Raw genomic sequence first — 72,089 nt, 5'->3', positions numbered from 1 at the left:
AAAAGAAGGCAAGCAATAGCAAAGGATTAAGGATTTTTACTCTCCAACATTTAACAACCATCTATTAGCATATCTGGTCCATTTGCACACCACATTACCAAAGCTAATAATAACTAACAAAAAGTTCTGCTTTGTGCTACATATTCTTCTGCATTTTATCCACTAAAAGTTACTGTCAAGAAAATATAAGAAAGTACAAGTTATACCAAAACTAAAGAACTATAAGCATAACTAAGAAAAACATAGCAACATTATGCCCCATTAAGCATGTGAACGGATTCAGAACATCAAGAGGGTAAAATACAATACAATTATGGACAATAAATGTTTGAAGGCAATGATTTGCTTCTCCTTCAATGTTGAAAATTGCATAAAAAAGTCATGTAGAAGCAGAAACATTACAAGGTCAACCAAATTATTAGCCAACAAAATTTTAACTTACACAAGTATATTTCACAAGCATTTACCGGAAACTGAATTAATTAATCTCAAGAAGGGTAAATCCAAATTGATCTCCAGAAGCTACTGTATAGCACCATATAAATTTTAAGGGTTGCTAACTTAGTGCTTACCACATCATCTCCAGCTTTGATCTCCACCTGTGGAAGAACAATGAATCGAGAATCCTTGCTTTCTGGTGTCCCAGCTCTTCTCCGTCCGGATAAATTGGAACTCCTATCCAAAGATGATGACAAGGACCCAGTTCTCAATCCACTAGAAATTGAAGGTGAACGAGCTGACGGAGAAGAAACCTTTGAAATTTTCTTCCTACTCACACTGCTGCTGCTACTGTCCACTGAAGCTGAAGAAACCCTTCGTGAGGAAGAGGAAACTGACAATGCCGGCTTAATCGAAGCCTTCTTGACAGTCCCTTGCTTAGCCTCAGACTCTGTTGATTTGCTCAAACTTCGACCCACTGGTGAAACTGGAACTGACTTCCTTGCCTCAGAACTACTGACTCGACTACTTGTGGGTTTTGTAACATCTGAAGGCAATGAACTTCTTCTAAGTTCAGGGAGAGACCTCCTAACAGATTCCGAAGGTGAAGAAGTGGTCTTTTTCCCGACAGTCGAACCAACACTTGTTTGCTTTGCTGTAGAGTTCAATGACTTCTCAGGCACTCCACCAGTACTGTTTCGTCTAACCACCGGAACTGCATTCGAAGTTTTCAAAGAAGCACTTACAGTAGGTTTGGTCAGCCTAGAACTTGATTCAGATCCACTTTTAAGGTCTGTTTTCTTTCTACTACTAGAACTAGTTGGTGCTGCGACTCTTGATGTTACTGCACCACTAGGCTTCCCAAGTTTTGGAACCTTTTTCACACTCTCAACTGAACTTACAGAGGACTGTTTTTCTTCACTTTGCAGCTTTTTCAAAGGATCTTCGCCTGGTTGCACTAATGGGCCCTCCATTTTAAGACCAAAATGCACTAACCCACCACAAAGGAACAATAATCAACAAACAGAACTAAAACTTTCTTCAAATATTGTTAGTGTGTTTTACAATGAAGACACCAAAAATCAAGTAAATAACCTACACACTGAACCTCAGAAACCAGGCTTCAAAACATAAAAATAAAAATTTAAACTTTCACTTGATTTTTTTCGAATTTTTCCAACAATGAAACGGAAGGTAATACGAAAAATTTTGTTGCCGACAGCTTGCGTGAAAAAAAAAAATACATAATTGCATCGGTATAATTTTCACAGAACACACGCTTCGGTTTCAGTTCAGGTGTCGTTTTCGCCCCTAACAAATCAAATAATAAAGCGATAAACCACAATACAAAATTTTTCACTTTTCCCAACTACCAGACGCACACTCAGCAATGCAGCTCAAACTACACTTAACCACCAAACAAACACACAAAATAAAAAATAAAAAAAATAATAAAAAAAAAAGAAGCTTCTTACAACTTGAAGAAGAAGATTCAGCAAGCTCTGAAAACAGTGCCACGCATTCTCGAACCGATCTAGCAGAAAATGCAGGTTCTTTAGCTAAAATTAAAGCGCATTTCTTCGATCCAACCAAAACAGTGAAAAGAAAACAACAATGCGAAACGAACTAGAGAGAGAAGGCGAAAGTACCTGAAACGAGGAGTGGTGAAACGGTTAGATCTACCTCGTCGTATTTAAGTAGTGAATAAGTGAATTAACTGAAAGTGAAAGTGAAAAACCGGCAACGGTTTCCGGTGGGGTTTTTGCTTTTCGGCAGCGAAAGCAAGGGAGGAAATGGTGTGGCGTGGCAACACAAAAAGCAAAAACAAAAAAGAAATGGAGTGAGTGAGGGAGTGAGAAAGAGAGTGAAGAAGAAAAAGAAAAGGTTGAAAAAGTACAGAGAGGGAGAGAGGCTTGTTTGTTTCTGAAAAGAAAAAGTCTTTTGGATGACGAATGAGGGAGAGATATTGGATTAAAGTAATTGAATATTATTTTTGGTGCGCAAAATTTCGAAATGGCGGAAACTTACAAGTGTGGAGCCAAAGCCAATTTGATTTGATGTTTATGTGTAAATTACTGTCGTTTTAATGAGTTACCCCTGTGGTTTGTAAAATTAATTCAGTCCCTGTATTATCCAAAATCATTCAACTATCTCCCCTGTCGTTGGTTTTTTCCGTTAACACTAACTTTGATCATTAAATAATAGTGTTGTCTTTAAAAATGAGTTTTTTTTTTTAATTTAAAAGAAAATCCTAAAATTTTTGAAATAAATCTTAAAAATGCTATAAAATATTTGAATTATATTAAAGTCATTAAAAATTTTAAAGAAGCACAAATCATAAAAAAATTGAAAAAAAATTAAAAATATACACTTTAAAAGAATTTCTAAAATTTATAATTTTTTTTAGGTTTTTTTAATTGTTTTAAAATTATTATATTTTAGGTCACTTTATTGAATTTATTATGTTAAGTGATCTTTAAAAAAAAAACTTAAAATAATTTTTTAATTTAGTAGTAACCTATTTTTAGGGGTTTGGTTATTCACAAGTCAAAATCGGTGAAAAGTTAGTTTCGTCGGAAAACTAACGGAAGGGGAGGTAGTTGGATAATTCGAATAACATAGGGACTACCAATATTTTGCAAACCAGAGGGGTACTTGTTTTAGTTCAGTCTCTCTAAATATCTCATGAGTTAACTCGGCCTCGTTCGCCAACTAAACTCACCCCTTAACTATTAGCTTTATAACGAATTTACGAAAAGAGCCTTTTTTTTTTTTATAGAGTTGAAAGGATATCAAGTTTTAATATTTGATTAAAATATAATTTAATAATTTAAATATAGGCGTTATAAATATCTAATTTATAATGTTGATCCAAGAAATGGATTCACATTTCATTATTTGTAAAGAATTTATGTTATATCATGAATTAATAATAATTTTTCACTTTCGGTATGGTTGTATTAAAAAAAAATTATTGATATTTCTAGAATAACATTAAAGGGTGTATGTTTAACTCTAAATTAATTATAATAGAGATCCAACTTTAGTTCTAATTGATATGGTTATGGCTGTGATGTGTAATATCACATTAATGGTGAAAAAAATAACATTATTTATCACAACATCTTATAACTAATATCATTGGTTCTATAAAGTATGTTAAAATTATGATCATCAACCTATAATCATGTTTGTTATTAATTTTAACTATGTTGGTTATTAATATTATCAAAAACGAAATAATACGTATATAATATATATTGATTGGTTATTTGTCAATGTGTTAACGGATTTTTCCTTTAGCCCTCATATATATAATTTTTTTTAAAAAAATTGAAGTTATTATATTACTTTAAGCCCTCAATATTTTATATAATTCAAAATACCCAGTCAAATAATTAAACACAAAAATATATTAAATTAAATTTTACCCAATTCAATAATATTTAAGCCAAAAAACGAACTTAATGAAATTTTAAATTATAAATAAGGCCCATCATATACAAATTCAATAATTCAAAAACTAAGTCAAAAAAACAAACCTAACGAAATTTTATATTATAAATAAATAAAATACATTAATCAATTTAAATTTTATGTTTTATTTTACATGGATTTCTTTCTTTATTTAATATTTCAACACACATTTTTCCTTATTAAATATGGCCATCGAGTTAAGATATTGTTTGCTTGACTAAAAATATGGCCCTCGAGTTAAGCGATAACATACGTCGCTTAAGCGACCAAGCAAATTTCCTTTTGTACTTAAAATAATTCATTCTCAAATATAGGCTCGCTTAAGTGATGTCTTATCTCGCTTAAGCGATCTAGTATACATAAGTCGTGATCGCTTAAACGATATCCCACGTCGTTTAAGCAATCAAGGCTAATTTCATTTGTACTCTACAACAATCATTCTCAAATTCAATGGTAGAGATTTGAGTAGAAGAGAACTAGATAACTATGCAAACTTAGTGAACATATCTTCTTCTTCTTTCTTCAGAACATAAAGATGTTAAGAGTTCGAGAAAAGAAAATGGCTTTAGAGTTGAGATATGGACGAAGAAGAAGGCAGTGGAATTTCTAGAGCATTGATAAATATTACACTCTTTCGAGATTCTTCTCAGTGCGATTTTAAAAAAAGTTGTTATTTTAAGGAGTAAACGAAGTTTGAATGACTAGTCAAAAGATTGTTTGTGCAGATGGTTTTACAGAGTTATAGCTCCGTACATAAAACTAAATGATCTACCGTTATTCTATTACTATTGTTAGTCCTTTTTTATTTAATATTTAATATTATTAATAATTTTTTTCATTTTAATAGAATGTGAAAATAACACTTCGGTCTTTGTTAGTCAACACCGTACATAAAACTGAATGATCTATTGTTATTCTATTATTTTTGTTAGTTCTTGGCAGGAAAATAATATATAAATAAATATAATATTTATATAAAATTGAACTCTGCAACCATCTGCTCTGCGCTCTGTAGACCGAGAGAGTGCCTGAGTAATGTAGTAACCTTGGGCTTGGTGTTGCTTTTTATAGCTCACTCGTGACTAATTCAGTAAATTGATTTATTTGACACGACAATTATTTTGATAATATTTAAAATAGATGAAAGTTAAAAATAATTAATTTTATTTAATATGATATAAATGATGATTTATTCAAGCTTCTCAAAACACAAATGTAATGTCATCACACATTTACATGATATAGTTGTTGTGCTGAAAAATTTATTATGATGGCAGGAGCCGTATGTTTTAAAAAATTTATTTAAAACATACTTCACGATTATATCACTAACTCAGCAACTCAACCCACCTCTTCTAATGATTTCACCAATCAACTCATCAAAACTAACTTCTGTACTCACCGCAATTGGTTTAACTTGTTTGCTCTTCCCAATCCACTTCTAGCAACTTTCTTCATCTACCCACTCACCAAAATATTTAACACCCAAAACAACTTGTCTCATGGCTAATAATAGCCGAGTATCTATAATGCAAGAAAACAAAAATTATTAATTGATATATTAAGGGTTGATATATTTTAAAAAACATCTACAGAGTCGCTTAAGCAATGTGGTGTATCGCTTGAGTGATATGCTATATCACTTACTAGATCGCTTAAGCGATCTAGTATATCGCTTAAGAGATCTAGTATATCGCTTAAGAGATCTGGTATAAATAAGCCTAATCGCTTAAGTGATCTTATGCCATATACCTGATCGCTTAAACGATCTTCGATCTGCTGCATTATACGACATACCAAATCGCTTAAGTGATACACCAGATCGCTTAAGCGATCCATCAGATCCAAAACACATTTTCAGTCATCTCCACCTGCAATCGGTGCTATCACCCCCAACTACCCACAATGCAAGAAATATTCAACAAATTTCGCTCCATTCAACTTGCATTACATCAAACACAACCCAATAACTTAAACAACTAAATCAAAATCATAACCCAAACCTAATCCATCATTAAATTTTTGTAAATCGAAATGAAAAATGGAAAGGGGAGATACACATACCTGGACGAAATGTTAGGAGGAGGAGGAGGCGGATCTGTGGCAGAGAAGATATTAATGGCTGAGAAAGAAGATATCGTTAATGGTGGGAAGAAGAAGATGTACACGAAGGAGGAAGAAGAAGATATAGAGGAAGAAGAAGATGTAGACGAAGCTTAGAATAAACAGCAACCAGAGGAGGGATTCGTTAATGGCGGGAGGTAGAAGAAGAAGATGTTATGTTTGGGTTTGTTTGCAATAATTTCAGGTTTTTAGGGACATTATAATTTATAAAAGATTACACAATACTTCATTAATCCTAATTAAACCATGATTAGTGTTTAATTGTTATTAGTTTGTCTTAATAAAAAATAAGGCCATTTAGTTAAGACTAAAAAACTACATGGCCTTTTAATTAAATTCAAGGCCAATATGGCCTTTTAATCATTTGCCCCAAATATTTATGTATAAGTATGGTTTTATGAAAACTCTTAAGGTTTCCACATAATAGCAAATTTGCCATCGTTTAACTCTATATGATTTTTTTGCTAATTATTAAAAATTATTAGCAACAGTTTCCACTGTTTAAGGACATAATAATAGATGCCACATTTAGAGATAGAAATTTCCACCTCTCAACTTTCAAAGATATTATGAAAGGATCTTTGTTTACAACTACTTTCTTAATGGATCAAAAGCCTGACTTTTGTTTTTTGCTAATGTAGCAAGATTTATTACCGATTAATTGACTATGCAGGATGTATGGTACACCAAGTCCATAAAAAATTACTTTTAACATATTTAATGATTTAATTTTTTTTTTCCATTAATCTTGTTAAAAAAAAAAATGGAACCAAAAAGTTAGAGAAGAAAAAAATGAAGATACTATGACATTATGGTACCAAGAAAGATTCTTTCTATAAATTATAATGTGCTATGAGTTGTCCATTTGGAATTTCAGAATAAAAAATCCAAATTCAGAATTGCAAAAGTACTTTTAGTTTATCGCGGAAACTATTATTCGAATATCCAAACCAAAAGTGATCGTTTGTATCATAAATTTTTCTATATTATTTCTTTATTCCTTCTACAAGAAAGGATTCACAATCCTTAGAATAAGCATCTTGAATGTTCTTATCCAAGAGGATAAATTGAGTTCTCAAAAAATGATCCGTCACATATAAGCATCGACAAGGTTATCTACTGGAAGAATTTTCGACATCTCAAGTCAAGTCGCTAAAATGGCTTAAAGTACTGAGTAAACAAGACTCGAACCAAGCTAATCAACATATTAATTCTTTGTTAATCACACTGACTAAATACTATACAATCAAATTGTACTACTAGTAATCATTAGATTAGATTATTCCACAATTGCCCTTGCTTGTCTCACTTATGATCTCCAAAAGTATTTTTGTCAACTTATGAATTTTTTTGGGCACATTACGTTCTGATGTTTGCATATCATGTTGTTTAAGCACAATCGTTTTTGTAGCTTTCAATTGTCATGACACTCTGTGTTGATGTGCGCACACTTAGTTAGTCTGTTTTTATTGTAAAACATGTGGGCACATCAAAGTCCAGTGTGCAGACAGTCGTCCAATCAGACTTTCATACAAATGTTGTGTTTTCATTTGTTGCTAGAATATTTTTCCAGACATGAGATATGTGTAAGTGGTCCATATACAGATGTTAATATCTCAAATAAGGTGCAAAGAAAGTGGTTGAAAACTTTTGAAAAATAGTTGAACATTGTAAGAGATTGTCGGTTGGTTGTCTAATGGATTGTTGTGCAAGTTTTCTTTATGTTCTTCATCAACCTTGCATTATGTTTTGAACCTAAATACTCTTCTTATTGTTCTCTGAAAATCCTTTGAGGTTGATTTCATATTTGGTCAGGTTCTCTTATGCTTTAGTAAGCTTTAAAATAGCATCTTAACCTTTGTTGTTTGAGTGTTGTTGGAACGTGCGTGGTTCCATTGATGAAAAGCCTGATGGGATTTCAAGCTGTGGAGCTGAAGTGCGTCTTCAGAGTTGAAGCTTGAGTGGAGTTGGAGCAATCCAAGAGGTGTCTTAGATTCAAGCAAGTTGTGGCAAGATGGTGGATCATCCAAGGGAAGGAGTTAGAGCTTTGTAAAAACATGGAGTGTTTTACATTAGTTTGTTTAACTACAACTTTGTAATGAACCTTGAATATTTCCTATAGTGGATTTGCTATATTTGGATGTGGTCCCATGGATGAAGGGAATTGGCTGAACCATGTAAAAACCATTTGTGTGCTTTACTTTATGTCTTGGATGTTTAGCAATGTGTTGACGAGGAATGGACAAACCCACAAGCACAAATGAACATGATTAATTTATTCTGCAAAAGTTTAATGAACTTGGTTAAGTCATAAACTTTCATTTGGTATCAAAACATGTTTTGAAAAGTCATTTGATCAATAGATCCTTGCTTGTTGTTTGTACTGGAGCGTTGTTTTTAGGTCTATTGCTTTTTGTGCATTTTTGTGTGATTTTGAGCAGTTTGTCTCACTAAGTGTACTACTCGGGCAAATTTCAATTTGGCCTTTCCATGTTTCAGCTGTGACACATTCCTCGCTCAAAGGTTCCAAATCCTTTCACTTTGCACCTAAATTACAATTAAAAGTAAAACTTATCAAAAATACAAGGGTATCACATGATTTGCACTCACCAAAATAGGTTCAACCTTCAACACTCCTTATTGAACCTTTTTGGTGCCCATTCCAAGCAAATTCTTTAGCATTTCAAACCTTGATTTTCGTAAAGTTTTGGTGAAAATATCCGCCACTTGAAATTCGGAGCTACAAAACTCCATTTTGATCTATTTCAATTTCTCCGCTCCTTGAACTGCATAATTCTTGATGTTGATATACTTTGTTCTTCCATGTTGGACCATATATTCCACAATAGAAATAACAAATTTATTGTTGCAAGCAATCACTGTTGCTTCCATTTGTTCTTCTTCCAAGTCTTTCATTAGTTTCTGGATCCATATTCCTTAATTGGTGGCAGTTGCTATAGCAACATATTCAACTTCTGCTATGGTTTGAGCCACAACTTCTTGTTTCCTAGAACTCCAACAAAACTGCTGGACCCTTTTGTGTTTTGATGTGCCAAAATTAGCAAATAATTGTATAAGGACTAACAAAACTCTTAAGGCATGACATAAGTGATGACCAAAGATGAAAATGCAAGATTTAATCTCAGAACGCCGTTCCCACGTCCAGGAAAGTCATCTCTCATATCCTCGCGTCATCTTTTGAAACACTCTTCGGTATTTTGATGATAACTTTGGCTAGAGAGATCTAAATCAAGTCATTTCTACGACGTTGGAATGATAATTCAAAGGGATAAAACTTTTATGTTTATAAGTTCACCCAGTTTAGCCCGGATCAAGGAGAAAATCAAGATACAAGTTTATAGTCTGGCAAAATCAACATCCAGAACTATCTTTCGTAGTTTGGGGATAACTTTGTCTAGAAAGCTCCAAATTTTGCGATTCTTGCGGCACTGTAAAGATAACTTAAATTTATAAAAAGGTTATGTTTATCACTTTGCCTACATCATCTAGAATCGAGGATAAAATCATGACATGAGTTGATAGTTTGGCAGAATCAAGATCTAGAACATCTCTTTGGTATTTCGAGGATAACCTTTGCTACAAATATCATAATTACATGATTATTGCAGCATCGAAAAGATAATTTAGAGGGCTAAAATTTTCATGTAATCACCTTTGCCAAATCATGGAGGAACTCCCGTTTCAAGAGAATGAATGACCGTTCTTTTATCCTCAAGATGTTCTAGGCATGAATAGCCCCGTCCCATAAAGTCATTCATGGTTCTGCCAAATTTTGGAAAATTTGAGATTCATAGTGGAATGGCCATTCATCAAGTCCCCAAGTCGTTCCATGCATGACGAACATTGTTCCAGCAAGCCATTCATCATTTTGGAAAATCTGGATAGGTTGCAAAGATTGGGCTATAACTTTCTCTAGACAACTCCATATTCAACTCTGTAAAATTTGTGAGAAACTGACTAAAATATATTTCCAATGATATATGGCTTACACATATCAAAAGTAATGAACGCCCATTACTAACAAAAGAATGGTTGTTAGCATACCAAGATTTTAAATTTTATGATTGTCGGAGTCAGGAACGACTGTTCGCGATATTGGAACGCCCATTCCTCCTACTTTTGCAAGTTGCAACTTTTCCCTAACAGATATAAACGAGTATCTTTTCATATCAGAGTATAATATCTCACATTGAAGAAGAAAGAACTAGAGAAGAAGTGCAGCAAAAAAGTCCTACATTTTTGCAACATCAAAATACTCTTTGAGCTATAATTCTGCATCTTCTCACCACTCTTTAAGATCCTCATTCAATATCCTTAGAGAGAAATTTGTGTAACATTTGTGTATCAGCCTAGAGTGGAGGCAAAAGCCCACACAAACATTTTGAATTCATTTTATCTTAAGTGAAATCCAGTAAAACTAGAGGCGAAATCCTGTCAAACCATTGTAACTTGATGTAATCCGATTCTAGTGGAACCTTGAGGAGGTTGTCTTGAGGAAGATTACTCACAATTCTCACAGGAAGATGAAATTGATGATATGATTGCCCTTGCTGAGGTACCACAGATCATGATGATGTGCCCACCGTGACTCCTTCTCGAACTAAATCCCAAGCTGAGGTGACCACACCAAAACCTTATGTGAGCACCACTGTTGCTCAACAGGGATCAGTCTCCCAAAGAAGAGGACTTGAATTAATTGTTGATCTTTCTGATGAGATCACTCAAAGAAAGACATCCACAAGGAAAAAACCGCCCTCATGGATCAAGAAAGGTCATCCACCTTAAAATGTGATTGGAAATCTAGATGAGGTAATGGTTACAAGAGGAAAAATGATGAGTTAAATTAACAACCGGTGTTATGTTTCTTTTGTAAAACTCAAAAATGTTGATTAGGACGGGAACATTAATGACAAAAAGAGTACTTCAGAAGAATGTTTTAACTTGGAAACAACTTTGTGACATGGTATAGCAAGAAACAAAATTCAATCTCCTTATCCACTGCTGAAGCAGAGTACATTGTAGTTAGGAGTTACTACACTTAGGTTTTGTGGCATAAACAAACGTTGAGTGATTATGGTCTTTATCAAGAATGTATAACTATTTTTTGTGACATCACTAGTGCTTTTAACATCTCAAAAAATCATGTTCAACACTCTAGGACTAAGCAAATTGATATTAGGCACTACTCCATAAGAGATATAGTTGAAAAGAAAATTATTTCGCTTGCACATGTAAACATAAACTCTCAACTAGCAGACTTGTTTACAAAGGCTTTAGATTTTCAAACATTTGTGAACTTGAGGAAGTCCATTGGATTGATTAAACTTGAGTAAAGTCTTTGTTTTGTTCAATAAATTCATTAGAAAATTTTCTTTGTTTTAAAGTTGCAAGTGTACTGATCTGTGTCATGACATAAAAAATACTCTTCTCTCTTGATAAATGTATGCTGTGAGTAGGGGTGTTCAAAAGCGGTTAACCGAAACCGAACCAGTTTTTCGGTTCGGAAAAATTTTCGAACCGAAACCGAACCGGTTTGGAGGGAAAACCGGTTTTCCCTTTTTTTTATAAAAATTATTTTTTTATTTTTTCCTAAATTAAATTGTAAATATAAATAATACATATCCAAATAAAAATTAAACCTTCATACATATCCATTGACCACTACTAACAATACATTAAAAATATTATTATTTTTTTATTTAATATATAATATAATATATTATTATTTTTCATTTAATATATAATATATTATTTTATTATTTTTTATTTAATATATAATTTTTATTTTTATTTAATATATAATATATATATTTGTAAAATCGGTTCAAAAAACTGGTTTCGATTAACCACTTTTTATTTTTTCCAGAATCGAAAATTTGGTTTTTTGAATTTTTCGAATTGTAACCAAATCGTTTTTTCGGTTTGGTTACCGATTCGGTTCGGTTTTTGCATTTTTTTGAACACCCCTAGCTATGAGTGATGTGTCCACACTGTTTTTCACCTCTTGAAGTATAATGACTTTCTTTCATCATTGAGTGCATATTGCTTATTTCTTGTCACTTTATGAAAGAGCTATCTCGCTTGTAGTCTAAAAGTCATATTTGAGTAATTTTCTAGGATTTAATGACCCCTACACTACAAGAAAAATAAGCCTTTCTTGACAAGTATTACCTGTCAAGAAAGGGGTACAATGACCGTTTTTGAACTGTCATTGTAGCCCTAGTCAAGAAATGGTCATGACAGTTTTTGAACTATCAAGGACCTCTTGACAGATCCTTGATAGTTCGATAACTGTCAAGGATTTAGTAGAATTTTAACCAAGTCCTTGACAGTTGGCTAAATCCTTGGCAGTTATCGAACTGTCAAGGATTTAGCCGAATTTTCAAATTTTTTTTTTTTAGAATTTTAGCCAAATTATTGACAATTTTCACACTGTCAAGATTTTGTTTATTAATTTTTTTTTAAAAAAAAATTAGTAAAAGTTCTTTATTATTACGAATTAAATTATAGAATAGTCGAATGAAATGCTTCATAATATTTATCTTTCCAACAATTATCACCATTCAACAATATGCAATGAGACATCGAATAATTGATCGAATGATACATATATTACTGTTGCTCTAGGTAAACAAAATTGAACAACAGTAACGATTTTACAATATTGCCTAAACAAATGAGAAGTTTGATACATAGTTTTTGCCCTCATTGCCCTTTAAAATCATTGAAACAACAATAACTAAAAAAAGTTTGATACGTAAATCGCCCATTTTGCTCTGACTTCATCGACCTCCACATCTTCGTATATTTCTTTCCCCAAGAACTATAAAAGTAAACACAATAAGACTAATCAAGAAATATCAACTATATCTTATTATTCAAAAAAAAAAAAAAAAAAAAAAAAAAAATTCTTACATTGTTTTTCAGTAATGTCAACCCATTCTCAACTACATCTCTCATGTATCTCATTATATAAAACCCACATTCAATGCTTCCCAGGGTCCCTAAACAAAATTTATTCGGAAGTACGCATTACTTTTCAAAAGGTAAAACAATATTATAACTGAAAATTAACTGCTATTGATAATAACAATTCTATGCGCCAATACTTTTTGCCATGAGATATTAGCCCTTTTTTTGGACACCTTTCGGGCAGAATGGATTAAGATACCACTGTAAAAGTTAAAACAACTTATGAAATTAACACATAGTATTTGATATTATAAAGAGCATTAAAAATGACATAAGCAGAATTACTAACTTTTGCACTATTTCGTATAAATCCTGCCTAATATCTCCCCTCAAGGAATCAAAATAGTACACAGTTAAAGTCTTCATGCCAATAGCAACAAGAACCCAATGAAACCTATGAACAAAATTGCATAAGTACCCAATGTTAGAGTAGGTGCCCTAGAGCCAATCAATTATTGTAGAATTGACTCTCTGAAATAATGTTTATTAATCAATAAAAGACAATTTTCTTCTATATCATGTAAATCATAATTGTTTGTGTTGATATATGTCCTTAGGATGATAGAACTGTGACGAGGGTATCATATGTTTCAAATATTAATAGTGAGAACCCTATGATCACATATGGTGGCAATTCTAGAAATGTTCGTAGGCCCAGTATTATTTTGACTAAGGACACAGATAATACGGTAAGACTATCATAGTGTTAAACGACCTTGTTGAAAGACAGTGACTAATCTCACTTGTCAAGGTTGTTTGTCGACAACCTAGTACGACACATGGGTGCTTGCTGTAGGCAAGTTCATTGGACAGACCCACCAGAGGATTCCATATAAATAGTAATCCCAATGTCTATGGAATAAACCCTCTAATGAATATTGGTGCATGTGATCCTTAGACTTGAGATCACCGGAGCGCCTTGTGTGTCGATTGGTGTAGTTTGACACTAGCCTAACGTAGTTCTATTCAGAGCTATCAATACGGTAGTGATTTGCTGCATTGAGAAGTGTATCAAGCCTATGGTGGATCAACAAATGATTCATCACTCTCGGGTATATGAGAAGTTATCTCACGATGCAATTCAGTGAATGACAATGACACTAAAGCTGTGGCCATAGTGGGATTGAGTTGTTGCTCAATCTAATTTATTATTCCCGTCATTGGTCTAGTAATTGAATACAAAGATATAGAAGATAACTGAGGTTGACACTATTTCTATACCTCAGCTCCGATGAGAGAACAAATGATGAAAGGATAAATGATGAAAGGATTAGATTGCACGGTAACCATATCGTTGATAGGCAAGCTGTTTCGCTGAATCCGAATCTATCGGGTGGCTATGATGTCTTGCTAGAAGCCAATCTTAGTCTGTGTTTAATGAGACAATTGAATTGTGTCAATTGCGAGACTACTCACTACCGATATGATGAGAAGCGTTCGGGTCACACACATAGAAGACAGATTAATGATGAATTGGTGAGAAAGAGTATTTTCGTCATCTGTGATGAAATGGTATTTTCGTCATTTATGATGAAAAGGATATTTTTGTCTTTTGAGATGAAATGACATTTTGGTTATCTCACAGTGCAATTAAATTTGTTGAGATCGTTGTCTATGTTTAATTTCATATTGAAATTAAAATTAGTGAGATTATGTATTTAAATATATTCATATATTTAAATATTATATATATTATTTAATATTAATATTAGTGAAGATAATATATATGAAATATGAAACTCATATTTGAATTTAAATATATATTCAATATTAATATTTGATGATATTAATAAAGATAATATATGAATATGAAAATCATATTTGAATTTAAATAAGATGTCATGTGTGGATTATTATCTTGTTTGGTAACAAGGATTTACTATTTTAGTTATGGAATAAATATATTCCTAACTAGATTAGGGTTTTAATTTTTGTTACATATAAAAGGCGACTTAAAATTAAAATAAAATAGGAGAACACATTAATTAAATCCAAGCCACCACCTCACTCTCTCTCACGTTTTTCACTTGGTGGAGATGAGCATCCTTTTTGCTTGTGTGTCTTGCTAGCACTTGAGACCGCAAGTCGATCACCATCTTGTCTTTGTGTGGATACTGACAGTTCACTCTTATCTTAGAGTGGGAGCAATTCATATCGATTGAAGGAGCCTCCAAACGCTAGTGTGAAATCTGGAAATTTTATATTTAATAGCATTTCATATGTAAATAACGTAAATCGGGTATAAGGTTCTTGGGTTCAATGTTGTTGTTAGGGATTTTATTTTTGTTTCCCGTTGCATAAACCCCATAAGCGGCTAACACCCAACACAACAACCACAAAGAAGCAATAGAATAATCACCTAGCAAGAGTTCATCAGCCCAAAAAAAAAACGAAATAAGATTTCAGCATGATGACAATATATTATATTTAGATTCACACTAGAGTATACAATCAACACACAAACAAACCCATGCCACAAATCAGAAACTCCCTCACAATTTCACACAAACCCAGCAACACCATAGGCAAAAATGCTGAAAAAGAGAGCAACGTAATAACTAGAAACAAATCTGTATTGTATTAAGTCAATAGAAATGAAAATTCATAAGAAAAATTATCAACAACAAAAGGAAAGTAACAGACTATAGTCCCAGCAATTCCTTCCACTAACCACTTGATTTTTCACACGCAAATAACACCTAACCCCCTTCACTAACACACATGCACTCTCACACCTTTTTAACCCTTATGCCCTTTATATTAATACACCTTCTTAATGGGAGGTCTATCAATAACCTTAGGGGTCTATCATAACCAAATAACAAAAATGTAAACTCTCCAGATCGTAAATAAACAAATTACGACAAACATTGTTTTTAAATCTTAAAAACAGATTATTCAAACAAGATTAAAAGTAAGGAAATCAATGAATTACTAACCCTGAGTTGTATGACACTCTATTTAAATTCTCGTTCTTCACACTTGCCAACCAATTGGCAAGCAACTATGCCCTTTGGGTTCTTGTTCTTGTGGCATTAGTGCTGCCTACTATTGACAATGAGCTCGGGCTCATGAAACCAATTTCTTTTACATTGCCTCCGTTATCCTTCAGCTTCTCATATAAAAACCTTGCCCCAATTTAAAAAATACCAAAATTACAACAATATGCAGTATAAAATCCAATGAAGATTAAATCATAATCACTACTATAAGCGAACAACTTACATTATAGAAATAGTGCCCAAAGTTGAGCTCAAATTGACCCAAATACTTCACCAACCTAACATGAATGGACCTTGAGCTTTCTTTTTCAAGCTCAATCAAACTTGAGCCAAGTTTAAAGCTAAGCAATAAGTTTGAGCCAACCTCAAATGTGCCCAAGTATTTGACTTAGCTTAACTTGTTGGCATTGAAATTCTCAGCACCCTTAAAGAAAAATCATACGTCTTGACAAGAAAAAATTGACTTATGTTTGTCCAATCTAACCCTTTAGATAATGGGATGCCATTGAAGGTTAATGTATTAGCGTAAAGGCACAGTGGAATGCTCTTCTACAAAGAAACTTGATTCATAAAGTTTAATAAAACAGTTAGATAACTTTAATAATGAGTAAATCTGATGAATGACAAAAAGATGCTGGAGATATGATAGAGCAACATCATCTTCTGGTCCAGAAGCATCCTTCTTTGTCCTATAACTAGTGTCACCTTGGTTATGTAGAATGTGACAACAAAGTCTACCAGCAACTCCTGGTGTTAGTTTAATTATAGTGTTTCTTAAAAAGCATCCTGCTTCACCATTATACATATGATTCATGAAAGTGGACTGTTAAATGAGGAAACGATAAATTGTAGATAGTTTAATGGTTACTAGGAGGTACAATATTCTATGTATTTGTTTAATTTTAAAGATCATGTTACCGTCAAACCTTTCTGTTAGTTAGGTGTTCCTAGCTTTTGATTCTATAACATCTTTCATTTTACCTTTTTCTCATTCCTTTTTGTAACACATGCTTTGCAATTAGGTGTTTTTTCTGACATCGTCGTTCTACTATATAAACCAAAATGTCAAAGTTACTTTAATCGTTAAATGTGGAGACTTACCCCACCAGCATAGGCTACTATCTTAGGTAATCTTGCAAGGTTATCGGTGCCTTCTGCATAAACACCGGGGTTGATCAAAAACATCTTTTCAACCTGTATTAGCAAATAACTTTTTAGAATAAACATTATTAACCAAGTACTCTGTACTCGAGGGTTAAAAGCTGGAAGCAAAAGTGAGTACATAAGTTGGAATTAGAGTAGCAATTTTGACACATCAGAATGTCTAAAGTCAAAATCTTTTTATGTACATAGGCGTGAAAATGAATTGAAAAGATGAAACGCTTACAGCTTCAGGATAGTTCACTGCAAAGTCAATTGCTACAGTAGCACCAAGAGTGGGTCCAACTAGTACAGTTGTCTTGTTGGGGGAAGAAAGGGAAAAAAATTAAGCACAGAGAAAAAAAAAATTAGCATCATTTCACACTTTTGACGTAGACCTAAGAGATATTAACATGGTTGAACCCAGAAATTAGTCTAGACAGGTTGATATAATGTAAGTTGTTTGCGGCAACGGAGGTGGTGAAGTGACGACTTCATTGTTTATTGCCACTACCGGGAACTAAAGAAACAAGTGATGGAAGACATTTGGGAGATTTAGTGGAAGAGAATTGGGCGATTTAGTAGAGGAGATTCAGGGTTTACGGGATTTGATTAATTTAGTGGAGGAGATTTGGGTTTTTGGCGGAAGTTTTTTTCTTGCCCTAGGTTAGACTTGGTGGAAATTTGGGGGAAAATGGGTTTTGACAATGAACTTTGGTGTTTTGGGTGGAAAGGAAAATTTTAGGGTGGGAAGCCTTAGCCGAATTTGAGTTTTTGTTTTGTTTTGTTTTTTTTTTTTTTAACTTATTCCTCGACAATTAAACACTATCGAGGATTAAGAATATAACAGTCAAAGAATGAATTTCATTTTTCCAAAATCCTTGACAGTTAGAAATTATCGAGGATTAAGACTATGACAGTCAAGGAATAAAATTGAACAACTTAATTTTTAGTAAATCCTTGATAATTAATAAAAACCAAGGATTTTCTAAAACAGTCAAGGATTGTCTCAAATCCTTGACTGTTGAAAAAGAGTCAAGAAATTATCAAGGAAAAGACTTTTTGTCTATTTTTAAAAACAGTCAAGAAATTCTATCAAATTTTCTATCAAGAGAGGCATTTTTCCTTGTCATGCTATGTCTTTGGAAATCTACCATTTAGAGGGTTACCTTCTTGCAAGTGTGAAAGCTATAGTGGGTTACTTCTTAAGAGTATTTGCCCAATAAATCTCATATGCTATGAAAAAGAATTCAAAAATTATGAGATTATGATCAAGAAAATTAAAAGAAAGAAAAAGTGAAAAAGGGCATAAGAGAAAGGGGAGTTTTCTCTTTGATTGCTTGACCAATGTGTCATAAATTCCCCCTTGAGGACAAAACACACACATCTAATAAAGATTCTTTGCTTTTTACTCATGTATGATCTAAGGTTATAAATCTTTAATTGTTGAATTACATGGGATGAGATTCTCTTTGTGTATTTTGTGAATCTTTGATTGATCTCATGATGTCTTTTTGCCTTATTTTTGTTTTTTTGTTCAAAATGGAATAAGTTATTAAAGTCTTTATTTTTTGTGCCAATGTTGCTACTTTGAGAGAGCGTGTAGCCACATGAGTTCTCTTAAGTTTATTCTCTATGAATTCTCTTTTGCATGTGCTGATTTGATTCGTCATTGTCACGACTCTTTACCTGTTGTCCAATATGCTTACATAATTGTATGAATGACATCACATGAATGTTTTTTTTTTTTTTTTTTTATTTTTTTTTTTTTTTTTTTTTTTTTTCTTAATTTTATGTCGTTATTTTGATTTTGGTTTTGCTGGTGTGCTCACACTGAGTTTGTGTGTGCCCACATTGATTTTAAGTGTCCATACACTTTTAAATTTCTTATTTTTTTTATTTTTTTTTTTTAATTAAATTTTTTATTTTTTTTTTTTAATTAAATGGTTTTTTTTTTTCTTTTTTTTTTTTTATTTTTAATTTTTTTTTTTTTTTTTTTTTTCTTTTTTTTATTATTTTTTTTTTTTTTTTTAAATTTTTTTTTTTTTTTTTCTTAATTTTTTTTTTTTAATTATTTTTTTTTTTTCTATTTTTCTAATTTAATTTCTAATTTTTTTAATTTAATTTTTCCTTATGTAATTAATATTTTAAATTTTTTTTAAATTTTTTTTTTTGTTAAAATTTTTTTTTCTTTTTTTTCTTTTAATTTTTTTTTTTTTTTTATTAATTTTTTTTTTTTTTTCCTTTTTTTTTTTTAATTTTTTTTTAATTTGTTTTTTTTTTTTAAAGTTTTGTCCATATTGTTGAATAGAACTTGGGTTCTTTTTTATGCTGATGTTGTTAGGAATGTGCTTGAGTTACCTCTTGTAGAAAATCCAAACGGTCTGACGGTTTTAAATCTAGATATCATGGTGTTTACATTGACTGGAGGGTCCAGTAGACACTAAAGGGTTTGCCAAACATTATGAACAAAGAGGGGGAGTGAAATTGCTAAAGGATTTGCTGAGAGTTGCTCTGCTATGTTTTGCTTGGATGTTGGTGATATTGCTTTAAGGAGTTGATGGTGTGATGACATGAGCTGTTGATGTGATCAAACTGATTTTTTTTATTTTTTTATTTCTATTGTTGATTTTCTTCTGCCCAAGCTGAACTGATTTTCTCTTTTGTTTGTCTACTTGAACTGTGATCTAATCAGTCTCTGTTTCTTGTGTTTTAATATGTTTATGAACTTATTTTTTAATATGTTTATGAACTTATTTTTTATTATAAGTTCTCATGAAGCTTATTCTTGTGTTTGTTGATGTAGAGATCCATGTAGCAAACATTTTTATTGTTTGTTTTGCATTTTTTTATTTTTGTTTGGCTCTGATATTGGGAACTGGACTAACCCTTATGTACTCCTAATTGTTTATCTCTTGTATGTGAGTTGGTGCATTTACTTAGGGGAAGTTTACATTTTGAGGGGAGTTATTCAATTTTGATCTTGTATGACTTAGTGCAAATTGTGTGTTGGTGAAAATATTAAGTTTTTGCTTAAGTCATTGTGGTTTGTGCGCTGAATTTCTTGTTAAGTTGCTATTTTATTAGAACTGCATTTTTGTTTAAGTTGTTACTTGCTGATGTTGATGTTGTTCTTTCATGTGCAGAGAACAAATTATGTTATTTGTTTGTTTTTGAACTGTACTAACCCTCTTTTTGCTCTAAATTGATAATCACTTGAATGTGACATGGTTTAGTTACTCAGGGGGAATATACTAATTGAGGGGGAGCAATTTTGTTCAATTTTTTTTTTAATCTTGCAAAACTTTTTTATTGAACTGATACTGATTATGTTTTGCTTATTGTCTTTGTTTCATTCATGTCTCTATGTCTTGATGATTATGCCTTTAATAAGATATGTTTTTGTGTTGTTTGTGTTTCTGTCTCTTGTTGATTGATTGTTGGTATTTTGAGACAAGTTTATAATTGAAAAGATTGTGCTTTGTTCATAAGTTTGACAAAGGGGGAGATTGTAAGATATTTGTCAACTTATGATTCTAGTGTGGTAACATTAGTCATGGTATGAACACTTCACTTTGAATATCGCACAATCATTTCTGTTTAAATTTTCAGTGTGATGACTCTCTATCGAAGTGACCACTTTCAATTAAGTTAGTTTTCTGTTATATCGTGTGGGCATTTCAGAGTCTAAGTGGTCACACGCATTTGGCAGATACTTTGCATAACATGTATTGCATTTTGATATTCCGTGAACTGTTTTTATTCTCTTTTGAGATATTGTTTATGGTCCATGACACTTGTCATTAACTTATACAATGTGCTGGAAAGTTTTTTGCAATTGTCGATGGTCCTTTGGAATAAACTTTTTCATAAAGGTAAAACCATAGAGCATCCTGTTGGCCACCTGTCCCCTTGCATTGGAGCACAAGTTTTCTATATATTCATCTTCTCCAATGCAACTCTTTTTAAGCCTGAATATATCTTTGATATTACTTTGAAAATTCTTTAAGGTTTTTTTTTGTTTTGAATTAGGTTTCATATGCCTTAGGTAGGCTTACAAATACCTTGGACAAACTTTGTTTATTTATTCATGGCTGGAATGTGGGTTTCCATTGGTGATGCTTGATGGGATTTCAAGCTTTTGGAGCTAAAGTGCGTCTTCGGTGTTGTACCTTGAGAGGAGCTCAAGGCTAACCAGTGGTCTCGTGAACGTGGAACTTGCTATGGTAGTTTGAAGTTCGGCCTAAAGGGTGGAGTTTGAAGCATTGGAAAATAGGGAGTGTTCTTACAACTGATACTTAACTTTGGCTTTGTAATTGAACTGTAAATGTTTACTATAGTGGATTGGCTTCATCAAGACTTGGTCCCATGGAAATAGACATTTTGCTGAACCATGTAAAATCCTCTGGTGTGCTTTATTTTGGTTCATGAATGTCTAGTTTGTAATGGTGATGGACACTAAAATCAACTTAATAACCCATTCCGCTTAGGTTTAATCTACTTGGTAAAGTATTAAAACTTCCAAAAACCTAAACCAGGAGTATTCAATACTGTAACAAAAACTAATAAAAGCAAGCAACTCATCAATTTTGTGTAATTTTACAGCTAGTCATACCACGAGTTCAAATATCAAAATATAAAGCATTAAACCGTGTAAGTTGGCTTCATTACCTTCAACATAAATGTACGTTTCTCTTTTGATATGTGTTGAGGATTTTGGCTCGTTTCCCTCATTTGATTTTTTGTACTATTTGAGTTTATGTTTCTTTTAGGATAACCTGTCAGAATATGATTACAATTATGCAAGAAATAAGAATATAATTCCTAACTGGATTACAAAGATATTTCCGATCAGGAGTTGTTAGCTCATTAGAGAGAGAATTATATGACGGCGTCACAAAATTTATCAACAATTTGGGGCTTTGGTAGGTATCATATGATTTGACCTTGTCTTTAGAGACTTCTAATAGGTAATAAGATACCGTTCCGTTGGGGTCATATTATGTGTTATACTCTTGTATTTTTGTGGTAATAGTATATTCTTCAGTCATCTATGGATGTAGGCTTTAAAATGAACAAATTGATATTTGATATATACACTTCCGCAAAATTCACAACAATATGGAGATACTATCTTTTAATTTTTTGTATGCTATTTGAAAGTGGTTGAGAATATTATTTTAAAATGGTCAGCTACCTCTATGTACTCTCCTTTTGTATGCATTTCATTCATGCTCAAATAGCCCAGGCTTAATATATGTATGTAGAAGCAAGAAACTAGAGTTCCAAGTAGAATGCGGGAAATTTTTATGAAGCAACCTCAGATAGATTATGCTTTTATTTATTATCCCGTATGCAAATTCTCACATTTTTATTTACTACAGAGTATAGTGAGAAGCTACGAGTACAACATGAGACGCATGCCAACTAAATTATTTAGTATCTAGAAACTTTTAGTTTTGCATATGTCTCGCTGTTGATCATCCTCATTCTTAGTTCTGGCGCACTGGGCGAATGACGATCTTATCGACAACCAGCCCACTCTTCCATTGGGATTCGTGTTCAAACATCGAGATTTCCATATCCCCAGTCATATTGCAAGATGTAAGGAACTCACCAATTCGGACCTCTGACCATTTGTTCTTGGGCAACTTACTCAAATCTTCTTTGCGTTCAATTGTCTCATGGTAATTGGGGATGACGAGTTTCAAGTTCACCGGATGATTTGCAAATCCATATTCTCCATTCTTCATCATTAAAACAAACGAAACTTGGTAAACTGTCCCTGGAGTAAGGTTTTTGGCAGGGAATTTCTTGCTTACGTCAAGCCAACAGACATTCAATAGTTCAGCCACCTCCACTTGAACACAACTGCAAAAACATAATTTATTTGATTAATTAATCTTCATTGACTATAAATAAGGTAGAAAACCAATATTTATATATGTGATATATAAATACCCTTGTGTGTCTGGCTTGTAAGTCCAATTCCAGTAACGTTTATCATCTCCCCAAGTGATTGAGAGACCCCTTGCATGAATGTCGAAGGCTTTGGCACATAAAAGCCTGTCAACCCAAAACTTCTGCAGTAAAACATTAATTAAGTATTAGTATTGAAAATAATTGGTGCAAAATTATAACAACAACAACAACAACAACAATGAAGATGTTACTTGCCAGTTTGTTTTGGTTCAAGAAGATTCCACCCTGGAGCTGTTCAATCAGATTGTCGCAGGAGGCGTCAATCTGGGAGTCTTCTTCTTTAAGAATGGCATGGAGGTTGTGTGGGAGTTGAACTTGAGCTAAAGCCATCTCGTAATCTCTCTTCTCTTTAATTCCAAGTAACTCTTACTGATGATTCTTGTTGCCCATGGAGACCTAGAATTTATAGGATGAGATGGTCTAATTGATTACGTTTATATCATTATCATACAAAAAGATTTATTCTATGATAAGATATACATTACATTATTCCTTCTACAAAATGAGGATTTTTTTTTTTTTCCTTTTTCATGAGAATCTTGGTCGGCTTTCTTATTTCAAAAGGATAATTGAGATTCACTTCCCTCCCACCACTAGATAACATGATCTATACACCGTCCGATATTGCCTCTATATATGTCGACAATCAAAACTTCCCGAAATATTTATGTATAAGTATGGTTTTATGAAAACTCTTAAGGTTTCCACATGATAGCAAATTTGCCATCGTTTAACTCTATATGATTTTTTGCTAATTATTAAATGTTATTAGCAACAGTTTCCACTGTTGAAGGACATAATAATAGATGACACATTTAGAAATAGAAATTTCCACCTCTCAACTTTCAAAGATATTTTGAAAGGATCTTTGCTTACAACTACTTTCTTAATGGATCAAACGCCTGATTTTTGTTTTTTGCTAATGTAGCAAGATTTATTACGGATGGATTAATTGACTATGAAGGATTTGTGGTACACCAAGTCCATAAAAAAAGTACTTTTAACATATTTAATGATTTAATTTTTTTTTTTTTCCATTAATCTTGTTAAAAAAAAATCGAACCAAAAAGTTAGAGAAGAAAAAAATAAAGATACTATGACATTATGGTACCAAGAAAGATTCTTTCTATAAATTATAATGTGCTATGAATTGTCCATTTTGAGTTTCCGAATAAACAATCCAAATTCAGAATTGCAAAAGTACTTTTAGTTTATCGCGAAAACTATTATTCGAATATCCAAACCAAAAGTGATTGTCTGTATCATAAATTTTTCTATATTATTTCTTTATTCCTTCTACAAGAAAGGATTCACAATCCTTAGAATAGGCATCTTGAATGTTCTTATCCAAGAGGATAAATTGCATTCTCAAAAAATGATCCGTCACATATAAGAATCAACAAGGTTATCTGTTGGAAGAATTTTCGGCTTCTCAAGTCAAGTCGTTGAAATGGCTTAAAGTACCGAGTAAACAAGACTCGAACCAAGCTGATCAACATATTAATTCTTTGTTAATCACACTGATTAAATAATATACAATCAAATTATACTGCTAGTAATCATTAGATTAGAATATTCCACAGCCGTCCTTGCTTGTCTCACTTCTTACCTCCAAAAGTATTTTTGTCAACTTATGAATTTTGTGTGGGCACATTAAGTTTGGATGTTTGCACATCATATTGTTTAAGCACAATCGTTTTTGTAGCTTTCAATTGTCATGACACTCTGTGTTGATGTGCGCACACTTAGTTAGTATGTTTTTATTGTAAAACATGTGGGCACATCAGAGTCTAGTGTGCAGTTAGTCGTCCAGTCAGACTTTCATACAAATGTTGTGTTTTCATTTGTTGCTAGGATATTTTTCCAGACCTAAGATATGTGCAAGTGGTCCGTATACAGATGTTAATATCTTAGATGAGGCGCTGGAAATCCATTTAAATTTTTAGAAGTAGTCCAAAGAAAGTGGTGGAAAACTTTCGAGAAATAGTTGAACATTGTAAGAGATTGTCGGCTGGTTGTCTAATGGATTGTTGTGCAAGTTTTCTCTATGTTCTTCATCAACCTTGCATTACGTTTTGAACCTGAATATTCTTCTTATTGTTCTCTGAAAGTCCTTTGAGGTTGATTTCAAATTTGGTCAGGTTCGCTTATGCTTTAATAAGCTTTAAAATAGCATGTTAACCTTTGTTGTTTGAGTGTTGTTGGAACGTGCGTGGTTTCATTGATGAAAAGCTTGATGGCATTTCAAGTTGTGGAGCTCATGTGCGCCTTCGGTGTTGAAGCTTGAGTGGATCCCGAGCTATCCAAGAGGTGTCTTGGATTCAAGAAAGTTGTGGCAAGACGGTGGATCATCCAAATGAAGGAGTTAGAGCTTTGAAAAAACAGGGAGTGTTTTACATTAGTTTGCTTAACTATAACTTTGTAATGAACCTTGAATGTTTGCTATAGCAGATTTGCTACATTTGGATGTGGTCCCATGGATGTATGGAATTGGGCGAACCATGTAAAAACCATTTGTGTGCTTTACTTTAGGTTTTGGATGTTTAGGAATGTGTTAATGAGGAATGGACAAGCCCACAAGCACAAATGAACGTAATTAATTTATTCCACAGAAGTTTAATGAACTTGGTTAAGTCATAAACTTTCATTTGGTATCAAAACACGTTTTGAAAAGTCATTTGATCAATAGATCCTTGCTCGTTGTTTGTGCTTGAGCGTTGATTTTAGGCTATTGCTTTTTGTGTATTTTTGTGCGATTTTGAGCAGTTTTTCTCACTACAACGTGCTACTCGAGAAAATTTCAATTTGGCCTTTCCATGTTTCAGTTGTGACACCTTCCTCCCTCAAAGGTTCCAAATCCTTTCACTTTGCACCCTAAATTACGATTAAAAATTCTTAGTAAAACTTATCAAAAATACAGGGGTACCACATGTTTTGCACTCACCAAAATAGGTTCAACCTTCAACACTCCTAATTGAACATTTTTGGTGCTCATTCCTAGCAAATTCTTTATCACTTCAAATCCTGAATTTGGCAAAGTTTTATTGAAAATATCCGCCACTTGAAATTCGGAGCTACAAAACTCCATTTTGATCTATCTCAATTTCTCCGCTTCTTGAATTGCATAGTTCTTGATGTTGATATACTTTGTTCTTCCATGTTGGACCAGATATTCCACAATAGAAATAACAAATTTATTGTCGCAAGCAATCATTGGTGCTTCCATTTGTTCTTCTTCCAAGTCTTTCATCAGTCTCCGAATCCACATTCCTTGATTGGTGGCAGTTGCTAGAGCAACATATTCAACTTCCGTTATGGTTTGAGCCACAACTTCTTGTTTCCTAGAACTCCAACAAAACTGTAGGACCCTTTTGTGTTTTGATGTGCCAAAACTAGCAAATAATTGTATAAGGACTAACAAAACTCTTAAGGCATGACATAAGTGATGACCAAAAATGAAAATGCAAGATTTAATCTCAAAACATCGTTCCCACCACTAAGCAAGTCATCCTTCATATCCTCACGTCGTCCTCTATAACACTCTTTGCTATTTTGATGATAACTTTGGCTTGAGAGACCTAAATCAAGTCATTTCTATGACATTGGAATGAAGGTCACCTAGATTAGCCAGGATCACGGAGAAAATCAAGATACAAGTTTACAGTCTGGCAAAATTAACATCCAGAACTATCTTTCGGTATTTTGGAGATAACTTTGTCTAGAAAGCTGCAAATTTTGTGATTCTTTTGGCATTGTAAAGATAACTTAAATTTATAAAAAGTTAATGTTTATCACTTTGCCTACATCATCTGGAATCGAGGATAAAATCATGACACGAGTTGACAGTTTGGCAGAATCAAGATCTAGAACATCTCTTTGGTATTTCGAGGATAACCTTTGCTACAAATATCATAATTAATGATTATTGCAGCGTCGAAAAGATAATTCAGAGGGCTAAAATTATCATGTGATCGCCTTTGCCAAATCACGAAGGAACTCCCGTTCTAAGAGAATGAATGACTGTTCTTTTATCCTCAAGATGTTCTAGGCATGAGCCCCGTTCCATAAAGTTGTTCATGGTTCTACCAAATTTTTGGAAAATTTGAGATTCATAGTGGAATGGCCGTTCATCAAGTCCCCAAGTCGTTCCATGCATGAAGAACCCCGTTCCAGCAAGCCATTCATCATTTTGGAAAATCTGGATAGGTTGCAAAGATTGGGCTATAACTTTCTCTAGACAACTCCATATTCAACTCTGTAAAATTTGTGAGAAACTGACTAAAATATATTTCCAATGATATATGGCGTGCACATATCAAATGAAATGAACGCCCATTACTAACAAAAGAACGGCCGTTACCAGACCAAGATCTTAAATTTTATGATCGTTGGAGTCAAGAACGACCATTCCTCCTACTTTTGCAAGTTACAACTTTTCCCTAACGGATATAAACAAGTATATTTTCATATCAGAGTATAATATCTCACTTTGAAGATGAAAGAACTAGAGAAGAAGTGCAACAAACAAGTCCTACATTTTTGCAACATCAAAATACTCTTTGAGCTATAATTCCATATCTTCTCACCACTCTCCAAGATCCTCATTCAATATCCTTAGAGAGAAATTTGCGTAACATTTGTGTATCAGCCTAGAGTGGAGGCAAAAGCCCACACAAACATTTTGAATTCATTTTATCTTAAGTGAAATCCTGTAAAACTAGAGGTGAAATCCTGTCAAAACATTGTAACTTGACGTAATCCGATTCTAGTGGAACCTTGAGGAGGTTGTCTTGAGGAAGATTACTCGCAATTGTCACAGGAAGATGAAATTGATGATATGATTGCCCTTGCTGAGGTACCAAAGATCATGATGATGTGCCCACCGTGACTCCTTTTAGAACTAAATCCCAAGTTGAGGTGACCACACCAGAACCTTATGTGAGCACCACTATTGCTCAACATGGATCAGTCTCCCAAAGAAGAGGACTTGAATTAATTGTTGATCTTTCTGATGAGATCACTCAAGGGAACCACCCTCATGGATCTAGAAAGGTCATCCACCTTCAAATGTGATTGGAAATCTAGATGAGATAATGGTTACAAGAGGAAAATAATGAATTAACTTAACAATTGGAGTTATGTTTCTTTTGCAGAACTCAAAATTGCTGATTGGGATGAGAACATTGATGACAGGAAGAGTACTTCAGAAGAACGTTTTAACCTTGGAAACAACTTGGTGACATGGTATAGCAAGAAGCAAAATTCGATCTCCTTATCCACTGTTGAAGCAGAGTACATTGTAGTTAAGAGTTACTACACTTGGGTTTTGTGGCATAAACAAACGTTAACTGATTATGGTCTTTATCAAGAGTGTATAACTATTTTTTGTGACATCACTAGTGCTTTTAACATCTCAAGAAGTCATGTTCAACACTTTAGGACTAAGCACATTGATATTAGGCATTACTCCATAAGTGATATAGTTGAAGAGAAAATTATTTCGCTTGCACATGTAAACATAAACTCTCAACTGGTCGACTTGTTTACAAAGGCTTTAGATTTTCAAACATTTGTGAACTTGAGGAAGTCCATTGGATTGATTCAACTTTAGTAAAGTCTTTGTTTTGTTCAATAAATTCATTAGAAAATTTTCTGTGTTTTAAAGTTGCAAGTGTACTGACCTATGTCATGACATAAAAAATACTCTTCTCTCTTGATAAACGTATGCTGTGAGTGATGTGTCCACACTTTTTTTCACCTCTTGAAGTATAATGACTTTCTTTCATCACTGAGTGCATATTGCTTATTTCTTGTCACCTTATGAAAGAGCTATCTCGCTTGTAGTCTGAAAGTCATATTTGAATAATTTTATAGGATGTAATGACCCCTACACTACAGGAGAAAAGGCCTTTCTTGACAGGTATTACCTGTCAAGGACCTCTTAACAGATCCTTAATAGTTCGATAACTGTCAAGGATTTTGTAGAATTTTAACCAAATCCTTGACAGTTAGCTAAATCCTTGGCAGTTATCGAAAAGTCAAGGATTTAGTCGAATTTTCAAATTTTTTTTTCTTATTTTTTTTTTTTAGAATTTTAGCCAAATTGTCGACAATTTTCACGCTGTCAAGATTTTGTTTGTTATTTATTTATTTTTTTTAAAGTAGTAAAAGTTCTTTATTATTACGAATTAAATTACAGAATAGTCAAATGAAATGCTTCATAATATTTATCTTTCCAACAGCTATCACCCATTTAACAGTATGCAATGAGACATCGAATAATTGATCGAATGGTACATATATTACTGTTGCTCTGGGTAAACAAAATTGAACAACAGTTACCATCTTACAATATTGTGTAAACAAATGAAAAGTTTGATACATAGTTTTTGCTCTCATTGCCCTCTAACATCATTGAAACAACAATAACTAAAAAAAGTTCGATACCTACATCGCCCATTCTGCTCTGACTTCATCGACCTCCGCATCTTTGTATATTTCTTTCCCCAAGAACTATAAAAGTAAACACAATAAGACTAATCAACAAATATCAACTATATCTAATTATTCAAAACGAAAAAAACAAAGGACTTACATTGTTTTTTAGTAATGCCAACCCATTCTCAACTATATCTCTCATGTATCTCATTATATAAAACCCATATTCAACGCTTCCCGGGGTCCTTACACAAAATTAATTCAGAAGTAAGCATTAATACTCAAAAGGTAAAACAATATTATAACTGAAAATTAATTGCTATTGATAATAACAATTCTATGCACCAGTAATTTTTGCCACGAGATATTAGCCCTTTTTTTGGACACCTTCCGGGCAGAATGGATTAAGATACCACCGTGAAAGTTAAAACAATTTCTGAAATTAACAAATCGTATTTGATATTATAAAGAGCATTAAAAATGACATAAGCAGAATTACTAACTTTTGCACTGTTTCCTATAAATCCTGCCCAATATCTCCCCTCAAGGAATCAAAATAGTACACAGTCAAAGTGTTCATGCCAACAGCAACAAGAACCCAATGAAACCTATGAACAAAATTGCATAAGTACCCAACACAACAACCACAAAGAAGTAATAGAATAATCACACAACAAGAGTTTATCAGCCCATAACAAAAACGAAATAAGATTTCAGTATGAAGACAATATATTATCTTTATCTTCACACTAGAGCATACACTCAACACTCAAACAAATCCGTCCCACAAATAAGAAACTCCCTTACAATTTCACACAAACCCAGCAACACCGTAGGCAAAAATGCAAAAAAAGAGAGCAATGTAATAATTGGAAACAGATCTGTATTGTATTGACTGAATGGAAATGACAATTCATAAGAACAATTATCAACAACAAAAGGAAAGTAATAGACTATAGGCCCAGCAATTCCTTCCACTAACCACTTGATTTTTCACACGCAAATAACACCTATTTCCCTCTACTAACACACATGTACTCTCACACCTTTTTAACCCTTATGCCCTTTATATTGATACACCTTCTTAATGGGAGGTCTATCAAAAACCTTAGGGGTCTATCATAACCAAATAACAAAAATGTAAACTCTCCAAATCGCAAAGAAATAAATTAGGACAAACATTGTTTTTAAATCTTAAAAACAGATTATTCAAACAAGATTAAAAGTAAGGAAATCAATGAATTACTAACCTTGGGATGTATGGCACTATATTAAAATTCTCATTCTTCACACTTGCAAACCAATTTGCAAGCAACTGTGCCCTTTGAGTTCTTGTTCTTGTGGCATTAGTGCTGCCTGCTATTGACAATAAGCTAGGGCTCATGAAACCAGTTTCATTTACATTGCCCTCGTTACCCTTCAATTTGTCATATAAAGCCTTGTCCCAATTTGAAAAATACCAAAATTATAACAATATGCAGTATAAAATCCAATGAAGATTAAATCATAATCACTACTATAAGCAAACAACTTACATTATATAAACTGTACCCAAAGTTGAGCTCAAATTGACTCAAATACTTCACAAACCTAACATGAATGGACCTTGAGTTTTCTTTTTCAAGCTCAATCAAACTTGAGCCAAGTTTAAAGCTGAGCAATCAATTTGAGCCAACCTCAAATGTGCCCAAGTATTTAACTTAGCTTAACTTTTTGGCATTGAAATTCTTAGTACCCTTAAAGAAAAATCATATGTGTTAACAAGAAAAAATTGACTTATGTTAGTCCAACCTAACCCTTTAGATAATGGGATGCCGTTGAAGGTTAATATATTAGCGTAAAGGCACAGTGGAATGCTCTTTAACAAAGAAACATGATTCATAAAGTTTAATAAAACGGTTAGACAGATAACTTTAATAATGAGTAGATGTGATGAATGACAAAAAGATGCTGGAGATATGACATAGCAACATCATCTTCTGGTCCAGAAGCATCCTTCTTTGTCTTATAACTAGTGTCACCTTGGTTATGTAGAATGTGACAACAAAGTCTTCCAGCAACTCTTGGAGTTAGTTTAATTATAGTGTTTCTTAAAAAGCATCCTGCTTCACCATTATACATTTGATTCATGAAAGTGGACTATTAAATGAGGAAACGATAAATTGTAAACAGTATAATGGTTACTTGGAGGTACAATATTCTATGTATTTGTTTTAATTTTAAAGATCATGTTACCGTCAGGCCTATCAGTTAGTTTGGTGTTCCTAGCTTCTGTTTCTATAACTTCTTTCATTTTACCTTTTTCTTATTCCTTTTTGTAACACATGCTTTGCAATTAGGTGTTTTTTCTGACATCGTCGTTCTACTATATAAACCAAAACCAAAATGTCAAAGTTACTTTAATCGTTAAATGTGGAGACTTACCCCCAGCACAGGCTAGTATCTTAGGTAACTTTGCAAGGTTATCGGTGCCTTCTGCATAAACACTGGGGTTGATCAAAACCATCTTTTCAACTTGTATTAGGAAATAACTTTTTAGAATAAACATTATTGACCATGTACTCTGTACTTGAGGGTAAAAAGCTGGAAGCAAAAGTGAGTACATAAGTTGGAATTAGAGCAGCAATTTTGAGAAATTAGAATGTCTAAAGTCAAAATCTTTTTATGTACACAGGCATGAAAATGAATTGAAAAGATGAAACGCTTACAGCTTCAGGATAGTTCACTGCAAAGTCAATTGCTACAGCAGCACCAAGAGTGGGTCCAACTAGTACAGTTGAATTTTTAATGTAGGACTTCCGAAGCTAAAATTTCATAATGGAAAAATTCAATCTCCAGTCTTAACAAAAGAAATCAAACCACCCCCATTAATCATGAAAAGTTTAGTCTGGCATATTACATTGGCTAGTTGTTTTTGGCAAACTTAAAGCTTGGATAAAGAATCAATCAAGATACCTGATAGAGGTGATAGAACTTTGAAGTGGCATTGCATGGTGGAAGCCTGTGTTGTTGTGGGAAGAATGGGAAAAAAATTAAGTAGAGAGAAAAAAAATTTCGCATCATTTCACACTTCTGGGGAAGACCTAAGAGATATTAACATAGTTGAATCCAGAAATTAGTCTAGACAGGTTGATATAATGTAAGTTGTTTGCGGCGATGGAGGTGGCAAAGTGACGACTTCACTGTTTATTGCTATGACCGGGAACTGAAGAAACAAGTGATGGAAGAGGTTTGGGAGATTTTGTGGAAGAGACTTGGGCGATTTAGTAGAGGTGATTTAGGGTTTACAGGATCTGATTTATTTGGTGGAGGAGATTTGGGTTTTTGGCAGAAGTTTTTTTCTTGCCTTAGGTTAGACTTGGTTGAAATTGTGGGGAAAATGGGTTTTGACAATGAACTTTGGTGCTTTGGGTGGAAAGAATTTTCCTTAGGAATATTTTAGGGTGGGAAGCCTTAGCCAAATTTGAGTTTTTTTAATTTTTTATTTTAACTTAATCCTTGACAGTTAAACACTATCGAGGACTAAGAATATAAATGTCAAGCAATGAATTTCATTTTTAAAAAATCCTTGACAATTTTTTAACTGTCAATGATTAAGACTATGACAGTCAAGAAATGAAATTGAACAACTTAATTTTTACAAAATCCTTGACAGTTAATTACAGCTAAGGATTTTCTAAAGCAGTCAAGGTTTGTCTCAAATCCTCGATAGTTGAAAAACAGTCAAGAAATTCAGTAAAATTTTCTGTCAAGAAAGGGCTTTTTCGTTGTCGTGCTATGTCTTTGGAAAATCTACCATTTAGAAGGCTACCTCCTTGCAAGTGTGAAAGCTACAGTTGGTTACTTCTTAAGAGTATTTGCCCATTAAATCTCATATGCTATGAAAAAGAATTCAAAAATTATGAGATTATGTTCAAGAAAGTTAAAAGAAAGAAAAAGTGAAAAAGGGCATAAGAGAAAGGGGAGTTTTCTCTTTGATTGCTTGACCAATGTGTCATAAATTCCCCCTTGAGGACAAAACACACACATCTAATAAAGATTCTTTGCTTTTTACTCATGTATGATCTAAGGTTATAAATCTTTAATTGTTCAATTACACGGGATGAGATTCTGTTTGTGTATTTTGTGAATCTCTGATTGATCTCGTGCTGTCTTTTTGCCTTATTTTTGTTTTTTTGTTCAAAATGGAATAAGTCATTAAAGTCTATAACTTTTGTGCCAATGTTGCTACTTTGAGAGAGCGTGTAGCCACATGAGTTCTCTTAAGTTTATTCTCTATGAATTCTCTTTTGCATGTGCTGACTTGATTCGTCATTGTCACGACGCTTCACCTGTTGTCCAATATGCTTACATAATTGTATGAATGACATCACATGAATGTTTTTTTTTTTTTTTTTTTATTTTTTTTTTTTTTTTTTTTTTTTTTCTTAATTTTATGTCGTTATTTTGATTTTGGTTTTGCTGGTGTGCTCACACTGAGTTTGTGTGTGCCCACATTGATTTTAAGTGTCCATACACTTTTAAATTTCTTATTTTTTTTATTTTTTTTTTTTAATTAAATTTTTTATTTTTTTTTTTTAATTAAATGGTTTTTTTTTTTCTTTTTTTTTTTTTATTTTTAATTTTTTTTTTTTTTTTTTTTTTCTTTTTTTTATTATTTTTTTTTTTTTTTTTAAATTTTTTTTTTTTTTTTTCTTAATTTTTTTTTTTTAATTATTTTTTTTTTTTCTATTTTTCTAATTTAATTTCTAATTTTTTTAATTTAATTTTTCCTTATGTAATTAATATTTTAAATTTTTTTTAAATTTTTTTTTTTGTTAAAATTTTTTTTTCTTTTTTTTCTTTTAATTTTTTTTTTTTTTTTATTAATTTTTTTTTTTTTTTCCTTTTTTTTTTTTAATTTTTTTTTAATTTGTTTTTTTTTTTTAAAGTTTCGTCCATATTGTTGAATAGAACTTGGGTTCTTTTTTCCGCTAATGTTGTTAGGAATGTGCTTGAGTTACCTCTTATAGAAAATCCAAACAGTCTGACAGTTTTAAATCCAGATATCATGGTGTTTATACTGACTGGAGGGTCCAGTAGACACTAAAGGGTTTGCCAAACATTATGAACAAAGAGGGGGAGTGAAATTGCTAAAGGATTTGCTGAGAGTTGCTCTGCTCTGTTTTGCTTGGATGTTGGTGATATTGCTTTAAGGAGTTGATGGTGTGATGACATGAGCTGTTGATGTGATCAAACTGATTTTTTTTTTTTATTTATTTCTATTGTTGATTTTTTTCTGCCCAAACTGAACTGATTTTCTCTTTTGTTTGTCTACTTGAACTGTGATCTAATCAGTCTCTGTTTCTTGTGTTTTAATATGTTTATGAACATATTTTTTATTATAAGTTCTGATGAAGCTTATTCTTGTGTTTGTTGATGTAGAGATCCATGCAGCAAAGCTTTTTATTGTTTGTCTTGCATTTTTTTATTTTTGTTTGGCTCCGATATTGGGAACTGAACTAACCCTTGTATACTCCTGATTGTTTATCTCTTGTATGTGAGTTGGTGCATTTACTTAGGGGGAGTTTACATTTTGAGGGGAGTTATTCAGTTCTGATCTTGTATGACTTAGTGCAAATTGTGTGTTTGTGAAAATGTTAAGCTTTTGCTTAAGTCATTGTGGTTTGTGCAGTGAATTTCTCTTTAAGTTGCTATTTTTTAAAAACTGCATTTTTGCTTAAGTTGTTACTTACTGATGTTGTTCTTTCATGTGTAGAGAACAAATTATGTTATTTGTTTGTTTTTGAACGATACTAACCCTCTTTTTGCTCTAAATTGATAATCACTTGAACGTGACTTGGTTTAGTTACTCAGGGGGAGTATACAAATTAAGGGGGAGCAATTTTGTTATTTGTTTGTTATTGTCTTTGTTTCATTCATGTCTCTATGTCTTGATGATTATGCCTTTAATAAGATATGTTTTTGTGCTGTTTGTGTTTCTGTCTCTTGTTGATTGACTGTTGGTATTTATAGACAAGTTTATAATTGAAAAGATTATGCTTTGTTCATAAGTTTGACAAAGGGGGAGATTGTAAGATATTTGTCAACTTATGATTCTAGTGTGGTAAAATTAGTCATGGTATGAACACTTCACTTTGAATATCGCACAATCATTTCTGTTTAAATTTTCACTATGATGACTCTCTATCGAAGTGACCACTTTCAATTAAGTTAGTTTTCTGTTACATCGTGTGGAAACTTCAGAGTATGAGTGGTCACACGCATCTGGTTGATACTTTGCATAACATGTATTGCATTTTGATATTCCGTGAACTGTTTTTATTCTCTTTTGAGATATTGTTTATGGTCCATGACACTTGTCATTTATTCATACAATGTGCTGGAAAGTTTTTGAAATTGTCGGTGGTCCTAACAAAGATTGGAATAAACTCTTTCATAAAGGTAAAACCATAGAGCATCCTGTTGGCTTCCTGTCCCCTTGTATTGGAGCCCAAGTTTTCTATATATTCGTCTTTCTCCAATTCAACTCTTTTTACGCTTGAATATATCTCTGATATGACTTTGAAAATTCCTTCAGGTTTCTTGTTTTTGAATTAGGTTTTGTATGCCTTAGGTAGGCTTACAAATACCTTGGATAAACTTTGTTTATTTATTCATGGCTGGAATATGGGTTTCCATTGGTGATGCTTGATGGGATTTCAAGCGTTTGGAGCTGAAGTACATCTCCAGTGTTGTACCTTGAGAGGAGCTCAAGGCTAACCAGGTGGTCTCGTGAACGTGGAACTTGTTACGGTAGTTTGAAGTTCGACCAGAGGGTGGAGTTTGAAGCATTGCAAAACAGGGAGTGTTCTTGCAATTGATGCTTAACTTTGGCTTTGTAATTGAACTGTAAATGTTTACCATAGTGGATTGGCTTCATCTAGACTTGGTCCCATGGATGTAGGCATTTTGTTGAACCATTTAAAATCCTTTGGTGTGCTTTATTTTGGTTCATGAATGTCTAGTTTATAATGGTGATGAATGGACACTAAAATCAACTTAACGACCCATTCCGTTTAGGTTTAATCTACTTGGTAAAGTATTAAAACTTCCAAAAACTTAAACCAGGAATATTCAATACTGTAACAAAAACTAATAAAAGCAAGCAACTCATCAATTTTGTGTAATTTTACAGATAGTCATGGCACGAATTCAAATATCAAAATATAAAGAATTAAACCATGTAAGTTGGCTTCATTACCTTCAATATCAATGTACGTTTCTCTTTTGATATGTGTTGAGGATTTTGGCTCGTTTCCCTCTTTTGATTTTTGGTGTTATTTGAGTTTAAGTTTCTTTTAGGATAACTTGTCAGAATATGAATACAATTATACAAGAAATAAGAATATAATTCCTACAAGGATTAGAAAGATATTTTCGATAAGGAGTTGTTAGCTCATTAGAGAGAGAATTATATGACGGCGTCACAAAATTTATCAACAATTTGGGGCTTTGGTAGGTATCACATGATTTGCAATAATACTATACTTACAAAGAAAATCTTACGAAGATTTCCATACAAAGTGAGGTGGCAAAAACTAAATGGAAGAGTGAAACAAAAAGTCAAACTCATTAAGTTCACTCTTCCATTCATTTTTTGCCACATCATTTTGTATGAAGATCTTTGTAAAATTTCTTTGTAAGTATAGTATTACTCTATGATTTGACCTTGTCTTTAGAGACTTCTAATAGGTATTAAGATACCGTTCCTTTGGGGTCATATTATGTGTTATTGTAATACCCAAGATGTCAAAGGTATGTTCCTAACTCAAAATAGTGAAAAATAGTCAATTCATTTGGAACAGTATGAATCAATTATCCATAGAAATGTATTAGGGGTAAAATAGTTATTTTGCCTATGGATAAGCATTGAAAAAGTCAAGGATGAGTAGGCTTAATTGCATTTAATGGCATTAATTACGTAATAATTTATATTTATTGCGAAATGACCAAAATGACCTTATATGAAGAATTAAGGACTTATGAGTTATACAATTAAAATAATTGGGCCACTAGCATAATTTTTGAAAATGAAGGAAATATTTTCCTATAAATGAGAGGAAATTCATTCAAGCTAAGGGAGATAGCATTTCTTCAACCATTCTTCCATTTTCTCTCAAATCTTTCATGAAACAAGCTTTCTCTCTCCAAGTTTTAGAGGAGTCTTGCATAATTTTTCATAGAGAACAAGATAGGAGCCTTAGATCTTCAAGTTGAAGGGTTTAAGGTAAAGATTAAAAACCCTAGTTTTGATGTGATTTGAAGATTTGAAGTAGATGTTGAGGTATAATGTTATATATGTAGGCTTAAGGTGTGAAAGAAAACAAAGGCAACGGATTTGTTGGAGGAATTCTATAAAAAGGTAAGGTAGAACCTCCCATGACTTTAGGGATTATGCTAGGGTTTGTAAATTTTAATGAAACCTTAAATTAAGGCTTTAAGGCATAGAATTAGTTGATGGTAAGTGTAGTTGAACTTATTTATTCTATTTATTGCTTTGAATTCTTTATACTTTAAGTTATTTTTTTTTATGTTTTATGAGTTGTTATGTTTGATTGAAGAAAATGAAGTGTGGATGTTGATTGTGGCAAAACTTATAGTATTGGAGGCCACATGGTGTTAAATGGTTGCTATTAGAAGTGTTGATGTGTTGTTTGCATTAGCTTACAATGTTATAACAATAATGGATGATTATGGGAATGAGATTTTACACTTCCTTTAAGATGTTAAAGACTATTAAGGGGGGGGGGGGGGGGGGGGGGGGGGGGTTTATTTGATCCATAAGTTGACCTATTGGTTAATTGTCAATAGTAATTGATGTGGCATAGTTTAATATGAAAAAATCGGATTTGGTAAGTTTAGGGGTTATGTTAAACATGCTTCAGTATTTCAATCATAACTTGAGTTATAGAAATCAAACTGAGATGATTCTTAAAGCACTAGAAAGTTAAGACATATACCAATAACTTTTATGTTTAGACAAAGAGAAAAATCGTTTAGGAAATGGATGGAAAATGGCCTGAAGTATAAGTTTCTAGTTATTAAAGTTTAAGATTTAACATAATTAATTCTTATGATTATGAATTGATTATATATTGACGTGTTTAAGCCATGTACTAATGTTTACCCATTAGTTAGATGATCTTTGAAAGAATGTACATGGTCATGATGCCAATGCATGATTAATGTTATGAAATGGCATGAAGATGCAATGTATTACATGTTTTAAGATGATGAATGTGAGCAAGAGGTAATGTAAATGGATTGGTAATCCATAGATGAACTAAAAGTATTAAGCTCACTAAAATATGCATTTACATGCCATAAGATGTTAGAGATGCATATAGACATGATGAAAAACGCGTAAACATATCCTTGCATATCGGTTGAGGAAATATGAATACATGCTTTACGCGTAAGCACACCTCCCGATGGTATGAGCTCTAGATGAATTTGAGGCTAGATGATATGAAGTGCTTAAGAAGCTAAGAAAAGTCCGATCGGCTACACGTTAAATGCTTCATATGCCTTTAGTTGCATTACATGAGTTATGATGTTATTTACATCATGAGATGATTTATACTAATGTTAGATGATATTTAGATGTTATATCATGACATGTAATGTATGTGTACTATGGTTACATACTTATTTGTATGTGTATGCATTGATGTTTATATAGCAGTGGGATGAAATGATGAAAAACATATGAATTAGAAAAAAAAAAAAAAAAAAAGCATACCTAGATGTAAAAGATAAGTGGTGTGTTAACAAATATGTTTAAATGAAGGTCAAATAGCACAATTAGAATGAAATAGATCATTCCTTACTGAGCGATTAGCGCTCACCCTTTCATTGTTGATTGCTTTACAAGTAGACCAGAAGCGAAGGATGCTAGAGACAGTGGGGCTACACGTGAGAGTAGATGATTTATTGTTATCCTGATGTTTTTATCTTGATGTAAATAATGTAAATGATAAATGTTTGTGAAACGCCTTCGGAAGCTTCCACCCTATAAATATGTTTCGATTGTGCAATTTTCGGATAAATTCTTAAAGTTTTTAAAATTATAAATTTGGATCCTGCGTGACATCTTATATGAATGTTTTGGATATTATTATTATTATCCTTACATAGGGTTTTTCTAAATACAACTCGTTCTCTAGACATGTATCCCCGAGATTCTTATTGTGAGATATTCAGAGGACACCTGACTAGAGGGGGGTTTTACAGTTATACTCTTGTATTTTTGTGGTAATAGTATATTCTTCAGTCATCTATGGATGTAGGCTTTAAAATGAACAAATTGATATTTGATATATACACTTCCGCAAAATTCACAACAATATGGATATACTATCTTTTAATTTTTTGTATGCTATTTGAAAGTGGTTGAGAATATTATTTTAAAATGGTCAGCTACCTCTATGTACTCTCCTTTTGTATGCATTTCATTCATGCTCAAATAGCCCAGGCTTAATATATGTATGTAGAAGCAAGAAACTAGAGTTCCAAGTAGAATGCGGGAAATTTTTATGAAGCAACCTCAGATAGATTATGCTTTTATTTATTATCCCGTATGCAAATTCTCACATTTTTATTTACTACAGAGTATAGTGAGAAGCTACGAGTACAACATGAGACGCATGCCAACTAAATTATTTAGTATCTAGAAACTTTTAGTTTTGCATATGTCTCGCTGTTGATCATCCTCATTCTTAGTTCCGGCGCACTGGGCGAATGACGATCTTATCGACAACCAGCCCACTCTTCCATTGGGATTCGTGTTCAAACATCGAGATTTCCATATCCCCAGTCATATTGCAAGATGTAAGGAACTCACCAATTCGGACCTCTGACCATTTGTTCTTGGGCAACTTACTCAAATCTTCTTTGCGTTCAATTGTCTCATGGTAATTGGGGATGACGAGTTTCAAGTTCACCGGATGATTTGCAAATCCATATTCTCCATTCTTCATCATTAAAACAAACGAAACTTGGTAAACTGTCCCTGGAGTAAGGTTTTTGGCAGGGAATTTCTTGCTTACGTCAAGCCAACAGACATTCAATAGTTCAGCCACCTCCACTTGAACACAACTGCAAAAACATAATTTATTTGATTAATTAATCTTCATTGACTATAAATAAGGTAGAAAACCAATATTTATATATGTGATATATAAATACCCTTGTGTGTCTGGCTTGTAAGTCCAATTCCAGTAACGTTTATCATCTCCCCAAGTGATTGAGAGACCCCTTGCATGAATGTCGAAGGCATTGGCACATAAAAGCCTGTCAACCCAAAACTTCTGCAGTAAAACATTAATTAAGTATTAGTATTGAAAATAATTGGTGCAAAATTATAACAACAACAACAACAACAACAATGAAGATGTTACTTGCCAGTTTGTTTTGGTTCAAGAAGATTCCACCCTGGAGCTGTTCAATCAGATTGTCGCAGGAGGCGTCAATCTGGGAGTCTCCTTCTTTAAGAATGGCATGGAGGTTGTGTGGGAGTTGAACTTGAGCTAAAGCCATCTCGTAATCTCTCTTCTCTTTAATTCCAAGTAACTCTTACTGATGATTCTTGTTGCCCATGGAGACCTAGAATTTATAGGATGAGATGGTCTAATTGATTACGTTTATATCATTATCATACAAAAAGATTTATTCTATGATAAGATATACATTACATTATTCCTTCTACAAAATGAGGATTTTTTTTTTTTTTCCTTTTTCATGAGAATCTTGGTCGGCTTTCTTATTTCAAAAGGATAATTGAGATTCACTTCCCTCCCACCACTAGATAACATGATCTATACACCGTCCGATATTGCCTCTATATATGTCGACAATCAAAACTTCCCGAAATATTTATGTATAAGTATGGTTTTATGAAAACTCTTAAGGTTTCCACATGATAGCAAATTTGCCATCGTTTAACTCTATATGATTTTTTGCTAATTATTAAATGTTATTAGCAACAGTTTCCACTGTTGAAGGACATAATAATAGATGACACATTTAGAAATAGAAATTTCCACCTCTCAACTTTCAAAGATATTATGAAAGGATCTTTGCTTACAACTACTTTCTTAATGGATCAAACGCCTGATTTTTGTTTTTTGCTAATGTAGCAAGATTTATTACGGATGGATTAATTGACTATGAAGGATTTGTGGTACACCAAGTCCATAAAAAAAATACTTTTAACATATTTAATGATTTAATTTTTTTTTTTTCCATTAATCTTGTTAAAAAAAAATCGAACCAAAAAGTTAGAGAAGAAAAAAATAAAGATACTATGACATTATGGTACCAAGAAAGATTCTTTCTATAAATTATAATGTGCTATGAATTGTCCATTTTGAGTTTCCGAATAAACAATCCAAATTCAGAATTGCAAAAGTACTTTTAGTTTATCGCGAAAACTATTATTCGAATATCCAAACCAAAAGTGATTGTCTGTATCATAAATTTTTCTATATTATTTCTTTATTCCTTCTACAAGAAAGGATTCACAATCCTTAGAATAAGCATCTTGAATGTTCTTATCCAAGAGGATAAATTGAGTTCTCAAAAAATGATCCGTCACATATAAGTATCGACAAGGTTATCTACGGTAAGAGTTTTCGTCTTCTCAAGTCAAGTCGCTTAAATGGCTTAAAGTAATAAGTAAACAAGACTCGAACCAAGCTCATCAACATATTAATTCTTTGTTAATCACACTGATTAAATACTATACAATCAAATTATACTACTAGTTATCATTAGATTGGAATATTACACAATCGCCTTTGCTTGTCTCGCTTCTAAACTCGAAAAGTATTTTTGTCAACGTATGAATTTTGTGTGGGCACATTAAGTTTTGATGTTTGCACATCATATTGTTTAAGCACAATTGTTTTTGTAGCTTTGAATTTTCATGACACTCTGTGTTGATGTGCGCACACTTAGTCTGTTTTTATTGTAAAACATGTGGGCACATCATAGTATAGTGTGCAAACAGTCGTCCAGTCAAACTTTCATACAAATGTTGTGTTTTCATTTGTTGCTAGGATATTTTCCCAGACCTGAGATATGTGTAAGGGGTCCATATATAGATGTTAATATCTCAGATGAGGTGCTAGAAATCCATTTAAATTTTTAGAAGTGGTCCAAAGAAAGTGGTTGAAAACTTTCGAAAAATAGTTTAACATTGTAAGAGATTGTTGGTTGTTTGTCTCATGGATTGTTGTGCAAGTTTTCTCTATGTTCTTCATCAACCTTGCATTATGTTTTGAACCTGAATACTCTTCTTATTGTTCTCTGAAAATCCTTTGAGGTTGATTTCATATTTGGTCTGGTTCCCTTATGCTTTAGTAAGCTTTAAAATAGCATGTTAACCTTTGTTGTTTGAGTGTTGTTGGAACGTGCGTGGTTCCATTGATGAAAAGCTTGATGGGATTTCAAGTTGTGGAGCTGAAGTGCGTCTTCGTTGTTGAAGCTTGAGTGGAGCTCGAGCTATCTGAGAGGTGTCTTGGATTCAAGCAAGTTGTGACAAGATTGTTAGAGTAGGTGCCCTAAAGCCAATATATTATTGTAAAATTGACTCTATAATAAATGTTTATTTTTCAACAAAAGGCATATTCTTCTATATCGCGTAAATCATAGTTATATGTAATAATATATGTCCTTACGATGGTAGAATTATGACAAGGGTATCAAGTGTTTCAAATCTTGATAGTGAGAACCCTATGATCACATAAGGTGGTCATTCTAGAAACGTCTGTAGCCCTAGTATTATTCTGACCAAGGACATAGATAATACGGTAAGGCTATCATAGTGTTGAATGACCCTGTTGAAATGTAGTGATTGATCTCCCTTGTCAAGGTCATTTGTCGACAACCTAGTGCAACACATAGGTGCTTGCTGGAGGCAAGTTTATTGGACAGACCCACCAGAGAATTCCGTATGGATGGTAACCCCAATGTCTATGAAATAAATCCTCTAACGGATGGTGGTGCATGTGATCCTTAGACTTGAGATCTCTAGAGCACCCTGTGCAGCAATTGGTGTAGTTTGACACTAGCCCAATGTAGTTCTATTCAAAGCTATCAATACGGTAGTGATTGGCTACATTGAGAAGTGTATCGAGACTATGGTGGATCGACAAAGGATTCATCACTCTTGGGTACGGGAGAAGTTACCTCACCAGGTTTTTCAGTAAATGGCACTATTCAAAGCTATCAATACGGTAGTGATTGGCTACATTGAGAAGTGTATCGAGACTATGGTGGATCGACAAAGGATTCATCACTCCTAGGTATGGGAGAAATTATCTTACTGGGTAATTCAGTAAATGGCAATGACACTAAATCTGTGGCCACAGTAGGATTGAGTTATTGCTCAATCCAATTTATTATTTTGGTCATTGGTCTATTAACTGAATACAAACATGTTGAGGATATCTAAGGTTGACACTATTTCTATACCTCAGTCTCGATGAGATAACAGATGATAAAAAGATTTGATTGCACAGTAACCATATTGTTCACAGGCTGCAGTTTCGCTGAATCTGAATCTATCAAGTGGCCATGATGTCTTGTTAGGGGCCAATCTTGGCCTGTGTATAGTAAAACGATTAATTGGTGTTAATCGCGATACTACACACTGCCGATATGACGAGGAGCCTATGGGTCATACACTTAGAAGATAATTTAAGAATCATTTTTTTGTGAAAGGGGTATTTTCATCTTTTATGATGAAATGGTATTTTGGTAATCTCATAGTACAATTGAATTTGCTGAGGTTATTGCCTGTATTTAATTTTAATATTAAAATTAAAATTAGTGAGATTATATTTAAATATATATGTGCATGCATTTAAATAGATTATTATTAATAATCAAATGTTAATATATTGTTATATATTAATTGATTTTAATTATATTAATAATTAATTAAAATTAAAATACCATAAAGGACGTGTTTGGTTGCAATGGTGAATTAGGGTTGGAGCCCATGACTATTCCTTATTGAAATAGGGTTTTAATTGTTGCACTTTATAAGTGCAAGTTAAATTAAAACAAGTGATGATGATTATTCAATAATTAAAAACCCTAGCCACCCTTTTATTCTCTCTCTCACGCCTCACTCATTGATAGAAAAGAAATATTCTTTCTCTTCTTAACTCATTGAAAACCTTGATTCTTGAAGCCATCAAGGGGATCTAGCAAATCCCTTGATAGTTCTACGGATTATCTTGGTGTGGATGACGTGAGTGCGATTCTACTTTGAATCGGGAACGAAATCAAATCAGAGGTATTGAAGGAGCCTCCAAACGTTGGCAATGTATTCCAAATCCTTGTATGGGTTAAACTTTGATTTATACAGATTTTGTTTGCATTGTTTTCATTTATAACGTTATAATCTTTGCCCAGATTTTGGGTCATTAATGTGATGATCAGATTTGTTTTGTTTTATATTCTGGTTTTTTTTTTTTTCTACTGCACGAATCTGTTCACTCACTTACAAAGGCAGTGGATCATCCAAAGGAAGAAGTTAGAGCTTTGTAAAATCAGGGAGTGTTTTACATTAGTTTGCTTAACTACAACTTTGCAATGAACCTTGAATGTTTGCTATAGTGGATTTGCTGCATTTGGATGTGGTCCCATGGATGTAGGGAATTGGCTGAGCCATGTAAAAACCATTTGTGTGCTTTACATTATGTCTTGGATGTTTAGTAATGTGTTGATGAGGAATGGACAAACCCACAAGCACAAATGAACATGATTAATTCATTCCGCAGAAGTTTAATGAACTTGGTTAAGTCATAAACTTTTATTTGGTATCAAAACACGTTTTGAAAAGTCATTTGATCAATAGATCCTTGCTTGTTGTTGTGCTTGAGCGTTGTTTTTAGGTCTGCTGCTTTTTGTGTATTTTTGTGCGATTTTGAACAGTTTGTCCCGCTACAGCGTACTACTCGGGGAAATTTCAAGTTGGCCTTTCCATGTTTCAGCTGTGACACCTTCATCCCTCAAAGGTTCCAAATCCTTTCACTTTGCACCCTAAATTACGATTAAAAATTCTTAGTAAAACTTAAAAAAAATACGGGGGTATCACATGATTTACACTCACAAAAATAGGTTCAACCTTCAACACTTCTCATTCAACTTTTTCGGTGCCCATTCCAAGCAAATTCTTTAGCATTTCAAATCTTGATTTTGGGCCATTGAAATTCGGAGAAACAAAACTCCATTTTGATCTATTTCAATTTCTCCGCTTCTTGAACTGTATAATTCTTGATGTTGATATGCTTTGTTCTTCCATGTTGGACCACATATTCCACAATAGATATAACAAATTTATTGTCACAAGCAATCACGTCGCTTCCATCTGTTCTTCTTCCAAGTCTTTCATCAATTTCCAAATCCACATTCCTTAATTGGTGGCAGTTGCTATAGCAACATATTCAACTTCCTGTGTGGTTTGAGCCATAACTTCTTGTTTCCTAGAACTCCAACAAAATTGCTAGACCCTTTTGTGTTTTGATGTGCCAAAACTAGCAAATAATTGTATAAGGACTAACAAAACTCTTAAGGCATGACATAAGTCATGACCAAAAATTAAAATGCAAGATTTAATCTTAGAACGTCGTTCCCACCTCTAGGCAAGCCATCCCTCATATCCTCACGTCGTCCTCTAGAACACTCTTTGGTATTTTGATAATAAGTTTGGCTAGAGAGATCTAAATCAAGTCATTTCTATGACGTTGGAATGAAGTTCACCCAGATTTGCCAGGATCAAGGAGAAAATCAAGATACAAATTTACAGTCTGGCAAAATCAACATCCATAACTATTTTTGGGTATTTTGGAGATAACTTTGTTTAGAAAGCTCCAAATTTTGTGGTTCTTATGGCATTGTAAAGATAACTTAAATTTATAAAAAGTTTATGTTTATCACTTTGTCTATATCGTCTGGAATTGAGGATAAAATCATGACACAAGTTGATAGTTTGGCAGAATCAAGATCTAGAACATCTTTTTGGTATTTTGAGGATAACCTTTGCTACAAATATCATAACTACGTGATTATTGCAGTGTCAAAAAGATAATTCAAAGGGCTAAAACTTTAATGTTGATCACTTTTGCCAAATCATGGAGGAACTCTCATCCCAAGAGAATGAATGACCATTCTTTTATCCTCAAGATGTTCTAGGCATGAACAACCCCGTTCCATAAATTCGTTCATGGTTCTGCCAAATTTTGGAAAATTTGAGATTCATGGTGGAATGGCCGTTCGACAAGTCCCCAAGTCGTTCCATGCATGAAGAACACCATTCCAGCAAGCCGTTCATCATTTTGGATAATCTGGATAGGTTGCAAAGATTGGGCTATAACTTTCTCTAGAAAACTCCAAATTCAACTCTGTAAAATTTGTGAGAAACTGACTAAAATATGTTTCCAATGATATATGGTTTGCACATCTCAAAATAAATGAATGCCCATTACAAACCAAAGAACGACCGTTACTAGACCAAGATTTTAAATTTTATTATTGTTGGAGTCAGGAACAACCGTTTGCGATATTGGAACGCCCGTTCCTCCTACTTTTGTGTATCATTTGTGCAACATTTGTGTATTAGCCTAGAGTGGAGGCAAAAGCCCACACACACATTTTAAATTCATTTTATCTTAAGTGAAATCCTATAAAACTAGAGGCGAAATCCTGTCAAACTATTGTAACTTGACGTAATCCGATTCTAGTGGAACCCTGAGGAGGTTGTCTTGAGGAAGATTACTCACAATTCTCACAGGGAGGTGAAATTGATGATATGATTCCCTTGCTGAGGTACCACAGATCATGATGATGTGCCCATCATGACTCTTTTTCGAACTAAATCCCAAGCTGAGGTGACCACACCAAAACCTTATGTGAGCACCACTGCTGCTTAACAAGGATCAGTCTCCCAAAGACAAGGACTTGAATTGATTGTTGATCTTTCTGATGAGATCACTCAAAGAAAGACGTCCACAAGGAAAGAACCACCCTCATGGATCAAGAAAGGTCATCCACCTTCAAATGTGATTGGAAATGTAAATGAGGTAATGGTTGAAAGATGGAATGCATGGAGAACGATGCATGTGATACTATAACATGTATATTCATATTTTTGCAAAAAATTTCAATCAAATTGAAAACAAGTAAGGTATAACTTGTTACCTTAAGTCCATAGCAACCTTGAAGACTTTTAATTTCAAGAGAAATTAAACAAAAGAGTATCCACACTAAGGTAAAAGAAGAATTAGGCCAAGAGACATTTAGGGTTCTTAGAAATTTTGATCTCTATCTCAAAATTAATATACCATTTTCTTTATATATGTAGCCTTGTAAACAATTCCATAATTGTTTTGGACTTCCTTAAACAATTCCATAATTGTTTTGGAGTTGTAAATAATTCCATAATTATTATGAAGTTGTTAAACTTTTTTAAATAATAACATTGGATTAACATTTAATCACAATTAACAATTTAACTCTTAAATTGTTTACATAACAATTTAACCCTTAAATTGTTCATATGTTTACAATTACAACCCATTGTTAAATTCAATTTAATATAAAGAAAATGATTAATTATGAATTGGAATTCCATTAATTCCAATTAGCAATTTATCTCCTAAATTATTCATAATAACTAATATAACCTTCCATTGAATCTAATTCAATGATAATAATATAAATAACTTTATTACCCTTGGTATGTGCTAGCCAACCTTGGATAATCAACTCTCTTTGGCTAATTCTCCATTCTACTTAGTTTTTATGTGTGACCTCTTAGGTTCACTGTGGCCTAGCTGTAGGCCCAATATAATAGTCTATTCCGATATGTTTTGTCATAACTCTTTATGGACAAAACTCCAACCGATTATGGTAGGCATCTAGCAATGCTCCATAACCCCCAAGTCACAATGAAGATATACTCCAATGAACCCTTTTATAATCATACGCGCAATATAATCAAATCCTTCCGTTGTCTAATCCTAATTAAGAATGGATTCATGGTATGTCAAAATCTTTATCTTAATTTTATATCAAATTGACAATCAGTACATATGGAACGTGTCACCATGAAACAACCTTTCAGGTAACATTTTATATACGCCGACCAGAGATTTCTCTTTTCTAACGTATCTTGACATTTGTCTAGGAACTTGATATCAATCTATACCAAGTCAACGGATCCCATTTTGACTATCACTTGTCCTCACACATAAACAACACATCGCCAAATCAACTTATTAACACATGACATGATTAGCCTCGTGTTTATACACCATATGAACCATATGCGTTTACGCATAATCCAACCGTGATATCTTAGGTTTAAGGATTAATAATACACTAGTACGATCTTATGATGAATCATTGACTACATTTTAAATGTCCATGTGATTCATCATAAATGGTCATATTCGATAAACAGTTCACTAACCGCTTATCAATGCTAATGCCCTAGTGATATACCTTTCATAACCACCCACACTAATACCATCATATGATATTCTATGGAGGTATTCTACTATGTAATATTATTGCCCAATTAATATTACCTATGTAGGGAATACTTTGATGATTTTGATCTTTTAAAGATTTGTACCATCCAGATATTTCATATGTAATACATATACATAAATGAATAAACCACATGAGAAATAAGAACACTTTCTTCTATTGATAAGATATAACTGTATATACAAAATATATACATTAACATATATATACAAAACATAATGCCTTGGAACCGACGACATGATTGGTTCCTAGGGCATACATTAACAATGGTTACAAGAGGAAAAATGATGAATTAAGTTAAGACCTAGTGTTATGTTTCTTTTGCAGAACTCAAAAATGCTAATTGGGATGGGAACATTGATGAAAGGAAGAGTACTTCAGTAGAATGTTTTAACCTTGGAAACAACTTGGTGACATGGTATACAAGAAGAAAAATTCGATCTCCTTATCCACTGTTGAAGCAAAGTACATTGTAGATGGGAGTTACTACACTCAGGTTTTGTGGCTTAAACAAACATTGAGTGATTATGGTCTTTATCAAAAGTGTATAACTATTTTTTGTAACATCACTAGTGCTTTTAACATCTCAAAAAATCATGTTCAACACTCTAGGACTAAGCACATTGATATTAGGCACTACTCCATAAGAGATATAGTTGAAGAGAAAATTATTTCGCTTGCACATGTAACCATAAACTCTCAACTGGCCGACTTGTTTACAAAGGCTTTAGATTTTCAAACATTTGTGAACTTGAGAAAGTCCATTGGATTGATTCAACTTGAGTAAAGTCTTTGTTTTGTTTAATAAATTCATCAGAAAATTTTCTTTGTTTTAAAGTTGCAAGTGTACTGATCTGTGTCATGACATAAAGAATACTCTTCTCTCTTGATACATGCATGCTGTGAGTGATGTGTCCACACTGTTTTTCACCTCTTGAAGTATAATGACTTTCTTTCATCATTGAGTGCATATTGCTTATTTCTTGTCACCATGTGAAACAACTATCTCGCTTGTAGTTTGAAAGTCATATTTGAGTAATATTCTAGGATGTAATGACCCCTACACTGCAAGAAAGAAGGCCTTTCTTGACAGGTATTACCTGTCAAGAAGGGGGTACAATGATAGTTTTTGAACTGTCATTGTAGGCCCTGTTACGAAAGGGTCATGATAGTTTTTGAACTGTCGAAGACCTCTTGACAGATCCTTGATAGTTTGATAACTGTCAAGGATTTAGCAGAATTTTAACCAAATCCTTGATAGTTAGCTAAATCCTTGGCAGTTATTGAACCATCAAGGATTTAGCCGAATTTTCAATTTTTTTTTTTTAGAATTTTAGCCAAATTGTTGACAATTTTCACACTGTCAAGATTTTGTTTGTTAATTTTTTTTTTTTAAATTAGTAAAAGTTCTTTATTATTACGAATTAAATTATAGAATAGTCGAATGAAATGCTTTATAATATTTATCTTTCCAACTATTATCACCATTCAACAATATGCAATGAGACATCGAATAATTGATCGAATGGTACATATATTACTGTTGCTCTAGGTAAACAAAATTGAACAACAGTAACTATTTTACAATATTGCATAAACAAATGAAAAGTTTGATACATAGTTTTTGCCCTTATTGCCCTCTGACATCGTTGAAACAACAATAACTAAAAAAAGTTTGATACATACATCGCCATTCTGCTCTGACTTCATCGACCTCAGCATCTTCGTATATTTCTTTCCCCAAGAACTATAAAAGTAAACACAATTAGACTAATAAAAAAATATCAACTATATCTTATTATTCAAAATGAAAAAAACAAAAGACTTAACATTGTTTTTTAGTAATGCCAACCCATTCTCAACTATATCTCTCATGTATCTCATTATATAAAACCCACATTCAATGCTTCCCAGGGTCCCTACAGAAAACTGATTCGGAAGTAAGCATTAATATTCAAAAGGTAAAACAATAATATAACTGAAAATTAATTGCTATCGATAATAACAATTCTACACACCAATACATTTTGCCATGAGATATTAGCCCTTTTTTTGGACACCTTCCAGACAGAATGGATTAAGATACCACTATGAAAGTTAAAATAACTTCTGAAATTAACACATAGTATTTGATATTATAAAGAGCATTAAAAATGACATAAGCAGAATTACTAACTTTTGCACTATTTCCCGTAAATCCTGCCCAATATCTCCCCTCAAGGAATCAAAATAGTACATAGTTAAAGTCTTCATGCGAATAGCAACAAGAACCCAATGAAATCTATGAACAAAATTGCATAAGTACCGAACACAACAACCACAAAGAAGCAATAGAATAATCACCCAGCAAGAGTTTATCAACCCAAAAGAAAAACGAAATAAGATTTCAGCATGAAGACAATATATTATATTTAGATTCACACTAGAGTATGCAATCAACACTCAAACAAATCCATGCCACAAATCAGAAACTCCCTCACAATTTCACACAAACCCAGCAACACAATAGGCAAAAATGTAGAAAAAGAGAGCAATGTAATAATTGAAAATAGATCTGTATTGTATTAAGTGAATGGAAATGACAATTCATAAGAACAATTATCAAGTACAAAAGGAAAGTAACAAACTATAGTCCCAACAATTCCTTCCACTAACCACTTGATTTTTCACACGCAAATGATACCTAACGACGCTCCACTAACACACATGCACTCTTACACCTTTTTAACCCTTATGCCCTTTATATTGATACACCTTCTTAATGAGAGGTCTATCAATAACCTTAGGGGTCTATCATAACCAAATAAAAAAAATGTAAACTCTCTGTATCGCAAATAAACAAATTAGGACAAACATTGTTTTTAAATCTTAAAAACAGATTATTCAAACAAGATTAAAAGTAAGGAAATCAATGAATTAGTAACCTTGGGTTGTATGGCACTATATTTAAATTCTCGTTCTTCACATCTGTGGGTTCTTGTTCCTATGGCATTAGTGTTGCCTGCTATTGACAATGAGCTGGGGCCCATGAAACCAATTTATTTACATTGAACCCATTACCCTTCAACTTCTCATATAAACCCTTGCCCCTATTTAAAAAATACCAAATTTACAACAATATGCAGTATAAAATCCAATTAAGATTAAATCATAATCAATACTATAAGTAAACAACTTACATTATATAAATTGTGCCCAAAGTTGAGCTCAAATTCACTCAAATACTTCACCAACCTAACATGAATGGACATTGAGCTTTCTTTTTCAAGCTCTATCAAACTTGAGCTAAGCAATCAATTTGAGCCAACCTGAAATGTGCCCAAGTATTTGACTTAGCTTAACTTGTTGGCATTGAAATTTTTAGCACCCTTAAAGAAAAATCATGTCTTGACAAGAAAAAATTGACTTATGTTAGTCCAATATAACCCTTTAGATAATGGGATGCCATTGAAGGTTAATATATTAGCATAAAGGCACAGTGGAATGCTCTTTAACAAAGAAACCTGATTCATAAAGTTTAATAAAACGGTTAGACAGATAACTTTAATAATGAGTAAATCTGATGAATGACAAAAAGATACTGGAGATATGACATAGCAACATCATCTTCTGGTCCAGAAGCATCCTTCTTTGTCCTATAACTGGTGTCACCTTGGTTATATAGAATGTGACAACAAAGTCTACCAGTAACTCCTGGTGTTAGTTTAATTATAGTGTTTCTTGAAAAGCATCTTGCTTCACCATTATACATCTGATTCATGAAAGTCGATTATTAAATGAGGAAATGATCAATTGTATACAATTTAATGGTTACTAGGACATACACTATTCTATGTATTTGTTTAATTTTAAAGATCATGTTACCGTCGGGCCTCCCAGTTAATTAGGTGTTCCTAGCTTCTGTTTCTATAACATCTTTCATTTTACCTTTTTCTTATTTCTTTTTGTAACACATGCTTTGCAATTAGCTATTTTTTTTTTGTTTTTTTTTTTTTTTTTGACATCGTCGTTCTACTATGTAAACAAAAATGTCAAAGTTACTTTAATCGTTAAATATGGAGACTTATCCCACTAGCATAGGCTACTATCTTAGGTAATTTTGCAATGTTATCGGTGCCTTCTGCATACACACTGGGGTTGATCAAAACCATCTTTTCAACCTATATTAGGAAATAACTTTTTAGAATAAACATTATTGACCAAGTACTCTGTACTTGAGGGTAAAAAGCTGGAAGCAAAAGTGAGTACATAAGTTGGAATTAGAGCAGCAATTTTGAGACATTAGAATGTCTAAGGTCAAAATCTTTTTATGTACATAGTCATGAAAATGAATTGAAAAGATGAAACGCTTACAGCTTCAGGATAGTTCATTGCAAAGTCAATTGCTACAACAGCACCAAGAGTGGGTCCAACTAGTACGGTTGGCTTTTTAATGTAGGACTTCCAAAGCTATAATTTCATAAAGGAAAATTTCTTAACAAAAGAAATCAAACTGCCCCCATTAATCATGAAAAGTTTAGTCTGGCATATTACATTGCCTAGTTGTTTTTGGCAAACTTAAAGCTTGGATAAAGAATCAATCAAGATACCTGATAGAGGTGATAGCACTTTGAAACGGCATCGCATGGTGGAAGCCTGTCTTGTTGGGGGAAGAAAGGAAAAAAATTAAGCACAAAGAAAAAAAATTAGACTCATTTCACACTTCCGACGTAAACCTAAGAGATATTAACATAGTTGAATCCAGAAATTAGTCAAGGCAGCTTGATAAAATGTAAGTTGTTTGCCGCAGGGGAGGTGGCGAAGTGATGACTTCTCTATTTATTGCTACTCTGAGAACCAAAGAAACAAGTGATGGAAGATATTTGGAAGATTTAGTGGAAGAGACTTGGGCATTTTAGTAGAGGAGATTCAGGGTTTATGGGATCTGATTAATTTAGTGGAGGAGATTTGGGTTTTTGGCAGAAGTTTTTTTCTTGCCTTAGGTTTGACTCGGTCGAAATTTTGGGGAAAATGGGTTTGACAATGAACTTTGGTGTTTTGGGTGGAAAGAATTTGCCTTAGGAAAATTTTAGGGTAGGAAGCCTTAGCCAAATTTGAGTTTTTGTTTGTTTGTCTTTTTTTTTTTTTTTTTTTAACTCAATCCTTGAAAGTTAAACACTATCAAGGATTAAGAATATAATAGTCAAGGAATGAATTTCATTTTTCCAAAATCTTTGACAATTAAAAACTATCAAGGATTAAGACTATGACAACATGGAATGAAATTGAACAACTTAATTTTTACAAAATCCTTGACAGTTAATAACAGCCAAGGATTTTCTAAAATAGTCAAGGATTGTCTCAAATCCTTGACAGTTGAAAAACGGTCAAGAAGCTTTCAAGGAAAAGACTTCTTGACTATTTTTAAAAACAGCTAAGAAATTCTGTCAAATTTTTTGTCAAGAAAGCCCTTTTTCCTTGTCGTGCTATGTCTTTGGAAAATTTACCATTTAGAGGGCTACCTCCTTGCAAGTGTAAAAGCTACACTTGGTTTCTTCTTGAGAGTATTTGCCCATTAAATCTCATATGCTATGAAAAAGAATTCAAAAATTATGAGATTATGTTCAAGAAAATTAAAAGAAAGAAAAGTGAAAAAGGGCATAAGGGAAAGGGGAGTTTTCTCTTTGATTGCTTGACCAATGCGTCATAAACTCCCCCTTGAGGACACAACACGTACATCTAATCAAGAATCTTTGCTTTTTACTCATGTATGATCTAAGGTTATAAATCTTTAATTTTTGAATTACATGGGATGAGATTCTCTTTGTGTATTTTGTGACTCTCTGATTGATCTCCTAATGTCCTTTTGCCTTATTTTTGTTTTTTGTTTTGTTCAAAATGGAATAAGTGATTAAAGTCTATAGTTTTTGTGCCAATGTTGCCACTTAGAGAGAGCGTGTAGCCACATGAGTTCTCTTAAGTTAATTCTCTATGAATTCTCTTTTCCATGTGCTAACTTGATTTGTCATTGTCACGACACTTCACTTGTTGTCCAATATGCTTAGATAATTATATGAATGACATCACATGAATGTTATTCATAATTATCTCTTGTCATGTGTCATCACACCTAAATTGAAGGTCGTTGGCGTGCTGTCATAGGCACCCAGAATTAAAACCCTAAAAATACACGTAGTAGTGTGAGTAGGGATCGTTCCCACGGAGAGTGTCTAGCCGAGTTTTATGTTACGTGAACCAGTATGCGGGGATTTTAGTAAAAACAGAAACTATTTCAGGAAAAAATATTCAACCTAAATTACCCAAATCAATCAAAATAACGAAACTTGGTCTAAGTCAACATCCACCATCGGAATCTTACAACTGATCATTGATGCAAAAATAAATCAATTCTTACTTTGAGTATTCACCATTGGAACTATTTTCCTATCTCTCCTTAGTTGTAATTAATTAGGAAACAAGCGATCTAATTAATCTTTCTACTAAACAACCCTAGACAAGTGCTAAAGATTTAATTAGTGGCAGCCTTAAGACCTAGAGAGATCGATGAAGCTAAACAACACGAACACAAGCGGTTGTATTTAATTCAGTCAAATGTTCTTCTTAAGACTTAACAATTCCTGACGCAGCAAATTCTTAAACCCTAATTGCTTCACAAGTTAAAGGGATCAAACAATTACGGATTTAATATCTAACTTAGCAGTAGATTGCAACAAATAATAAACTAGTAGACCTCCTAGTAATTAAACGCAACAATCATGACAATATGCATAGAAGAACATCCAATACTCAAAACATAAATTGAACACTAAAAACAGATAGATCTCACAGTTTTATTGATTCCGAGGTCTCCGTTTCCTTCAACCAAGTTCTGAAATTTTAGCCGCTCATGGCTATGAAAAACTCAAAAGAAAACGAAAAATTCCAGAAAAGAGGAAGAGAGGCATGTGTGATCTCAATATGATCTCTCTCTCCTCTTAAAGATATCCAATTCAAATTGAAGTATTTGAATTCTACTAAATCTCCTCAAAATATTCTAATATCCTAAAATAACATTTATCCTAATCTGATTCTAATTAATTGAAAATAAAATAAAGTCCTAAAATAAAATAGGAAAGTGGTGTGTCCAGCTGTAACTTGCGTGCAACAGGTCTTCAAATCTTCCAATAATAAACTGTCTATTTGAATCGCATGACAAGGCGGAATGTTCTAGAACGTCTGCAGTGCAGGTGCGTCAACTTCAAGCCCGATTACAACCCTGATTCAGCGAGTATCTCTCCAAACACAAAACATGAAAGTTGTATATCTCTTTCTTAGGGTTCCACAGAATTTTGAATCATCTCAATCGGAGCTCGTATGAGAGAGTTATACCCAGATTACTAAGCAATGTCAAAACTGTCCGAATTCACCTAATTAGTTCCGTTTTGCATTTAACGCCTCCATTTGCATCCTAAATCAAAATAGAATAATAATGAGTATATTTAGGCAACAAATAAGTATAGAAGACTAGACATTAAGGGGGGTAAATATCTCATTTTGCATTCTCATCAGTCGTCATTTTGATTTTGGTTTTGGTTTTGCTGGTGTGCTCACATTGAGTTTGTGTGTGCCCACATTGATTTTAAGTGTCCATACATTGTTAAAACTCCTAATGTTTCTAAGCTCATCTTTGAAAGAAAAGCATCAAGCATTTTTTGCAAAGAAAAGGGTCAGACTTCACCAAGATTCTTTTGAAGCTTAAACCGAGTCTTCATCTTTGTCATCTGATCATGAAGAATCATTGTCTGACTCTCAAAATGTGACATATTCATTGCCTGAAGAGTCTCTATTAAAGAAGCTCTTCCAAGTCTCCAAATCAAATTCCAAAGCTTCTAAATCAAAGTCACCTGAAGGAAAGAAGAATTCAAAATCGAGTGAAAAGTCTTCAACTAGTAAAAAGCATCTAACCTTTGTCTCCTCTAAAGCTTTTTCTCACTTTAAGAAATATGTTTCTTAGAGCCCCATCATCTGTGAAACTCATTTGAAATTGGATGATTTTTCTAAAGTTTCGTCCATATTGTTGAATAGAACTTGGGTTCTTTTTTATGCTGATGTTGTTAGCAATGTGCTTGAGTTACCTCTTGTAGAAAATCCAAACGGTTTGACAGTTTTAAATCTGGATATTATGGTGTTTACACTGACTAGAGGGTCCAGCATACACTAAAGGGTTTGCCAAACATTATGAACAAAGGGGGGGAGTAAAATTGCTGAGAGTTGCTCTGCTCTGCTTTGCTTGGATGTTGGTGATATTGCTTTAAGGAGTTGATGGTGTGATGACATGAGCTGTTGATGTGATCACACTGATTTTTTTTTTTTTTAATTTCTATTGTTGATTTTTTTTGCCTAAGCTAAACTGATTTTCTCTTTTGTTTGTTTACTTGAACTGGATCTAATCAGTCTCTATTTCTTGTGTTTTAATATGTTTATGAACATATTTTTTATTATAAGTTCTGATGAAGCTTATTCTTGTGTTTGTTGATGTAGAGATCCATGCAACAAACCTTTTTATTGTTTGTCTTGCATTTTTTTATTCTTGTTTGGCTTTGATATTGGGAACTGAACTAACCCTTGTATAGCCCTAATTGTTTATCTCTTGTATGTGGGAGTTTACATTTTGAGGGGAGTTATTCAGTTCTGATCTTGTATGATTTAGTGCAAATTGTGTGTTGCTGAAAATGTTAAGTTTTTGCTTAAGTCATTGTGGTTTGTGTAGTGAATTTCTCTTTAAGTTGCTATTTTTTTAAAACTACATTTTTGTTTAAGTTATTACTTGCTGATGTTGTTCTTTCATGTGTAGAGAACAAATTACGTTATTTGTTTGTTTTTTATCTATACTAACCCTCTTTTTGCTCTAAATTGATAATTACTTGAATGTGACTTGGTTTAGTTACTCAGGGGGAGTATACTAATTAAGGGGTAGCAATTTAGTTCACTTTTTTTTTTTTTTTAATCTTGCAAAACTTTTTTATTGAACTGATACTGATTATGTTTTGCTTATTGTCTTTGTTTCATTCATGGCTCTACGTCTTGATGATTATGCCTTTAATGAGATATGTTTTTGTGTTGTTTGTGTTTCCGTCTCTTGTTGATTGATTGTTGGTATTTTGAGACAAGTTTGTAATTGAAAAGATTGTGCTTTGTTCATAAGTTTGACAAAGGGGGAGATTGTAAGTTATTTGTCAACTTATGATTCTAGTACCATAACATTAGTCATGGTATGAACACTTCACTTTGAATATCGCACAATCATTTATGTTTAAATTTTCAGTGTGATCACTCTTTGTTGAAGTGACCACATTCAATTAAGTCAGTTTTCTATTACAGTAAAACCTCTCTATAGTGATACTATATATAGGAATAAACTCTACATAGTCATAAAAAATTATATTCCCAATTTGGGATAGTTATAAATAAGAATAAACTCCACATTGTAATAAGTTATAATTTTTCTAATTTCTGTCTTAAGGAAAGTTGCCTCCACATGTATATTGCATAGAAATGTATAGTATGTTACATTAAAGGTTTAAGATGAAATAAAATATTTATCTAAATTTGTTTGGGACAATAATTTATGCTTTAGCGTTGTTCTTACATCTTTTAAATTGCGGATACATTACTCGCTAGCATGGACATTTTCTTGTTAAAGCCAAAACATTTCTAGCTTCTCAAGCATGTTTAAAACTTCTTGACATGAAGCTTTGTATTTCCATACTATCATCCTCATAATTATTTCCTTTCTCTTCTTGTTTACTATTAGAAATAATTTCTTATTTTGTTAAAGAATACATGACTTGTTACTCATTTGAATGATTAAGGAAGACATTAATATTCATTCGATTAGTGTAGTGAAGTTGTCGAATCTGATCACTCAATTCTACAACAACTCTTTGATTCTCTTCATCCACTTCATTTGTAACTTGCAATTCATCGACATCGGGGGTCCTAATTTTGTAATGCTTAAAACAATTAGCAATTGTCTGTGGCTTCATATCAGTTGCCATGCAGCAATTACATTTACAATTCCATCAAAGACAGTTATCTCTATTGGTTTCAAAACACGATCTTCTATCCGTTTTGAAAGTAGACAATTGAAGTGCTGAATTGAAACCTTAATATTATTAAAACATGAATTGTAATATTGTACTACTAAAATTTGAATTATGAAATAAGAAATTTTTTTTAACTACACCTCTATTAAGTTATAACCTCCTCATAGTAATAAAATTAGTTAGTCCCACCATTATGACTATAGAGAGGTTTTATTGTATATCGTGTGGGCACTTCAGAGTCTGAGTGGTCACACGCATTTGGCAGATATTTTCCATAACATGTATTGCATTTTGATATTCCATGAACTGTTTTTATTCTCTTTTGAGATCTTGTTTATGGTCCATGACACTTGTCATTTATTCATACAATGTGCTGGAAAGTTTTTTGCAATTGTCAGTGGTCCTAACAAAGATTGGAATAAACTTTTTCATAAAGTAAAACCATAAAGCATCATGTTGGCCACCTGTCCCCTTGCATTGGAGCCTAAGTTTTCTATATATTCGTCTTCTCCAATGCAACTTTTCTTAAGCCTAAATATATCTTTGATATTACTTTGAAAATTCCTTGAGGTTTCTTTGCTTTGAATTAGGTTTCATATGCCTTAGGTAGGTTTACAAATACCTTGAATAAACTTTGTTTATTTTTTCATGGCTGGAATGTGGGTTTCCATTGGTGATGCTTGATGGGATTTCAAGCTTTTGGAGCTGAAGTGCGTCTTTGGTGTTGTACCTTGAGAGAAGCTCAAGGCTAACAAGGTTGTCTCGTGAACGTGGAACTTGTTGTGGTAGTTTGAAGTTTGACCAAAGGGTGGAGTTTGAAGCGTTGCAAACAGGGAGTGTTCTTGCAACTGATTCTTAACTTTGACTTTGTAATTGAACTGTAAATGTTTACCATAGTGAATTGGCTTCATCTAGACTTGGTCCTATGGATGTAGGCATTTTGTTGAACCATGTAAAATCCTCTAGTGTGCTTTATTTTGGTTCATGAATGTCTAGTTTGTAATGGTGATGAATGGACACTAAAATCAACTTAACAACCCATTCCGCTTAGGTTACTTGGTAAAGTATTAAAACTTTCAAAAACTTAAACAAGGAGTATTCAGTACTGTAACAGAAACTAATAAAAGCAAGCAACTCATCAATTTTGTGTATTTTTACAGATAGTCATGGCACGAATTCAAATATCAAAATATAAAGCATTAAACCGTGTAAGTTGGCTTCATTACCTTCAACATAAATGTACATTTCTCTTTTGATATGTGTTGAGGATTATGGCTCATTTCCCTCTTTTGATTTTTTGTACTATTTGAGTTTATGTTTCTTTTAGGATAACTTGTCAGAATATGAATACAATTATGCAAGAAATAAGAATATAATTCCTACTAGGATTAGAAAGATATTTCCGATCAAGAGTTGTTAGCTCATTAGAGAGAGAATTATATGACGGCGTCACAAAATTTATCAACAATTTGGGGCTTTGGTGAACGAAATAGAGACAACAGCAGGAACAAAATATAATAATAAAACAAAACAAACAGTAAACAAAGAAAATAATATGCGCGATTTACCCTGGTTCACCCAATGTGGGCCACGTCCAGCTAAGTCAATATTATTGCAATATGTCTCACCTCTCTCGTTTACAATGAATGAATTGCTCTCACACCCATAACAAGAGAAAAGTATGTTTATATACTAGGTTTAAGAGATTAAATCTAGTTTTACAAGGATTCTTATTCCTAAGCCCAACCCAAAAAGGAATTAGTAACTTAAAAGAAATCCTACAGTGGTTATACATGGAAAAGCCCAAAACCGCCTACGGGCTCGGGGGCGCCCCCAAGTGCGTCTCCGTTACTCATTAATGCTGAAGTAGTCGACAACTCCAATATTTGGTAGGTATCATATGATTTGACCTTGTCTTTAGAAACTTCTAATAGGTATTAAGATACCGTTCCTTTGGGGTCATATTATGTGTTATACTCTTGTATTTTTGTGGTAATAGTATATTCTTCAGTCATCTATGGATGTAGGCTTTAAAATGAACAAATTGATATTTGATATATACACCTCCGCAAATTTACAACAATATGGAGATGCTATCTTTTAATTTATTATATGCTATTTGAAAGTGTTTGAGAATATTATTTTAAAATGGTCAGCTACCTCTATGTACTCTCCCTTTGTATGCATTTCATTCATGCTCAAATAGCTCAGGCTTAATATATGTATATAGAACCAAGAAACTAGAGTTCAAGTAGAATGCGGGAAATTTTTATGAAGCAACCTCAGATAAATTATGCTTTTATTTATTATCCCGTATGCAAATTCTCACATTTTTATTTACTACAGAGTATAGTGAGAAGCAACGAGTACAACATGAGACGCATGCCAACTAAATTATTTAGTATCTAGAAACTTTTAGTTTTGCATATGTCTCGCTGTTGATCATCCTCATTCTTAGTTCCGGCGCACTGGGCGAATGACGATCTTATCGACAACCAGCCCACTCTTCCATTGGGATTCGTGTTCAAACATCGAGATTTCCATATCCCCAGTCATATTGCAAGATGTAAGGAACTCACCAATTCGGACCTCTGACCATTTGTTCTTGGGCAACTTACTCAAATCTTCTTTGCGTTCAATTGTCTCATGGTAATTGGGGATGACGAGTTTCAAGTTCACCGGATGATTTGCAAATCCATATTCTCCATTCTTCATCATTAAAACAAACGAAACTTGGTAAACTGTCCCTGGAGTAAGGTTTTTGGCAGGGAATTTCTTGCTTACGTCAAGCCAACAGACATTCAATAGTTCAGCCACCTCCACTTGAACACAACTGCAAAAACATAATTTATTTGATTAATTAATCTTCATTGACTATAAATAAGGTAGAAAACCAATATTTATATATGTGATATATAAATACCCTTGTGTGTCTGGCTTGTAAGTCCAATTCCAGTAACGTTTATCATCTCCCCAAGTGATTGAGAGACCCCTTGCATGAATGTCGAAGGCATTGGCACATAAAAGCCTGTCAACCCAAAACTTCTGCAGTAAAACATTAATTAAGTATTAGTATTGAAAATAATTGGTGCAAAATTATAACAACAACAACAACAACAACAACAATGAAGATGTTACTTGCCAGTTTGTTTTGGTTCAAGAAGATTCCACCCTGGAGCTGTTCAATCAGATTGTCGCAGGAGGCGTCAATCTGGGAGTCTGCTTCTTTAAGAATGGCATGGAGGTTGTGTGGGAGTTGAACTTGAGCTAAAGCCATCTCGTAATCACTCTTCTCTTTAATTCCAAGTAACTCTTACCGATGATTCTTGTTGCCCATGGAGACCTAGAATTTATAGGATGAGATGGTCTAGTTGATTACGTTTATATCATTATCATACAAAAAGATTTATTCTATGATAAGACATACATTACATTATTCCTTCTACAAAATGAGGATTTTTTTTTCCTTTTCATGAGAATCTTGGTCCGCTTTCTTATTTCAAAAGGATAATTGAGATTCGCTTCCTCCCACCACTAGATAACATGATCTATACACCGTCCAATATTGCCTCTATATATGTCGACAATCAAAACTTCCCGAAATATTTATGAATAAGTATGGTTTTATAAAAACTCTTAAGGTTTCCACATAATAGCAAATTTGCCATCGTTTAACTCTATATGATTTTTTGCTAATTATTAAAAATTATTTGCAACAGTTTCCACTGTTTAAGGACGTAATAATAGATGCCACATTTAGAGATAGAAATTTCCACCTCTCAACTTTCAAAGATATTATGAAAGGATCTTTGTTTACAACTACTTTCTTAATGGATCAAACGCCTGATTTTTGTTTTTTTGCTAATGTAGCAAGATTTGTTACGGATTAATTGACTATGAAGGATTGGTGGTACACCAAGTCCATAAAAAATTACTTTTAACATATTTAATGATTTAATTTTTTTTTCCATTAATCTTGTTAAAAAAAAAAAAAAAATGGAACCAAAAAGTTAGAGAAGAAAAAAATAAAGATACTATGACATTATGGTACCAAGAAAGATTCTTTCTATAGATTATAATGTGCTATGAGTCGTCCATTTGGAATTTCAGAATAAAAAATCCAAATTCAGAATAAAAAATCCAAATTCAGAATTGCAAAAGTACTTTTAGTTTATCGCGGAAACTATTATTCGAATATCCAAACCAAAAGTGATTGTCTGTATCATAAATTTTTCTATATTATTTCTTTATTCCTTCTACAAGAAAGGATTCACAATCCTTAGAATAAGCATCTTGAATGTTCTTATCCAAGAGGATAAATTGAGTTCTCAAAAAATGATCCGTCACATGTAAGCATCAACAAGGTTATCTACTGGAAGAATTTTCGGCTTCTCAAGTCAAGTCGTTGAAATGGCTTAAAGTACTAAGTAAACAAGACTCGAACCAAGCTGATCAACATATTAATTCTTTGTTAATCACACTAATTAAATACTATACAATCAAATTATACTGCTAGTAATCATTAGATTAGAATATTCCACAACCGCCCTTGCTTGTCTCACTTCTGACCTCGAAAAGTATTTTTGTCAAATTATGAATGTTGTGTGGGCACATTAAGTTTTGCTGTTTGCATATCATATTGTTTAAGCACAATTGTTTTTGTAGCTTTCAATTGTCATGACGCTTTGTGTTGATGTGCAAACACTTAGTTTATTTTTATTGTAAAACATGTGGGCACATCAAAGTCTAGTGTGCAGACAGTCGTCCAGTCAGACTTTCATACAAATGTTGTGTTTCATTTGTTGCTAGGATATTTTTCCAGGCTTGAGATATGTGTAAGTGGTCCATATATAGATGTTAATATCTCAGATGAGGTGCTGGAAATCCGTTTAAATTTTTAGAAGTGGTCTAAAGAAAGTGGTTGAAAACTTTCGAAAAATAGTTGAACATTGTAAAAGATTGTCTGTTGGTTGTCCAATGCATTGTTATGCAAGTTTTCTCTACGTTCTTCGTCAACCTTGCATTATGTTTTGAACCTGAATACTCTTCTTATTGTTCGTTGAAAATCTTTTGAAGTTGATTTCATATTTGGTTAGGTTCCCTTATGCTTTAGTAAGCTTTAAAAGACCATGTTAACCTTGGTTGTTTAAGAGTTGTTGGAACGTGCGTGGTTCCATTGATGAAAAGCTTGGTGGGATTTCAAGCTGTGGAGCTGAAGTGCGTCTTCGGTGTTGAAGCTTGAGTGGAGCTCGAGCTATCCAAGAGGTGTCTTGGATTCAAGCAAGTTGTGGCAAGATGGTGGATCATCCAAAAGATGAAGTTAGAGCTTTGTTAAAATAGGGTGTGTTTTACATTAGTTTGCTCAACTACAACTTTGTAATGAGCCTTGAATGTTTGCTATAGTGGATTTGCTTTGTTTGGACGTGGTCCCGTGGATGTAGGCATTTGGTCGAACCATGATAAAACCATTTGTGTGTGCTTTACTTTATGTCTTGGATGTTCAGCAATGTGTTGATGATGAATGGACAAACCCACAAGCACAAATAAACATGATTAATTTATTATGCATAAGTTTAATGAACTTGGTTAAGTCATAAACTTTCATTTGGTATTACAGCATATTCTGAATAGTCATTTAAGTAGATCCTTGCTTGTTGTTTCTGCTTGAGCCTTATTATTAGGTCTGTTGCTTTTTGTGTATTTTTGTGCGATTTTGAGCAGTTTGTCTCACTACAGAGTACTAATTGGGCAAATTTTAATTTGGCCTTCCATGTTTTAGCTATGACACTTTCCTCCCTCAAATGTTCCAAATCCTTGCACTTTGCCCCCTAAATTACAATTAAAAATTCTTAGTAAAACATATCAAAAATACAGGGGTATCACAAGATTTGCACTCACCAAAATAGGTTCAACCTTCAAAACTCTTCATTGAACCTTTTTATGCCCATTCCAAGCAAATTCTTTAGCATTTCAAATCTTGATTTTGGCAAAGTTTTGGTGAAAATATCCGCCACTTGAAATTCAGAGCTACAAGACTCCATTTTGATCTCTTTCAATTTCTCCACTTCTTGAACTGCATAATATTTGTTGTTGATATGCTTTGTTCTTCTATGTTGGACCAGATGTTCGACAATAGAAATAATAAATTTATTGTTGCAAGCAATCACTGTTGCTTCCATTTGTTCATCTTCCAAGTCTTTCATCAGTTTCCGAATCCATATTGCTTGTTTGGTGGCAGTTGTTATAGCAACATATTCAGCTTCCACTGTGGTTTGAGCCACAACTTCTTGTTTCCTAGAACTCCAACAAAATTGTTGGACCCTTATGTGTTTTGATGTGCCAAAACTAGAAAAATAATTGTATAAGGACTAACAAAACTCTTAAGGCATGAAATAAGTCATAACCAAAAATGAAAATGGATTTAATCTTAGAACGTTGTTCCCACCTCTAGGCAACCCAGCTTTCATATCCTCACACTGTCCTCTGGAACACTCATCGGTATTTTGATGATAACTTTGGGTAGAGAGATCTAAATCAGGTCATTTCTGCGACGTTGGAATGATAATTCAAAGGGATAAATCTTTTATAAGTTCACCCACATTAGCCGGGGTCAAGGAGAAAATCAAGATACAACTTTACAGTTTGGCAAAATCAACATCCAGAACTATCTTTCGGTATTTTGGAGATAACTTTGTCTAGAAAGCTCCAAATCTGGCGATTCTTGTGACATTGTAAAGATAACTTAAATTTAAAAAGTTTATGCTTATCACTTTCCCTAGATCATCTGGAATCAAGGATAAAATCATGACATGAGTTGACAGTTTGGTAGAATAAAGATCCAAAATATCTCTTCGGTATTTCGAGGATATGCTTTGCTACAAATATTATAATTACATGACTGTTGCACCGTCAGAAAGATAATTCAAAGGGCTAAAACTTTAGTATTTATCACTTTTTCCAAATCACCTGGAATCATGGAGGAAATCCAGTTCCAAGAGAATGAATGACCGTTTCTCTATCCTCAAGATGTTCTAGGCAAGAACGACCCTATTCCAAAAAGTCTTTCACTTCTCCAAATTTTGGAAAATTGGAGATTCAAAGTGGAATGGTTGATCATTAAGTCCCCAAGTCATTCCATGCATGAACAATACCATTCCACCAAGTCGTTCATCATTTTGGAAAATCTGGATAAGTTGCAAAGATTGGGCTATAACTTTCTCTAGAGAACTCCAAATTCAACTATGTAAAATTCATGAGAAAACAAACTAAAATAGATTTCCAATGATATATGGCTTGCGCATATCAAAATAAATGAACGGCCATTACAAACAAAATAATGGCCGTTACTAGATCAAGAGATTTCAAATTTTATGATAATTGGAGTTAGGAACGACCGTTTGCGATATTGGAACACCCGTTCCTCCTACTTTTGCAAGTTGTAACTTTTCCCTAACAGATATGAACAACTATATATATTTTCATATCATAGTATAAAATCTTACTTTGAAGAAGAAAGAACTAGAGAAGAAGTGCAGCAAACAAGTCCCTGCAACATCAAAATACTCATTGAGCTATAATTCTACATCTTCTCACCACTCTCCAAGATCCCCATTCAATATCTTAGAGAGAAATTTGTGTAAAAATTGTGTAATAGCCTAGAGTAGAGGCAAAAACCCACACAAACATTTTGAATTCATTTTATCTTAGGTGAAATTTTTTAAAACCGGAAGTGAAATCCTGTCAAACTATTGTAACTTGGCGTAATCCGATTCTAGTGGAACCTTGAAGAGGTTGTCGTGAGGAAGTGGACATTGGAGGCTTTTCATCACAATTCTGAACCACTATAAATCACTGAGCACTCTTTTCCCCTTACTCTTTTTGTAACAACTGCTGAAAAATAATACAATGCATGCATAATAACAATAGAAAATGGGGCCCAAAAACTTTCTTTTCATTATAAGTCATATGTCTTTTATATACAAAGAGTATTGTTTACTAAAAGTCATTTTTAAAAGACAAAACAGGGGAAACAGTGTAGCTATTGCTCCTCGCTTGCCGACGCCCCTCCGACTGCATCATCACCTAGATCCTGCATCCACAAAGGAAAATAACGGGGTGAGCACAAAATAATGCTCAGTAAGTAAAACCCTTTATGTGCTGCCCCGTATGTATTACACTTAATTCTTTCTATACTATTTCTGGGTCTATTTCTGTTTTCTACTGAAAGTCATGGCCTCATCTACTGGAGGTACGGCCGGATGGCATTCACACAGTACCATCTCACTCTCCATGACCGGGTGGAATTCACCAGTACCAACCCATTCTTAGTGACTACCGAGTGGGGATCACGAAGCACCTACTCGGTTTTCGTAACTATCGGTGGAGACCACCTAGCACTACCCGTTTCTCATGACTTTGGGTAACGATCACCAAGCATTAACCCGTCTCTAATCACGTGGGGTGACGATCACAAAGCATCAACCCACCTCTAATAAATGTCGGATGATGATCACAAAGCATCACCCCTTTTTTTAATGACTAACCGGGTGGGGATCACAAAGCATCCACGTTTCTACTACTTATTGGGTGACGATCACAAAGCATGACCCATCTCTAAGGGCTATTCAGGCGGTGATCACAAAGCATCAACCCAGACTCCCATAACTATCGAGTGATGATCACAAGCATCAACCCATCTCTACTACTCTTCTAATTCACTATATTCTAGCATTTCTCATTCTCTCTACCCTTAGAGTAGTTACAACCACCAAGTTTCTACTCATAGAGTAATTGCATACACAAAGTTTCCTACTTTCTTAGGTCACTTCAATGCACAAGTGCCTATGGATGGTTCATCTCCCCTAATGCACTTATGAAATGCTAACAGCCAATGTTGCAAGAATTAAGGTTCACTAATCATACTCAAAACTCTACTAGGCATTTCATCAAACACTCAAGTGCATCCTAAAACTCTACTATAGCAATGATTCTAAATCTTTCTCTAACCATCCAAAAGGGGAGAAAACCCCTCACAATGCCACAAAACCTGCCAAAGAAATACACTTCCAAAAAGGTTCCACAATACCCTTAATTCCTTCTCAAACTACCTTTCCAACCACAAGTCATCTTATATTTGAAAGGTATAAACAAATCACAAGCACTAGAAATCTCCATTTAAGCCTCAATAACATGGCATATCACATGTATATCACATACATACATCATTGCTAGCAAAACCCTAATCAAGAAAATTCTAAAATTTCAACTTGGGTTGGGATTTACTTACTTTGTTATGGAGAGACTTCACCAACTCTTTCTTTCACTTGGTTTGCTTGACGTTTTCTCTACTCTTAACCAAAAGAACAAAAACCCTCAATATATACTAAAACTCACAAAGCTTCACAACCAAAGTGTAACGCCCCACTTGAGGTACGTGTTTGTTGTCTCCTCTTTCGCTCTTACTTGAGATTGGTTTTGGTATTATGGTTTGATTGAATGTTGTGTTGAATGTTTGCCCTAAAATTGGTTGAAAACAGCAGAAGTTCAGTCTGCCGTGCTTCGCCGGGGCGAAGAAGAATCTTCGCTGCGGCGAAGAGAGGTTGAAGCCACAGGGAAGCTGCTGGACAGTTTCGCCGCGGCGACAGAAGTTTCTTCGCCGTGGCGACAGGCCGAATAAAAGGTTGATTGAGTTTTAGATATTTTCTTTCCTAAGGGCAAATTGACCTTTCTACCCCTAATTAGCAGGAAAAGTGGGGAGTTAATTGTAAGGAATTTTCATGGAGAATATGTTGTTATAGGGGTGAGTTTGTAATGAATCAAAGGATATAGATGGAATTCCTAAAGAAGAATAAGGGCAAAATGGGAATGATTGTGTATATATTTCATTAAAAGGAATTAGAATCAAAGAAACCCCTCATTTCTTCTTCTCAAACTCAACTTTCCATCTTTACTCCTCTCAACTTCTCTTTTCTTTTGATCAAGGTATTCCAAGGGGTTTTGAAGTGATTTGGGGTGGAAAAGTAACCTAAGGCTTCCTAAGGTAAGGATTTCTCCTTAAGTTGTGTGATTTGTGAGTTTTANGGTAGAAAGAGTTAATAGAAGAATTGTCTAAGGAGCAGATTGAAGTGGCTCCGGGAAGACTTGCCAGCCTAGAGGTACAGTCTTCTTTACTAGAGGAACTTAGAGAAAAGCAAATGGCCGATGAGTGGTGTCAGAAAACAGTTCAGCAAGTATGTGAGGGCAAGTCAGCAGAGTTCTTTGTGAGAGATGGTGTCCTCTATTTCAGAAAGCGGTTGTGCATACCTCCAAATGAGGAGTTGAANGAGCGCAACGTCAATGAGATTATCTCGCTTCCTCGGTTGAGGGCATACGACTTTTGCGTGGACAATGCCAATTTCAATACCATCCTCAAAAAAGGTAAAGTGTTTACTTGCTCGCGCTTTTTTTTTTTTTTTTTTAGGTCACTAATTGTTTGCTTCTCCTTTCACAGAAATGTGTGCCGAGAAACCGAAGGGGCTGAAAAAGAAGAAGAAGGCGACTTCCGGGGCTGCCAAGAAGTCACCGATCGCTTCAGCAAAAAGGCAGCCTACCGATGCTGCTGGAACAGTCAGGTTGGGTGCCTTGCATCCGGCCCTTAAGCAAAGCGGTGGCGAGCTTGGGGAAGACCCAAGTGCCAAGAAGCACACGACTGCCTCCAAGGCAATCAGAAGGAAAGGTGCCCCTGAGCCGCAAAAGGGGTCGGCAAAGAAAACATCCGAGCCAATTGGAGGCTCGAGGAAACAGAAGGCATCCAAGCAACATGATAGCTCGAGGAAGAAAAAGATGACGGAGTAGCATGAGGGCTTCGGCAAAAAGAAGTTGACCGAGCCTCAAGAGGGCTCGGGAAAACGAAAGGTTGCCAAGTAGCAAGGTGGCTTGGGCAAAGAGGTCGGAGGGCAAGCTGGAGGCCCACAGAAATCCACGACCAAGGACTTGGCCAAGAAGAAGTCCATTCCCATGGGCGAAGCTATTATTCTCGTGGGAAGTAAATCAAGCTCGCCTTAACAGGAAAGGCACAATGATGAACAAGGAAGCTTGAGTTACGCTTGATGCGATAACCAACCAGCTCCTTGAACACATCAGCATTGGGCCCTCAGCGGTCAAGGACGCTGTCACCCTACGAACCTATGCAGGCATTAGGGATTCGTCTGCTCCACAACTGTTGGCTTGGGTATGCAGCTACGTGACAAAGATATCAGCAGTTTGCACCCCTCTCCCTTTTTTATATACGTTTTTCTTTATTCCTCTCTGACTTTCATTATTTTCTTTTTTAAGCCTACGTGTTGAGCAAACTTCTCTATGATGAGTGTTACCCAACATTGATAGGCACTCACCAATGGTGGCAAGAAGCGAAGACGCTCAAGGAGGATGCCTTGGCTAGGGCCGAGGTTGCAGAGAGAGAGAATGACTCAAAGCAAGCCGAGCTTGAGCTGCTTAAAGAGGAAATGGCGGCCTTCAGGGTCAAGCAAAGGGAATTCCTTGACAAAATTAGGGCAATTGAGGCTGTTCAAGCAAAAGTCGAAGCCAAAGCGATTGACGCTAAGAAGAGTTTGTCACAGCAGTGAGGTGCCAACAATAAGCTGATCTCCGAGCTCACCTCGGCTCGAATTGGGAGGCAAAGTTTAAATAGGTCTCACGACAAAAGGTCGAGGCTGAAACTGAGTAGCTTAGGCTTGAAGTTGGGGAGCTGAACGAGGTCGTTGTTAGTAAACGACCCGGTTGCGCAGCGGAAAACAAAAAATTACAACCATGGATCGTTCCTTAGAACCCAAAATCAGGGCATAGAAAATTACAGTTTATATTTTATAAGAATCTGCAGAAAAATAAATCCAAAGGTTTAGATTCATACCCACGTTTGGAGGCTCCACCAATGTTGTCTCTGAACGTGTTTGCTACCGATCCAAGTGTAGGCTCGCAAAAAAAAAACCCCCGTAGATGTCCACACGAAGACAACACAAGACCACAGGAGGATTTGCTAGATCCTCCTGGCCTTAAGAATCAAGAAGAAAAACAAAGTGTTTGTTTTTCAATGGAACAGTGAAAGGGCGTGGGTGGGAGAGTGTTTTTGGGCTGCTGTATTTCTTCCTTTTCAATGAAATAGTGATGAATGAAAAAGTTATCATTAAAAAATTTACAAAGAAACTTTTCTTTTATAGTAAAACTAAGTTGCCCTATTCCACATGGAATGGGCTTGGGTCCAACCCAACCACCCCATGTTGCCAAACACTCCCAATTAGATATTTTAATTTAATTCATCATTTCCAATTAAAATCAATTAACATTTAATTAACATTTAACAATAATATGATTTAATTAATATGTGCGAACACACATTTAACCGTAATTTCATTTTTTAATTTTTAAACAAATTAATAAAAAAGGCTACGCCTCAGCAAATTTAATTGTACTGTGAATTACCAAAATACCCCTTCGCCCAAAAACGAACCGCCCTTCTTTCTTCTTGCTCTTAAATTATCTTCTTGGGTGTGATCCATAGCTCCTCATCATACCGTAGTGTATAGTATCACGATTAACACCAATTAATCGTCTCACTAATACCAGACCAAGATTGGCCCCTAGCAAGGCATCATGGCCACCCGATAGATTCGGATTCACAAAGTACTACCTGTCAACGATACGGTTACCGTACAATTCGATCCTTTCATCATACTTATCTCGACGAGACGAAGGCATAGAAATAGTGTCACCACCTCGGTTACTCTCGATATTTATATTCAGTTTCTGGACCAATGACCGTATTATAACC

General features: G+C 33.7%; 4 protein-coding genes across 4 annotated transcripts in view; all 4 read right to left on the bottom strand.

Annotated features, from left to right (window-relative positions):
- Window positions 1-2,302, bottom strand: part of LOC116143076 (187-kDa microtubule-associated protein AIR9-like) — a 5,050-nt gene extending 2,748 nt beyond the window's left edge. Inside the window, exons 1-3 of the mRNA XM_031428493.1 lie at window positions 2,088-2,302; window positions 1,914-1,972; window positions 573-1,429 (exon numbers count right to left, since the gene is read on the bottom strand). Coding sequence (XP_031284353.1) covers window positions 573-1,412 — 840 coding nt within the window. The 5' untranslated portion in view covers window positions 1,413-1,429; window positions 1,914-1,972; window positions 2,088-2,302. The remainder of the gene's footprint in view (window positions 1-572; window positions 1,430-1,913; window positions 1,973-2,087) is intronic.
- A 20,176-nt stretch (window positions 2,303-22,478) lies between these two features.
- On the bottom strand, window positions 22,479-23,488 carry LOC116143026 (protein PHLOEM PROTEIN 2-LIKE A1-like). The gene is made up of 3 exons (XM_031428439.1): window positions 23,352-23,488; window positions 23,136-23,257; window positions 22,479-23,045 (listed from the first exon to the last, which is right to left on the bottom strand). Exons 1-3 carry the CDS (start codon window positions 23,484-23,486, stop codon window positions 22,667-22,669), a joined length of 636 nt encoding a protein of 211 aa, XP_031284299.1. The 5' UTR covers window positions 23,487-23,488; the 3' UTR covers window positions 22,479-22,666.
- Window positions 23,489-40,354: 16,866 nt separating this feature from the next.
- On the bottom strand, window positions 40,355-41,202 carry LOC116143075 (protein PHLOEM PROTEIN 2-LIKE A1-like). Its single transcript, XM_031428492.1, has 3 exons — window positions 41,040-41,202; window positions 40,824-40,945; window positions 40,355-40,733 (listed from the first exon to the last, which is right to left on the bottom strand). The coding sequence occupies exons 1-3, from the start codon at window positions 41,172-41,174 to the stop codon at window positions 40,355-40,357; spliced, it is 636 nt and encodes a 211-aa protein (XP_031284352.1). The 5' UTR covers window positions 41,175-41,202.
- A 20,536-nt stretch (window positions 41,203-61,738) lies between these two features.
- LOC116143074 (protein PHLOEM PROTEIN 2-LIKE A1-like) lies at window positions 61,739-62,573 on the bottom strand. Its single transcript, XM_031428490.1, has 3 exons — window positions 62,427-62,573; window positions 62,208-62,329; window positions 61,739-62,117 (listed from the first exon to the last, which is right to left on the bottom strand). The coding sequence occupies exons 1-3, from the start codon at window positions 62,559-62,561 to the stop codon at window positions 61,739-61,741; spliced, it is 636 nt and encodes a 211-aa protein (XP_031284350.1). The 5' UTR covers window positions 62,562-62,573.
- Between the last annotated feature and the right edge of the window lie 9,516 nt (window positions 62,574-72,089).

Source organism: Pistacia vera, unplaced genomic scaffold (assembly GCF_008641045.1).
Source record: "Pistacia vera cultivar Batoury unplaced genomic scaffold, PisVer_v2 Contig425, whole genome shotgun sequence".
Classification (NCBI taxonomy): domain Eukaryota; kingdom Viridiplantae; phylum Streptophyta; class Magnoliopsida; order Sapindales; family Anacardiaceae; genus Pistacia; species Pistacia vera.
The sequence above is the reverse complement of the archived record's forward strand: the minus strand, read 5'-3'. Positions and strand labels throughout refer to the sequence as shown.

Coding starts and splice junctions, on each gene's coding strand:
- LOC116143026 (XM_031428439.1), bottom strand. CDS start 23,486: ATGGCTTTAGCTCAAGTTCAACTCCCACACAACCTCCATGCCATTCTT. Junction 23,258..23,351: donor TCTTGAACCAAAACAAACTG/GCAAGTAACATC, acceptor GTTTTACTGCAG/AAGTTTTGGGTTGACAGGCT. Junction 23,046..23,135: donor TACAAGCCAGACACACAAGG/GTATTTATATAT, acceptor ATGTTTTTGCAG/TTGTGTTCAAGTGGAGGTGG.
- LOC116143075 (XM_031428492.1), bottom strand. CDS start 41,174: ATGGCTTTAGCTCAAGTTCAACTCCCACACAACCTCCATGCCATTCTT. Junction 40,946..41,039: donor TCTTGAACCAAAACAAACTG/GCAAGTAACATC, acceptor GTTTTACTGCAG/AAGTTTTGGGTTGACAGGCT. Junction 40,734..40,823: donor TACAAGCCAGACACACAAGG/GTATTTATATAT, acceptor ATGTTTTTGCAG/TTGTGTTCAAGTGGAGGTGG.
- LOC116143074 (XM_031428490.1), bottom strand. CDS start 62,561: ATGGCTTTAGCTCAAGTTCAACTCCCACACAACCTCCATGCCATTCTT. Junction 62,330..62,426: donor TCTTGAACCAAAACAAACTG/GCAAGTAACATC, acceptor GTTTTACTGCAG/AAGTTTTGGGTTGACAGGCT. Junction 62,118..62,207: donor TACAAGCCAGACACACAAGG/GTATTTATATAT, acceptor ATGTTTTTGCAG/TTGTGTTCAAGTGGAGGTGG.